Source organism: Nuphar pumila, chromosome 2 (genome assembly GCF_984573655.1).
Source record: "Nuphar pumila chromosome 2, dmNupPumi1.hap1.1, whole genome shotgun sequence".
In the NCBI taxonomy this organism is placed as follows: Eukaryota; Viridiplantae; Streptophyta; class Magnoliopsida; order Nymphaeales; family Nymphaeaceae; genus Nuphar; species Nuphar pumila.
The window spans coordinates 148902144-148974232 of NC_143250.1; the positions used below are offsets into that span (position 1 = coordinate 148902144).

General features: G+C 36.5%; 1 protein-coding gene across 3 annotated transcripts; it reads right to left on the reverse strand.

The window, feature by feature from the left end:
• Positions 1-13242: 13242 nt before the first annotated feature.
• LOC149847608 (pentatricopeptide repeat-containing protein At5g56310-like) lies at positions 13243-58079 on the reverse strand. Of its 3 annotated transcripts, XR_016430632.1 has the most exons (7): positions 57672-58079; positions 55994-56069; positions 52989-54530; positions 16814-17575; positions 16615-16704; positions 16332-16489; positions 13243-13622 (listed from the first exon to the last, which is right to left on the reverse strand). XR_016430632.1 is itself a non-coding variant. In XM_089998476.1 (4 exons), exons 1-3 carry the CDS (start codon positions 57963-57965, stop codon positions 53020-53022), a joined length of 1881 nt encoding a protein of 626 aa, XP_089854602.1. In that variant the 5' UTR covers positions 57966-58079; the 3' UTR covers positions 21372-21389; positions 52989-53019. The 3 variants fall into 3 exon arrangements, 2 of the variants coding, with proteins under 2 accessions (XP_089854602.1, XP_089854603.1); XM_089998476.1 differs by lacking the exons at positions 13243-13622; positions 16332-16489; positions 16615-16704; positions 16814-17575 and adding an exon at positions 21372-21389; XM_089998477.1 differs by lacking the exons at positions 13243-13622; positions 16332-16489; positions 16615-16704; positions 16814-17575 and having other exon boundaries at positions 52829-53321; positions 54072-54530.
• Positions 58080-72089: the final 14010 nt, after the last annotated feature.

The window sequence follows — 72089 nt, forward strand, 5'->3', positions numbered from 1 at the left end:
TCATCAAGGATGTAAACCACTTTGAAACACCCCAGCCATAAAGCCTATGAATCTTATTGAGAGTTTAATTTGAATTGCACCTCTGTATACAAGTTTTGAGCACTTGGCATTAGGAATGTGAAAATTATTAAGTGCTTAATTCAATCACTCAAAGACTTGTTCATTCCATTGAACCACTTGAGACAGTTTGACCCTTATCAAGTGATTGGGTTTCTGTCAACTGTGATTGCTTTTATAGACTTTAATCTCATTCTCCTCGATGTCTTAAAGATGATATTTTAAGAAATTCCTTTTGTCAATGGATCCACTAAGTTTTGACAAGATTTCATATATTCAATTGAGATTACTCCTTACTTGAGTAAATTATTTACATAATTATACTTTAGATTGATATGTTTAGATTTTTCGCCATAAAACTTTTTGCTTTGTGTATAGCTGCTTGTATCACAACACCTAGCTATCGGAGGTATTCACTTATCTCCTAATGGTGTCTCCATTAAGAGATTCTTTATTCACTCAGCTTTCATACTAGCCGATGTTAGTGCTATCAACTTTGTTTTCATTCTAGAATGTGTTATCACAATTTACTTCTTGGATCCTCAAGCAACATGTCTCCAGAGTGACTCCTTACAAGCTTGTTTGAGCTTCCCTTATTAAGCTAACAATGCACGCTCAAACACTAATCTTAAGTTTGAAAAGAAACCAAGCCAAGTTCAAGCAACACCAAGTTTCCTCGTATTTGCTAATAAAACTTGTCTTCAGTAGGGACCATATTTGCTAGTCCTTTGTAGGTACAATGCTTTTCTTTTTTTTTTCATTTTCTTCATTGTTTTTTTATTAAATCAGCCTTGTAGATGTGATCTGCATGTTGGTCTTTTATAAGACTTCAAACATCAATTGCCTACAATGTTCGGTACTTTCGAGGGTCATAAAATCATTTTGTTTTTGTTAAAAAAACACTATCAGAAGCTGATCACTACTATTTTGGACATGTTGAACTCATTTATGAGGTTCAATTGTATAAAACTGCACATTTGTAACAATACATTACCCTCATATATATTATATATATATATATATATAGAGAGAGAGAGAGAGAGAGGTATCTGTGTATTATTTAAAAACACCATTAATTTTACTTATTAAATAAAATTTATATTTTGAAGAAATATTCCATTTTTAAAAATATCTACTTTTCTTAACTGCCATGATAGACACCTCCAGCTTCCTCCAACATTATTCTTTACTGATTGTTTTACTTTTGTATTTCTTTTTGTAGGTCTGATTATAAGCATTATGTCCGAGTGTGTGCCCTCGGGAGATAAAGCTCATAGTCATTATAGTTAAAATTAGCTATGACGTCTGCGTTTTTTTGGATTAGCAAAATGCCTAAGAGATTAAAACTAATTTTTATGATTTGAATTGTTTAGGTGTTTTTTCTTTTGGGGGAAAATCTTCTGCTGCATAAAATACTGCAAGTTCAGATGGTGGGGTTGACAACAATGACAATGACTAATGTAAATAACAAGAAAATATTAAGTTTGAAATTAAGCTTGCACTCGACAGAGAGCGTAAACCAAGGCTCAAGATAAGCTCAAGGTCAAGCTTAAACTCGTTATTTCTTAACAAACCAAGCCTGAACAGCCTAAGATTGGATTCTGGTCGGCTAGTGTACACCCTTAGAGGGTGTTTGCATGTCAGGGAAAATGAAGGTTTTTCGGAAACGCATGCAACCCCATGCATTTTCGTGGGCCTGATGCAAACATGAGCTTCTCGTTTTCAACGCCCCCCCCCCCCCCCCTTTCTACAGTAATGGTTCCCGCTAGAGGGTGGTCAGAGCGAAAGAGAGAGCTCTCTTCGGTGACACAAACGCCCCCTTAGTGGCGAGGACATCCTCCCAAACGGAGCACAAAATCAGCAATTAGAGTCTAATTATGTATGACCGTGCATGTGCTCATCATGCAGGTTTATTACGAAACGTGGGCTTGACTTCTTTCTATATTAAGAAAAAAAGAGAGAAGTTGGAACTTATGATAGGACTTCATTGAACAACAATGCGACCATACCATAACCGTCCATCTTAAGACGGGCGGCTATGATGGCTCATGAAAAATGTTAGAAATTTTACCGTACTTAGTGAGCCAGGCAATTGAAATTGAACTAGTGAGCTCGGAGGCACGCGTAAATGCGCTATTTTTCAAGTGATAATTGCTCCACTTAAAATCAAGTTCTCGGTACAATGGGTATTTGTGCAACTACGCTCCTAGGATACAATCAAGTTTTTGCCTTCTCGCGAATGATCGGACCAAGTCATGCATTGGGTGAGTCCAACAACCTCGACACAAACCACCTTAAACAACCTCTTGATTAGGGTTGAATCGAATATGAATCCTAGATTTGGATCTTGATTCTAACTGTAAAAGAGTCAAGATCCAAACAACAACTGGATATGAGTATGATCAACAACCAAATCTGGTTCTTGAATTGGGATCCAAACTATAACCGAACATGGATCTTAGGATTGGATATAATCTGAATCTGAACTGCAACTAGATCTGAATTTGAATCATAACTGGATCTTGGTAATTGGAGTTGGATTTGGGATAAACCAAATCTAGATCTCTCTAAGAGGATCAAATCTTTACCTAAATTTGGGTTTAACCCAGGAGAGAGAAAAGCACCAAAGACTAGAGAGAGAAAAAAATCTCAACTCGAGATAGAGAAGAGAGCAGAACTTGAGATATAGAGGAGAGAGCAATGAAGGATGAGAGAAATGAGAGAGGGTTAGGGTTTATATAGGCCCCAGCCCTCCGGCCACTATAATTGTTATTAAGGGAGCCCAAACGACTAGCCATAAAGGTCTTGGGTTGGCCAAATGGTCAGTCATAAAGGATCAAACAGCTAGCCAAGGACGGCGCCCATAAAGCACCAAAAGGACATAAACATGGTTTGAAATGACCCTGACAGGGTCACGATCATGCTAGATAAGATCAGAAGTCAATGGTCAACATGGTTGGGCGCTATGCACTATTTGGACTTTTAATGCTCAAGCAAAAATGTCCGGCAAGGTCCCAACATATTCGAATAAGATCCAAGAAGGTTTTAATGCAACGTCAAAATCCATTTAATGGCTGGTCAAAGGTTAAAAAAAGAAGTCAAAGACCAAACAGAATTGAACCAAAATGAGGTGAGCCAAGTCGGGTCCAGGTTCAGTCTGGGTTTGAATCCGAATCCAAATTCAAATTTATAGACCCAATCCTAAACCCAAATCCAAATCCAAATCCAAACCTAAATATAAATATAATATAATATAATATATATATACATTGTTTATAATTCAAGATCCAAAGTTTGTTCAAGCTCAAAATCTAATTCCCTCGAAGGCACCACCCCTCTATATAAGGACAATGAAAGTTATTACAACTTTTAATATAGGACTAAATTTTTTATAGGAAACTCAAAAACCCATAACTTAGGCAAACGAAGGAATTAGGGTGGAAACTTTGGTAGTTTTGAGACATAATCCCAATAATCCTCCACATGGATCAAAACTATAAGAAGAGGTTTCAAGAGGTTGTTCACAAAGATTCAGTACATAAGTGAAGGTATTTTTTGGGTTTGAACCCCCACATTAGTGTTACTTATTTTTAGTCAGTATGGGATATCAATAGCGTTAGCTTTGAATTAAGAATCCTAATTGACCTTTCAGACACAGTAACACACAATTTCACTTCAGGTGGTCATAGTGTGCCTACACATTAAGGGTCCTGTGTTGTATCCTTGTTTCCTGAGTGCTCTAGAGACAACGTGCCAATCTCATAGAAAATGACCCCCACATTCACATTCACATAGGTAAGTTCATCAAGGATGTAAACCACTTTGAAACACCCTAGCCATAAAGCCTATGAATCTTATTGAGAGTTTAATTTGAACTGAACCTCTGTATACAAGTTTTGAGCACTTGGCATTAGAAATGTGAAAATTATTAAGTGCTTAATTCAATCACTCAAAGACTTGTTCATTCCATTGAACCACTTGACACAGTTTGACCCTTATCAAGTGATTGGGTTTCTGTCAACGGTGATTGCTTTTATAGACTTTAATCTCATTCTCCTCGATGTCTTAAAGATGATATTTTAAGAAATTCCTTTTGTTAATGGATCCACTAAGTTTTGACAAGATTTCATATATTCAATTGAGATTACTCCTTACTTGAGTAAATTATTTACATAATTATACTTTAGATTGATATGTTTAGATTTTTCGCCATAAAACTTTTTGCTTTGTGTATAGTTGCTTGTATCACAACACCTAGCTATCGAGGGTATTCACTTATCTCCTAATGGTGTCTCCATTAAGAGATTCTTTATTCACTCAGCTTTCATACTAGCCGATGTTAGTGCTATCAACTTTGTTTTCATTCTAGAATGTGTTATCACAATTTACTTCTTGGATCCTCAAGCAATTACTTCAGATCTAACGATAAATATTCAATCACTTGTAGATATGATTCATTGGAATCAGAATTCTAGTTTGCATCACTCTACTCTTCAAGTATGGTGGGTTCTCTTTCATAGAATATTTGATATTTTAGAGTTCCTCTCAAGTACTTCATAACTCAATATATTGCATCCCAATGCTTTTCTTATGGATTACTAGTATATTGACTCAACTTGCTTATATTGAAAGCTATGTTTGGTCTAGTTTCATTCATAGCATACATGTGACTGCCAATAATATGTGCATACTCTAATTAAGATATGCTTCTTTCAGTGTTATACTATAAGAAAAATGCTAATTAGTGACGGACATTTGCGATGGATTTTTTTTCGTCACAAATTTATGATGGATTAGCGAGAGAAAACTGACTGTCGCTAACATTTGAAATATTTGCAAAATTAGCGATGAAAATATCTCATTCGCTAAATTCGTCGCTAATCAGTGACGAAATTAGCGAGAGAATTTTTCCATCGCCAAACACTACAAAAAAATGCTAATTAGCGACATAAAATTTCCCTCGCTAATTCTGTCGCTAATTTTCGATTTGAACAATCCCATCAAAGGCGCAAAATTTTCCCTCTCTTTCCGTTCGAAATTTAAACTATCCCATAACGGTCTCTCTCTCTCTCTCTCTCTCTCTCTCTATCTATCTATCTATCTATCTATCTATCTCTCATGGCCGTGCTTGGCTTAATCCTCTCAGCGATGAAGCATGCCGGAGTCCCTGCTTGGCTTAATCCTCTCTGCGATGAAGCTTGCCGAAGTCTTGGTCACCATCACTGTGGCAGCCAACATCCGGTCATTTTGGCATTACTGAAAAAGGTATCTCTGACCAATCCGACCACCGTTGAATGAATCGTCGGATACGCTCGCCGTTTTTTATATTAACTCTGAAGGTAACAACATGAATCAAAAATTTGAACTTTGATCAATTTAGTTCCTTTTTAGTTTGTGTATGGTACTTCTTTATGTGCTTCCTTTTTTCACTGTTATTGTGGATGAGCAAGTTGAAGAAAACATATTTTTCTTTAGATTAGTCATGGCCCCTGCACATGTTGAGGATGAGCTAAATGATGCTTGGCTTCTGTTCGCAGAGGAACGCGATTATGGGGAGGCGGGATCTACTCAGGGCTCTCAACAAGTTGATGCATTAATGGCTTATGCATGAAGTGATGGTGGATCTCAGCAAGGATCATTGGGAACTCATGAAAATAAAAATAAGAAGAGGAAGCCTTTGAAGATTTCGATGGAGGTCGGAGAACGCGTCAGAGAGTGTGTCGGTTCTGTGCAAAAGACCCCGCAGTGGTGGGCCGGGCCGCTCGGGTGCAACGCATGTGTGGTGCAGTACAAGTCCGGCCTATTGCTGCCAGAATACCGCCCAGCATGGAGCAATTTTTAAAAAAACTTTTTTTTAAATTTTAGCGATGGATTAGCGACAGATATTATTCGTCGCTAATTTAAAATAGCGATAGACTCGCAACATAACATATATGTCACTAATCCATCGCAAATTCATGACGAAAGTAGCGACGGATAAGTTTTGTTGCTACTTAGCAACGAAAATTTTGTGATGAAAGTTATCCGTTGCTAATCCGACGGATTTAGGTCGTCGCTAATCCACAGGTTTCTTGTAGTGTTAATCGATAACTTAACACTAGGACCAATCAGAATAGCAACTGGCTTACAATCATAATGATTATATTTTCTCAATATAGTGGGATTGAGTCAATGCATAACCATTCTCATGTCTGATTAATTTAATACCAAGTATGACATAAGTTAAACCCCGTGTCTTTCACATCAAATTTAGATGAAAAGAAACTTTTGGTATTATTTATGCATTCTACATTATTACTCATGATTAGCATATCATCTACATAGAGACAAATAATTATAACATGACTAATTTCTATTTTGCTATATATGCATTTATCAAAGTCATGAATTCTAAAATCATATAAAATGATTACTTTATCAAATTTCTCATGTCATTATTTAGGTGATTGTTTTAAACTATACAATGACCTTAACAGTTTGCAAACTTTCTTTTCTCGACTTAGTGTCATATAACCTTTCAATTGTTCCATATAAATTTCTTTTTCTAAGATACAATTCAAAAAAATAGTTTTGAGATCCATTTGATGAATTTTAAAATTATAAATTGATGCCAAAGCAACTATAGTTCTAATAGATGCAATTCTACTTACAGGAGCATAGATGTCAAAATAATCAAGTCTGGATCTTTGTTTGAACCTTTAGCTACAAGTATAGTTTTAAATTTTTCAATAAAGCCATCTATTTGCTCGCAAAAGGTTTAAAACTAGGAGGTAAATCAATCAAAATCTAGGTTTTATTTTTTATGATAAAATCTAATTCACTCTCTATGACTTCTTTTCAAGAAGGACCATTAGGAAAGGTCATAGCTTCTAAAAAAGAATCATGATCTCTGTCTATCATATAGAGATGAAAATCATAACCAAAATCTTTTGATTTTCTTGATCTTTTACTTTTTTGAATTTTAAGATTTTCAGAGTCTCAAATTCTATTCCTTGGATTTTTTAAATAACTTTTGGAGCTTCAAGTGATTTTAAAGTTAAATTTTCTCTAAATTCAGCTAGGATAGATTCTAAAATCACTTTGGTTTCGATATTCATAAATTTATATGTCTTACTATTTTGAGAATATCCAATGAAGATACATGTTTTGGTTTTTTGTCCTAGTTTAGTTAATTTTTGTTCAATAAGTTTCACATAAGCAATACAACATCAAACTTTTAAATAATTTAAATTTAGTTTTCTATATTTTCAAAGTTCATAAGATATAGTGTTTGATTAAGAATATGAAACTCTATTTAGAATATGACATGAACTAAGTAATACATCACCCCATAAATTATAATCTATACCAGAACTAATAAGCATTGATTTAACTATGTCAATTAGAGTACTATTTTTACATTCAGTTATACCATTTTGTTGAGAAGTATATGAACCCGTATTTTGTCTATCTATTTCATGAATTTTACAAAATTCAATAAACTCATTTGAAAGATATTCACCACCTCTATGATATCTAAACGACTTTATTTTACAATCATGAAGGTTTTCAACATTTGCTTTGAAAATCTTAAATTTTTTAAATGATTCATTTTTTATTTTCATGAGATATACATAAGCATATTTTATGAAATTATCAGTAAAAGTTATAAAATAATTGTTACCCCTATGAGTTGGAGAGTTTTTCAAATTACATACATCATTGTGTATTAAATTTAATAATTTAGAAGTTCTTTCAACACTTTGAAATAGATTTTTCGTAAACTTTGCTTTAATACAAACATCATATTTTTTAAGATGTTCAGTTTTGCATTTAGGAATAAGTTCTAAGTTACCCATGCTTCTCAAAGACTTATAATTTACATGTCCTAGTCTAGCATGTCATAAATCATATGAGTCAAATACATAAACAGAAGAAAAATCAACTTTATTACTCAAATTGAGTTTGAACAACCCATTGGTGGCGTAACCTTTGCCTATAAACTTGCGGTTCTTCGACAACATAATACAATCAGATTCTATTACAACTTTGAAACCATGAGTTGTAAACAAATATACATATACAAGATTTTTTGTGATGATAGGTACATGATACACATTTTGGAGGGAAACATTTTATGGAAGTAAAGTGAAGTTTCACACTCCCTTTTCCATGAACTTTAACTTTATGTTTATCTCTCATATAAAACATATGGTCTTTCCCCACGGTTTTATATGTTTAGAACATACTTCTATCATTTCACGAATGGATCATCGATCCAGAATCCATATACCACCCTTAATTTGAATTAATCATAAATATCTCAATAACTACAACCACTAAATCGTCATCGGGTTTACTAGATCTATTGCCTTAGAATTTCTTCTTGTATCGGCATTCTCTTGCATAGTGACCTAGTTTTTCACAAGTATAGCAGGAAACAATCTTTCTCTCTTTAGCATCGAATTTGGATTTTTTATTTTTGTTCTTAAGTTCGGGTTTGAACCATGGTTTGCTTTCAACCATATTTACCTTAGCAAGAACTTCTTTTACTTTATCTTTCTTATCTTGAGATCGAGCTTCCTCCTTGATTCTAAGATATTGAAGTTGTTCTAAGATAAACTCTTTATTCTTATATTTCAATTCATTTATATATTTTTTCAAGATGCCCGGCTCCTATTTTGGCAAACAAAAAGGTTTGTGTTGATCCTCAATCTCATCGCCTTCAGGCCTTAGCAATCTACCAATGATTGCAGCTACTTGGAATAATTTATCAAGGTTCATACCCCTCAAACTTGATCTAATTAGCCAAGATCTGCATCTCATGGACTTAAGGTAACAATGGCTTATCATCAAAGAATTTAAAATTCATATACTTGTTAACTAAAAACTTATGATTTTCTATGTCTTCCATTTTGTACTTGTTTTCAAGAGCTTCCCACAACTTTTTTATAGTGCTGACTTCTGAGTAGAGGTCGAACAAGGTGTCGAAGAGTGCATTCAGTATGTGTTTGCAACATACGAAGTCATCCTGCTTTCACTTTAGTCTTCTATGGTTTTTAGCAATAGTTTTGTCCTCCCATTCTTCTAGATAGTCCTCAGGGAGCAAGTACACCACTTTTGCAATTGTAAGAAAGATGAGCACCTTGTGTTGGCATCGTTTAAAATTGATGTCATTGAACTGAGACAACTTGGGCAACTTCTTATTTTCAACCTTCACAGTTGCCATTTTGCATAACTATTGCTTGAAAATTTTACCTTAGTGGGTTAGGCAACTGAGATTGAACCAGTGAGCTCGAAGGCACGCGTAAAGTCTTTCAAGCAATAGTTGCCCCACTTAGGATCAAGTCCTCGGTGCAATGGGTATTCGTGTAACTACGCTCCCAAGATACAACTAAGCTTTCACCTTCTCGTGAATGATTGGACCATGCCCTGCACTAGGTGAGCCCAACAACCTCGACATTGATTGCCTTAAACAACCTCTTGGCTAAGGTTGAATCGGGTATGAATCTTAAGTTTGGATCCAGATTCTAACAGTAACTGGATCATGATCTAAACAACAAATGAATATGGGTTTGATCAACAATTGGATTTGGATCTTGGATAGGGATCCAAATTATAATCAAACTTGGATCTTATGATTGAATATGACCTGGAACCAACTCTGGATCAAAACCGCAACTAGATTTGGATCCAAATCACAATTTGATCTGGGTAACTGAGGCTGAATTTGGGATAAACTAGATCTAGATCTCTTTAAGAGGATTGAATCTCTACCTGAATTTGGGTTTAACCCAAGAGAAAGAGAAGCACCAAAGACTAGAGAGAGAGAAAAAAAATCTCAACTCGAGAGAGAGAAAGAGAAAGAGAGGAGATAAGAGCTCAAGATAGCGAGAAGAGAGTTGTGAGGGATAAGAGAAATGGGAGAGGGTTCGGGTTTCTATAGGCTCCAGACCTTCAGCCACCATAATGGCCATTAAAGGAGCCCAAACAGTTAGCCATAATGGTCCTAGGTTGGCCAAATGGCCAACTATAAAGGCCCAAATGGCTAGCCAGGGAGGGGCACCTAAAAAGGACCAAAAGGACAAGAACAAGGTTCAAAATGACCTTGGATCTGAAGTCAAAGGTCAACATTGTTGGGCGGCTATGGACTGTTTGGACTTTTAATGCTCAAGCAAAAACATTGGGCAAGGTCCAATCGGATTCAGATAAGATCTAAAAAGATCCAAGAAAGTTTTAATGCAAAGTCAAATATATAAATATAAAATATATTGTTTGTAATCCAAGATTTGTTCAAACCCATAATTTAATGCTCTTCAGGGTCATGCCCTCTATGGCACCACCTCTCTATATAAGCACAATGAATGTTCTGCAACTTTCAATATGGGACTAAATTTTTTGTAAGAAACTCAAAAACTCATAACTTAGGTAAATGAAGGAATTATGGAAGAAAACTTAGATAGTTTTGAGGCATAATCTCAAGGCTGTGTTGGTCAAAAAAGATGCACACGACTGACTGAAAAAAAGGAAAAAAAAAAGGAAAAGTTTTGGGGATGGTTGTTGTGGCTTTACCATAAAAAGGTCCAAGAATGGAAAGTAAAGGTAAGTAGGAAGGGTCTGTGTTTGTGGGCGATCCAATGCCGGAGCTGCGCATGCTGGCACAGCCCAGGCACACTACTATTCCCCGACACACACCAGGTCACCAAACGATAGAAAACCTCATTGAATCCTATGAATGTGGGCCCACCTGAAAAGAGCAAAGACGTTCAAAAACCAAGCCAATCGATGCTTGCCACATGCAGATGAGACAAGTCTCGGAGCTCGATCAATCTTTAATCGTCTCTCTCTCATCATTCTAGCAAGAACATCCACTTAGGTGGGGTTATTTGATTCACTTGCCTTAGTTTGGTAAGGTCAAGGCAGACGTGAAGGCCATTAAATTAGTGTAATTAGAACCAACGACTAGTTTTGTTTTCTGTTGTATGAAATTTTTGGTGGGTCAAATCCGATTTTTGATATGTATTCAATAGGACCATTGGCAGCAACGTTTTAATATTTTTGTATTTCCGTGCTATAATGGTTTGTTGGAAACGCACTCACAATTCAACCGCGTTACAGTGGATCATATACCCCAACCACAGAACAAGCGTATACCCAACTGAAGCAGCGGACAAACAAATGATAATTGTAGTTTAGGACCGTCAATGAGTAAGAGGTCGATCTGGGTCATGTATTCAGCAAGCTGACTTTAGCTAAAAACCATCTTTATGACTCGACCCAAACAAAGCAAAACACCTTCGTTGTCTACTCCATGGCAGAGAGAGAGAGAACCCCGTGGGTCCAACTCTCTAAGGTGCTCATACCAGGTCCAGACGTGACAGGACCTACCAAAAGCAAAACCACAGTCTTGTAAGGGAGAAAAACCTCCCCATCACTGACCACACATTAGATGGCCTCCGGTAGGTAAAACCCTTGAGGTCTCCGCTGCCCACCGGGGAGTATGCCCAGCTTCAAAGGATGCCACCCGTGTGTTTCGAACTTATAACATCACATCACCTTGGTGACATTAACAAGTCGCTCCTACCAGATGAGCGGAACCCTTGTGGGCAAGGGTATAACATGTTTTTAACACATTTTACATTAAACTGCACCCGACTCTTATACTGATTGGATCTCACTAGTCCAATCTGGAATTGGATCCCTTTCATCGTTGCCAAAACCTGATCCTGTTGAGTCCGGATCAGGGTCGGATCATACCCATTTCTGCAACAGGGTTGTAAACTGCTCTAAGTTAGCAATTGATGCTCCCCGCTGAGGTGAAATGGGAATTTGTACTGACGACTCATTATCTCCAACAACCCTCGTGTACCAAAGAAAGACGAGCTTAAAGAATTGACTTTGACCAATATCTTTTGTTAAAGATGCAGGAGACTTATTACAATGCGGTTGATTGGTGCACAAAACGGCCTAGACAGTAGAACATGTTTCCGAGGATCTTTGATTGATTCCATATCACAAAAATTGTTATCCGATTTTTCTCTCAACATATAAAACTTGAAATTAGTAAAATATATGAAAAATGGAAACTGTTAATATTGTGATAAGATTACGATACTTTTAAAAGCAGGGGGTATTTTGAAGATATCGTTTCTTTTGAAATTTATTGGTTTTTGCCTATATTCACGACAATGGGCTGATCACCCAAAACAAATGATCATGGTTGGTAGGTGTAGTACGTTGGTGATCCGGACGTCTCATCATGCAATGGTTGACCAAGGTAAGGTCGTTGGGTAAATCATTGGCGAAGCCTATGGATACCATCCATTCTCTGATCTAACAGCAATTAAGGATGATATAGCGTTAAACGCATTAGAATCCATCAACTCATTTGCAACTTTGCTAGAGTATAACCAATCGCTGACCACACACATCAAAGTTGGTTTCTTTATAAACCTAAGACCTTGAAAAGCACTCTTCAAAGTTGGCTTCCGAGTAACCGTCTTAGAAAATAACAGCTACAATCAAAATGTTTTTAAGAATCACAGGAGTCGTGCATTCCAGGTTTGGCCTTACATTTTTGTGCAGTAACTGAAGGTTAGGGCTAAATTCTCTTCGCGGCATACATATGGGTATGTGGGGAGCAGGCAGGTATGCTTCAGGTGAGTGCATAATCACAGACCAATTACGATAAGGAGCAGACCACGTCCAAGCATAAATCCCCGTGTGGAGCCAGACCAAGTTATACCAGTCCACACACACTTCGTGCTTGGTCACGATTGCAAGGCCCAGATCAACCCATTACCCCTCATTTATAAAAGGATCCGGTACACCATCAATAGGCAAGCTTCAAGATTCAACTGGCCCTACATATAAAACTCGCATTATGAGCATACTCATCTGGTGATTTCCTTAGTGAACTTTCAAACTCTTCTTGAACAGTTTTGGCCCGACGAACTAACAGTTTTACAGTTGTCGCATACCATCCAATAAATCTGGGTTTCATGCCATGTTAACAAGTACAAAAAGGGGGGAAAATAATTTTGTATGGTACAAACCCAGAACTGTTTATGAATGCTACATGATATTTGGATAAATATCTATGATATCAAACGTAGATCAGAAGATTTTGAAATATGCTGCTAGAGATGTACCTGAAAAAAAATGAGAATCTTGGAAAGAATTTGTTGAACTGGAAATGACCATCAAACTTCAAAGAGATCGTTCATGCACTTCAAGTCTTGTACAAACAGAAAAGAACGAAATCCACATAATTCAAGAAGTTGATATAAGATGCAACGGAACCATATTAGACATAAACATGTTAATTAAAATTTTGCATATGTGCAATCATCAAGACTTTCCTGAATTCATCATTTGACATTGGCTTATCTTCGCCTTCTTCACTCTTTGAACTACCTGTACCCCATCCAAGGGGCCTGGTAATGGTCATTGGCATAGCAAATGTATACTACCCTTGAGCTGGATATGACCCCCACGTCTCTGTGTGACTGAAGAAACATGTGCACTTGGTTCTTTTAATCCTTGAGTTATACCCTCACGTTTACAAACGTATAATGCCCGTCCACCTATAGATGGCAAATAACATGAGAAAACCATAATAGTAGGTAACTTTGGGAGTGCTCCAAGGAGACCAGGAAGAAAAGGAAAAAAAAAGTGCCTCGTAAAAAGAAAATAGCCTGGAAATTCACTAAATAGTACTTTAAAAATTCTAACACAACTTGCCTTTTCTATCATCCTGCCAGACAACTGCATTGTCCAAATTCTTGCTCCCCAAAATTTTTTATAGAAAATCAATCTCAAGGCTTGTTCATGTTGTTTTGCCTTTTCAATTTCATTTGGCACGACCTTTTGTCAATTGAAAAGCACTTTCATTTCTCCTTGTATATATGTTACTATGGCCACTGGAACTACCTTGTCTACTAGCAGCATTTGAAAGGTAAGGTCCAGCATTTTATATTTCTGCATATTCATTTCAACTTGCATTTGTTTTAAAATCTCAAACTGTATTTACCAGCATGGGCACCATTGTTACACCATGTGTAGTTCACAGGTATAGAAAGAAACAAAGGATACATCAGAATGAGATCATATACTTCATCAATCCTATGGATTAGTGTACCTGTTATAGTTGTTTCTCTGATGGTTGGTCAAGTAATAAAAATGTTGTATTTCCTTTAAGTCATTATGGATGGGATTAGTATTTCAGGTAGCTATTCTTAATTTGCTCATTTATTGAACCTTTTTCAGTATTATTCACTTATGTGATAAGAACACTATTAGTGTTAGAGGATAATGGTCTTGGTTTTCTCTGTCTTTTACCTCTTATATATATATATATATATATATATATATATATATATATATATATATATATATATATATATATATATATATATATATATATATATATATATGTTATTTTTAATATTTCCAGGGGCATTTATGCCAGAAAGAATATGTTTTCTTTCGTAATATATGTTTTGGAAAGGAGGATGATAAAATGACTGATTTGACCTAATCTCTCTTCTCTTTCTCTCACTACCTGACAAACACCTTCCCTCTTCTCTCATTTCACTCTCACCACTTGATTTCTTCCTGGGATTTCTATACCATCACCACAAAAATGTAGACTAACAGTATATGGTATCAGACCTAGATTTTAGCTCTGATGCTAGTTTTTCAAGGAATAGGAATTGTTAACTGATGTTACACTCTTAAAGAGCAATTGGAAAAGAGGCTGCACAAGAGTTGGATCTATTTGCACATGAAACAGAAGATTTTATAAGATTTTTTGAGTGATTAAGTACCCACTCTGGTAAAGGTGTTCCAAAGTTGCAAATTTTCTTCTTAATTTTCTGCCATGAGCCATGTCTGGGATTTTGTGATAGTCTGAAGTATATGTGACCTTTTTTACAGTGTCCGAGGGTTCAAAAAGATTGGGAATTTATGTCAAGGATTAACCCTACCTACCAATGGTAATTTCTCGTGTCTTCATGGAATTTTTAAAGGTCTTAAGATAGACAGCAGACCTGGTAATAAGGGTTGGCTGCTAGCATGAATCAAATTCTATGTGCTGAAAAGCTAGGATATAGAAAAAGGGCAAGTTGGGTGAGCCAACTAAGAACTCTCTTATAGTCAAGTAGAGTAACTTCCCTCTATAGCAACCTCTTCAAGTTCATAAAATTGCTCCCACATCTGTAAAACACATGCTATGATCCAACTTAGGTTCTATACCATAGTCACAAATATCGGTAGATTTTTTAATTTCTCGCAAAAAAAACAATTCCCACAACTTTCCTGTATAAAACGTGATATTTTGAAAATATCAGCTATTTTGAATTGTTAGTATTTATAGCATGATTTTTTTAATAAACCACGATAAAATCACAAAATTTTAAGCAATACGGGCACACCTTTGAAGCCCGAAAGTGTAGGACAATAAGAGGCTAATAGGGGTTTATACAGGCACGGAGGAGGGGACTCATCTTCTGCCTCTTCGATGTGGGACTAAAAAAGGTCTCATTGATTTAAACTTTGCACTCTCCCCTAAAAAGCCTAGTTAAAACCCTAAAAATCCATCATCAATATCTTCTAGACATTTTACCAAAATGTCCTCCAAATGTTTCTTAACTCTTTACCACCTCTTTTTTTATTGGTGGGGCGTGCAACAGGTAACCGTATTAACTTCACATTAAGTGATGAAAAATGGCCTTGTTTTCATTGAAAACACTAATTACATCCAGAAAACTACCAATCTTTTCAACATATGACGAAAGTGTCCTTCGGTTTGGTAGACTAATGTGTTTTTTCATTTTATGTTCCTTCTAATTTTTATCATTGGTCATGCCTTTTGCTTTTTTTTTTAATTGGCCAAGAATTTTCTGACATTTTCCCAAGAATTTTTTTTTTAAATCTCCCGAGATTTTCCCTTGCCGAGAAATTTCCGAGAATGATATTTGTGACTATGTTCTATACATGAGCAAAGGATACCTTACCACTCTCAATTCTACATGCACAAGAAAAAATAAGAAAATGGCTGGTGTCCCCCAGTTAAGAAGCAATGTTTCATTATTTTAACCTTTGTAACAAACTAGGTTTCATGGAAGCAGAACTCCATGGATTATGTTAGAGAAATTCTCATAAACATATTGATGGAATTGACAGTTAGCTCTATGATTTACATCACAAAAGCTTTCAAAAAAATACAATTAGCTAAATGTTTTACTAAAGATAATACCTGATAAAACAATTACTGAAGATATGGATTAAAATACCTCTTCCTCTAGAGAAGCTGCTTCCACCAGATGCCCTTCTTTTACTCTGCTTTGGATCTAAATGAGCAATACTTACCTTCTTCCAAAGAAAATTTTGCTTATTTTGTTGAAGTGCAGTTTCAAGATGTGCATCATCAGAGAAATCCACATGCCAAACCCTGGGAAAATAATTTATGAAGGTTCCAAGTGAAAAAATCCACAGAAATGTAAACAAGAATCGAGAAGTATGCACACATTCTCATTTTCCACACATTAAAAGGATATAGAAATAATTCATGCCAACCCGTAATTTTCCAGTGAATTTGTCCCTCAATAGGCGTATAGCAGTTACTCCACCAGTCTTACAGAAGTTGTGCAGATGTTCTTCTGTAACCTAGTTCAAGTATTGGGAGCCATAGAATTTTCAGTCAGTATGGATATGGGTATCTTTCAACAATAAGACTTTGAATCTACATACAGCACTCATGCCACGAGCAACTTACCTCAAGACTAATGTTTGAAATGAATGCTGTGCACTGGTCAGTGTAGAGGTTTGGCTTTGCATCCTCAGATGCCTTTTCTCCCTTCAATTGCTCACTGACAGATGTAGTCATAATCAATTCTGAAGAGGGCTCAGACACATCAACAGATCCCTTGCCCTGCTTTGACACAGTTTCAGGTATTTTCCCAGCCGTCTGTTTATGCAGATCTATGTCACAGGGATTCGGCTAGCAGGGTGCCGCACCTGCGTCCACGCAACGCGGGTGCGGCACCGGGTGCAGTCAACCCGACCCTGGGTGCGGTCAATGCACCCAGGGTCATTTTGGTCCAATTTTTCGGACTTAAAAAAGAATTTTTTTTAATATATGTCACAGGGATTCTCCAACTAGGTGTCGCACCCGATGCGGTCAACCTAACCCTGGGTGCAGTCAACGCACCCAGGGTCATTTATGTCCAACTTTTGGACTTTATATATATATATATATATATATATATATATATATATATATATATATTTTTTGCCACACCCCCGCACCCGGGTTTTTTGGAAGTGCCGCATCCCCGCACCCACACCCATGTGACATAGATGCAGATTTGGTTGAGAATGCATAGCTGAAATGCCAGTATCTGTTTTCCTCTTCTTAGATGCATTGTTGGTACGTCTGTCACCACTTCTCTCCACAGACTCCATAGGGGGGTGAACTTGATGTTTTAAGCTCCTGTTGTGACTGGAATTGTTGAAGTTCTTCAAAACGAGGAGTCACCTACAAATTAAATGAAATCAGAAAGGCTTGGTGTTCAATTGACATAGAGTATTGAATGCAAAGTCTGAGGAAACCGTAGTAAAGAACTCTTGGAATACCCACACAACCAGAAAGCATGCCTGCAACAAACAACAATAGATAATTTAAAGCATAAGGTAACATAACATTACATGGTTTATTCATCTCAGGGATTTCCCTTTTAGCCAGCAACGCGAAGTTGCGTCAATAGAAAAGGAGTAAATACAGGAGAGAAAAGAGAGGATAATGAGGTGTCAGAGGGTACATTAATGTTGATATGAATTTATAAGGTATTCAATCCAGCTAGTGTCTTCATTAGACCAGCACAGTAAGGCACATGTTTCAAAGTCCATTTGGCTGTGGCATGCAGAACATGCAACTGGAACAGTCTATGTCACACGGACACTTCAGTCAGCATGTGTATCCCATGTTGACACGATACGACACTCGGACACATGCACAATCAACATTGTAACATTATCTATTTACTTTTTATAATCTTAATTACTTAATTTGTATTCACTTGCATTATTTTCCTTTTAAAATTTGTTATCATTTACATTATGTTTCAATTTTAACTTGGTGATTGAGAATTGCTGATATATATATATATATATATATATATATATATATATATATATATATATATATATATATATATATATATATAGTGTGTGAGAGAGAGAGTAATCTGTAGCTTCCAAACCATTTATCTCCCAGACCCCTTGAAAAAACATACCTGCCTTTCTTTTTTGTTTAATCTAAAGTTCTAAACCCATAGATGTAATCTAGGATTTATTTAGTAGAAAACACGCATTAGTTTAAACCTTTTTCATGTCTACATGTGTTTTTAGCTCAACCAAAAAATCAACAGTTCATATTGCACCAAAAATTTGATCAACTAAAAATCAAGATTTTTTGTTAAATTGATTCAATCCAAAAATCGGGTTTTAGTAAATAAGCAACAATAAACACATCTACAAGCTTGGATTAAGCAAAAAATTCCTGCAAGTATCTTTTTTAAAAAGGTCTACAAGAAAAATGGTTTAAAAGCTACACATTAATATATATATGGGTTTATCTAACACTAAACTAATAGTGTTTAACATTAACTACATTCAACCACATGATTAAAATTCCTCTACACGAATGACATTTTTTTAAAATGCATGGTTGTTTTTTTGGGCATTGTATCTTTTTGAATTTGAAGAAAAATGAAAAGGCAAACACCTTTTACAAAAAAGTAACCTTAAGAATCTCTCTCTCTCTCTCTCTCTCTCTCTCTCTCTCTCTCTCTCTCTCTCTCTCTCTCTCTCTCTATCTATCTATCTATCTATCTATCTATCTATCTATATATCTATATATATATATGGAAAGGGGGACCGTCCAACCAAAGAAAGGTCCAAAATCTACAACCAATGACGATCACACAGCTCCCCTTCTCCAATGCTTGAGCATCTCATCAATCGGACCTCATATATTTGTTCTTTACAATTTGTTTAGTAAGAAATATGCTTTACATGAAGACTTTATGATACAAAGGCATGTTTTTCGAAACATGAAAAATAGACAGCTCACAATGCATTTAAAACTTTACAATACAAAGTATTGTGGCCTGGGCAACCAAGTCTGGGCGGTGGGGCCCTATATTGCTTTAGGTTTTTTTTTAAGACATATCATTTGTTTTCTTCGAGGAGAAGAAGAACAAAAAAGAGAAGACATGTTATTTGTCTATTGCTTGTATTATGTTTATTGTTGAGAAAAATAAGAAGAAAAGAAGACATTACTTGACTATTGCTTGCATTATGTCTATTGTTGAGAAGAATAAGACATTATCTGTCTATTGTTTGTATTATGTATATTGCTGTTAATTTTTTTGTACACATGATTTTATTTTTTGTGTATTGTTCATTCACATTGTTAGTTGTATGGTTTGTTTATTCAGTTGTCAATTTATTTTTAATTTGTTTGAGCAGGTTAAGGTTATGTAATATAATTGTTTTACAGTGTTCAACGACATATTATTTGTCTATTGCTTATTATTGATTGATTTTATGTTGTATACATATTTCTTATTATGTTTTTATGTTTTTTTTTTTGGGTACCGCATAGGCCCTGCCTAGGCCTTTTTAGAGGCTCACCACCTAGGCTCCGCCTAGTGCCTCTATGATAACTAAGGGGTCGATGATTTTTAGCGCTTTCAAAAATGTATCTAAACATTGAAGGACCTTCTAAAAATCGTACTTTCAAGTATTTTTGCTCGATCTGAACCATTAAATCGTAATTTTTAAAGGGTCTTAATTGGACCTAACAAAAAAAAAGGTAGGACCATCCTCTCTCTCTCTCTCTCTCTCTCTCTCTCTCTCTCTCTCTCTATATATATATATATATATATATATATATATATATATATATATATATATATACACACACAACAACAACAACAAACACTACGCCTTCATCCCAAAACAATTGGGGTCGGCGATATGAACCAAAAAAGAAAATCATTCTGGGTCTCTCTCTCTCTCTCTCTCTCTCTCTCTCTCTCTCTCTCTATATATATATATATATATATATATATATAGCATAGATACAAATATTGGTCTCGGATATATCTCAACAAGGCTACTTCTCACGATAATATAGGTTAGGTTGATAAATCTCAGGGCTTAAAAAAATTTTAAAATAGCAGAAATAAGTAATAAAATAACATGTTTAGGTAATAAAATATAACATGTATAAAATATAATAACAGAAATAAATAATATATAAAATAAATAAATAAGAACATTTTTAAGATATAGAAAGGACATAAAAAAGTAAAAGTAACTGAAAATATCATGACATTATCAAGATATTATCGAAATAATAGCACTGCAATTTTTTTATGAAAATCTCATGATATTTTACCTTTAATGTCATTTCCCATTAAAAAGATAGATATAAATGATAGCTGATATCTGTGACTATGATATATATAGACACCATACACATATCTATATGTGCATGTGCACGACCTGTCAGCCAGTTTATCATAGAAACATTAACCATTACACTGCAATTATGGTGTCCACCAGTGTTATAATTATTGTACTGTATCTTCCAATATGCCTATGACACATATCATATCTATGAGGTATAATGATATAATACAAACCCCGAAACCCCTTTCAGGTGTGCATTATAGCCATATTGGATGTATCGTACAATACACTGTATAAGGCGTATCATATGATATGCAATCGGTACAATCCAAGTTGCACTGATTTTTTTTAAGCACATAAGGACCCTTAGGGTTGGTTCGTACTTATTTTTAGAAAACTTGAGAAAGGCACCCACATACCCTAGAGAGCTCAAAGTGATTTGAGGGTGTTTTCATTATGTAAAACTTTAAGTATTGAAAAACACTTACAATTTTGTTTTTGTTTAGGTAAATGTGCATTATTATGAATGTAACACCCCAAATTTTAAATCCCGAAAATCGCAAAAAAAATTTTTAAGTACTTTTAATTACTTTAACAAAATTGCAGCGAAAAAATCTATCGGGACTAAAACTTGGCGTGTTACTTCTCATTTATATTCATAACCATATAAGCATTTGAATCAAAAATCAAACATTCATAAATTGAATTAAGTATCCATAATTAATTACAAATGTCCAATTAACAAATAAATTTAATTATCAGAGTCTTGAGCAATTAAAATTGCTCTCAATTTAAAACGTCAGAGGTTTGGAAAAGGTATGACTCGGTCTCCGTCGCAACCTCCTGCCATCGCATATAAGTTCACTCACTTTCTGGAAAATATTAAAATTCATATGGTCAGACAAGCATTGTCTCAATAGGGTAGAGTTATACTAAACACGTAAATCAACATACGTAAGCAGAAATTTCATCAAATTTTTATGCAATTAATCAAATTAAATATAAACAAATTTAACATGTATTGCAAACGTCTCAAGTAAGCATGTCATTACAAAAGTAACATTTATTCAAACTTAAACAAATAAAATGCACGTACAGTTCAAAAATGCATGTACTTACCAATGCAAAAGTCATTCATATGCATGAACCGATTCTTATCTTTTTCTTTCTTAGATGATGCATGTCATGTCTTTCTAATGCATATACATTTAGGTTTTTCTTCTTAGCCCCGTAGGTACAAACATAGGCATAAACCTGGATCAGAGCCATTGAGCAGACAATGTTTTCATAGAAAGGTGGTTTTGGCCTGGCCGGACACCGTTCACTAGTCCCGAGTGAGGGACGACAAGAGCGGGAGAAACTCTCAATACCACCATACCGATGCATCAGACTTTCACTCATGAGTTTCTCCATCCTACGCTGCAGTCTATTGCAGAGGGTTTCCCCTATCTTCGTGGTTGGAGAGGAGCAATCTTCCATGATCAAAAACATATTTCCACGAAACCATTTGTATCGTTTTCCCTCTCCTTGCAAGTCCTTTCTTTAGTGTCGCATGTTTTAATTATTTAAATTAAATGTCTTACATGCAACATAATATTTGAATTCATCAAAGAAGATTAAGCCACTTCGGGCCAATAAATGTGTATTTAGAACATTGTATTCGATACATGCTCAAACTTCTTGCTTTGCAAACATGCGCGTGTGAAAATGACTTCAAAGAGACACTGAACATAAGAACACTAAGTTCTTAGTGAGAAACACGTGCACAAAAGGCACAATAAGAATACTTGGAACAAATGTGAACAAAGGCATAAAAAAATATAAATCTTTATTGAAAATGTGAGAGAGCTTTGACTCAAAGCTTGAGAAATTACAAAGGGAATGACCCCTATTTATAAATGGAGGTCTTGGAGGGGCTCCATATAGACGTTGGAGGAGCCCAACGTCTATATGGTGGGGCCCCCAAGGTCAAAAAAAAAGGAAAATTAAAAATAAAAAAGAAAAAAGAAAAGTAAAAAAGGTACAATCATATTCCAAATGGAATATGCTTAAAAGGGAGAAAAGAAAGACAATTTTACCCTTATCGGGTATTACAAAAATTATATAAATAATATATATATCTATACAAATATATACATAGATACATGTACATATATATAATATATGTATATATATATGGTCTTTATATTTTAACAGCGCACGTACAAATAAACAATGTGAAAAACTTTCTTAACTTTGCATGCATCCATACATTCACATCATCATCTTTATCATCATCATCATCATAGAAATATGCGCAAACATACAGTAGGTATATCATTTTAACATTCGTCATTAAGACTGCAAATCAGAACTTACGATCCCTTATATAGCGCATGGCCATATAGGCGAGCACATTCATTCATTAAGCATTTAATTTGTGCCCCAATAGTTGGGCATATCATTTCCTGGAGAAAATCAGACATTTACAGAGCATACACAGGCTGAAAAGTTTTCGTAAAGGCATGCATATCGATGGATGATTTACGCAAGTATTCGGGATCAGTTCTTAAACCGGTTCCAAACTTGCGAAAAGTCTAACTTTGTCTGACTGTTACAGCAGCTACAAAAAAAAATTCAATCGGTGGTCAGAGCTGAATTTTTCATAGTTTGTATAAAATTTTGCCAGCTTTCCAATGCAGCAAACTGTTCGTAAAAATCATCTGTACGAAGGAGTTATGAACGTTTTGGTACAGACCTATACTTTTTTGTTCTGACTGTCACAGAACAATGCTCAGTCTATGAACAGAGCTCAAAATTTCATACTAGATGTGAAATTTTGTTAGCTTTCCAACGCAATAAACTACTCATCAAAACTCCTCCGAACGAGGAAGATACGAGCGATTTACAGGTCGAGTGTCAGGCCAGAAATACATAATAACGGATATATGCATTCGGGTGGGGCCAAAACGGGCCACCCGAATTTATAATTTTGAATTTTTTTACATGAACTAAGCAAGAAAAATTATAAAATTTTAACTACACTAAACTAAGATAAACTATAATAGACAAATCTTATTTTCACAGCCGTTGGGCCGGAAAACATACCCATCTCACCGAAGGCTATTTCCTCAAAAATAATTTCGGTAAAATTTTACAATAAAATAAGCAAATCACATAATTTTTCTATAAATAAAAATAAAAAAATCATGTTGTAATTCCAGAATATTCACATGCACATACACTACAATTTCTAATTAATTTTTTTATGAAAATAATTAGGCATATCATGGTTTTTTCTAAAATTACCGATTTTTTTTTAGAAACCTCATAACACAAAACATGTATTTTCCTATGAAATCAACTATGGAAATCATTCAAATTTTTACAATACATCCATATGAACTGTAAAATTGTCTACGAAGAGACAATACGCATACAAGCACAAATACTTTATGAAAGATGTGCACGAAGGCACGCACACAACACTTGAACAAAATACGCACAAAAGCATAAAAGTAGCAAACATGCACTAAGGCATGTATTTTATAGAAAAGAGCAAATGCTTGAGACTCTCAAGCTTAAGAAATAACAAGGGGAACACCCCTATTTATACAAAAGCAAAGGGGTACAAGGGGGCCTCCCAAAGGAGTCATTGGGGGTCCCCAACGACTCTATTGGGGGGGACCCCCAATGCACCTTTATGAAAAAGGAAAAAAAATAAAAAAGAAAAAAAAGAAATACAAAAAAATAAAAAGAAATTACAACATATTCCAAGTAGAATATGCGCAAGATGTGAAATTATAAGAATACCCTTTTTCATGTATAAGAAAATAAAATATGTATATATATATATATATTTTTTTATATAGAGAGAGATATGTATACATATATGATATATATGTATATATATCTCTATATATATAAGTATATATATTTATACTTACAACAATGGTTTTGGAGATACATTTTAACACCCCCCCTCAAACTTACGGTGTGATAACCGCAAGTTTGTTAAGAAGGAAATGAAATCTGGGCGAACAAAGAGCTTTTGTGAAGAAGTCCGCAAGTTTATACTCAGACGTCACGTACGGTAGATCAATGACCTTCTTCAAGTATTCTTCCCTGACATAATGGTAGTCCATCTCTATATGCTTTGTTCGCTCGTGAAAGGTGTGATTCTTGGCAATATAAATTGCACTTTTGTTGTCGCAGCATAGCTTTGTTGGTTCTCTGATAAGCACTCTCATATCTTCCAAAAGACGTCGAATCCATACAATTTCCATGGTAGTAGATGTCATGGCTCTATATTCTGCTTCAGTGGATGACAGAGAGACCTTCTATTGCTTTTTACATCGACATGAAATCAAAGACTCTCCTAAAAAAACACAAAAGTCAGTGGTGGAGTGACGGTTATTAGGGTCACCTCCCCAATCTGAGTCAGTATAAGCAAGTAATTTTAATTCAGAAGAGGAAGATAGAAATACTCCCTTATTCACTATTCCCTTTAAATATTTGATGATGCGAAGAACAACACTCATATGAACTGTTGTAGGGGCGTGCTGAAACTGACTGGCGATGTGAATAGCATGTGACAAATCAGGTCGAGTAATGCTAAGGTACATTAAAGATCCTACCAACTGCCTGTAAGGAGTAGGATCGGTTAGAAGAACCCCGTCATCAATCTTCATTTTTTATCCCACGACTTCAGGAGTTTCGCAGACTTTGTCAGCAGAAATCCCTGACCTGTCAATAATCTCTCAAGCAAGTTTAGACTGAGATAGGAAGTAACCACGTTGAGAATAGGCAACCTCAATTCCAAGAAAGTATGTCAAAAAACCCAAGTCTGACATCTCAAATTTTGAAGTCAAGACGGACTTAATACCCTTGACTCCTTGAACATCATCACCTGTAATTAACATGTCATCAACATAGAGCAATAGTATCACAATTCCTGCATCAGATTTTCTAGTAAACAAACAGTATCAGTATAACAGGAGGAAAAACCATTTTCCAGTATTACACCGGTGAATCTATCATACCAGGCTTTGGGGGCCTATTTCAAACCATAGAGGGTCTTTCGAAGACGAAGAACTTTATCTTTAGGAATCTTCATGCCTGGTGGAGCATCCATATAAACTTCTTCGTTAAGATCACCATTCAAAAAAACATTTTTTACATCCATTTGAAAAATGTTCCACTTTTTAATAAATGCAATAGTAATAGGATATCTAACTGTAACCATTCGGGCTATAGGAGCAAAAGTTTCATCATAATCAATTTCATACTCTTGCCCATATCCTTTTGCGACTAAGCGAGCTTTATACCTTTCCAGTGATTCATCGTTCTTAGTCTTAACCTTAAAAACCCATCGACAAACTATAGTTTTCTTTTCTATGGGTAGAGTTTGGAAATCTCAGGTTTCAGCCTTCCTAAGAGCGTTAAGTTCATTTTACATAGCTTCTTGCCATTTTATACATTTTTTAGCTTCTTCAAAATTTCTAGGTTGAAAATAAGAGTGAATAGCACTAAGACAAGCCCTATATCGAGGTGAGAAAGAATCAAACGAGACAAAACGAGTTGAAGGTCTCCTATTCCTTTCAGATCTTTTGTAGTCGAGAGTAGGAACAAACTCACTATATTGATCAATAGCACTTCTAAAGGTATCTTGGTTTCTTCGAGAATAGGTTATTGGATCACTTGAAATTCTACCTTTTTGTTCATTTGATGAGTTATATTCACCAACATCACCATCATTTTCCCCATCATAGTTTGATGATACATCATCATCACTAGATATGTCATCATTGCTAGACAATAAGTCAAATAAGAATGAGTAATCAACATTTTCTTGTTGAGAAACATTTTTTTCAAAGCCGCTTTCATTTTCTAAGAATGTTACATTTCTTGAGACATATAACTTATCATCTCTAAGGTCATAACAACGAAACCCTTTTTGAGTTTCAGAATATCCGAGAAAGGCACAAGGAATAGCCTTGGGAGAGAGCTTGTCATTTTTATCAGTAAGTATAAAACACTTACACCCAAAGACTCGTAACCTATTATAATCAGGTTCAAGCTTATGTAATACCTCAAAAGGAGATATTTTTCCCAATATCCTAGATGATAAGCGATTTATCAGATAAATAGAAGCAAAAGTTGCTTCAGCCCAAAAGTTTTTAGGAATGTTTTGGGATATAAGAAGGGTCCTAGTGGTCTCAATGATGTGCCTATGTTTCCTTTCGGCTAACCCATTTTGTTGAGGAGTTTTAGGACAAGACCTGTGGTGAACAATTCTGTTATCCTCAAGGTACTCCTTAAATTGATTGGAGAGATATTCTCCTCCAGAATCACTTCTAAATATCTTTATGTTACTGTTGAATTGATTCTTGATCATTGTATGAAAAGTTTTGAAACACGAAAATACTTCATATTTGAATTTAAGAAAATAGATCCACGAATATCTGGAAAAGTCATCTACAAAAATTACATAATAAGAAAAGCCTCCTTTTGAAGCAACAGGTGCGGGTCCCCAAACATTTGAATGAACAATTTCGAAAGTTTTAGAAGAGAACATAGTTCTTTGCTCAAAAGGCAAACTCCACATTTTCCGAGAATACAATCATTACAAGAAAATGAACTTTTACATAGGTCTTTTGTAAAGTGTAAATAAGATAACTTGGTGATATTAGGATGACCAAGTCTTTTTTGCCACACATTTATATCTTTGTGTCGGGCAACATTACAAAAAAGTTTTGGAACTTGAAGAGAGTCCATATAGTATAAGTCTCCCTTCCTAAATCCTTCCCCCAATCAATTTCCCGGACTGGCGATCCTGTATTAAACATTTATCACAAGAGAATTTAATATCGCAACCATGGTCCGAGAGTTGAGAAACAGAGAGAAGGTTTAAGTTTAGTTTAGGTATAAATCTAATTTTTTGAATAAAAAAATCTTGAGTTTCAAAATTACCTATGCCTTTAATTTCAAGAGAGGTTCCATCCACAGTGGAAACAAAAGATGGAGAAACATTTTTTGAGTAATCTGAAAGCGAAAATATGTTTGGGGACATGTGAAAAGATGCACCGGAGTCCAAAAGCCAAGAGACTTTACCTGGAGAGGAAGGAGTAGACACGGCGGCACCGGAGGTAGCTCCCTTGAGGAGAGGTTGAAGGGCTTCCATTATTTGACTTAGAGAGAGAGATCCACTTGAAGATGTCTCCTCTTTTTGCGGTACACCGGTGGTAGCCATTGCGAGAAGCTTCTTCCATTTGGGACATATGGATTTGATATGCCCCGGTTCTTTACAGAAATTTCAAATAATTTTGTTATAGTCCTTTTTCACTCTTTGGCCACCATTTTCACTTTGATTTTGTGGTTTAACGTGAGGAGGATGATAGGTTTTAACATTGTTTCTGGGTCTTGATACGTCATTGACCCCATTGTTTTCTTCATAATTACAAGGAACTACAAGAACATTTGATCCTTGTTTACATAAATTCATACGAGTCTCCTCACCACTTAATTTGTTGAGTACATCTTCAAGAGAGGGCAGAGTAAACGATGATAGAAGAGATGACCTTATTTGCTCAAATTCGGGCCTTAGCCCATTCAAAAAGTTGAAGAACTGATCTTCTTCAAGTTGCTTGTGAAGGAGTTCACTCGCCTCTCCACTCCATTTTGGTTCAAGCATGGCAAGCTCATCCCAAATCGAAGAAAGATCGGCAAAATATTTCCTAATAATCATTTCACCTTGAGTAAGGGAGAGAGCCTTCTTTTGAAGGTAATACTTATGAGATAAGTCCCTTGACGTATACATTTTCTCAAGATAATGCCAAGCTTCTGATGCTTTCTTGAACTTAATAATGTTGGCATTAATCTTAGTTTCAACGGATGAGAAAAACCAAGAAAGAATCTTGAAATTTTTCATTTCTCACTCATCATGCTTCTTAGAATACTCTTCAAGGTCTTTGATTCTTTCTTCTCCCTCAAGAATCTTGATTTCACTTCTCTTTACCATGGTAATTTTGGGTTCCAGTTCCGAAATTGTGCCTTGCACATAACCCCATAGCCCCTTTCCTTTTATTTGAGCCTCCATGTTCCCGGCCCAAACATGATAGTTGGACCCATTTAGTTTGAAGCCAAGAGCAAAATGAGACTCTTTTTCACCCATTAAGGAGTAAAGAGGAAGGGAGAAAATGCGTACCAACACAAGATTTCAAAATCGGACTTGCACAAGATTCTTCTAAAATATTTGAGAAGCAAGATCCACCACTTCAAACTTCAAAGATCTGAAGGCACGCTTTTTGAGGCACTCGAAAAAGAAGAATCCCACGATCCTCTATCACCAACCTCGTTTTGATACCATGTAAAATTGTCTACGAAGAGACAATACGCATACAAGCACAAATACTTTATGAAAGATGTGCACGAAGGACACAACACTTGAACAAAATACGCACAAAAGCGTAAAAGTAGCAAACATGCACTAAGGCATGTATTTTATAGAAAAGAGCAAATGCTTGAGACTCTCAAGCTTAAGAAATAACAAGGGGGAACACCCCTATTTATACAAAAGCAAAGGGGTACAAGGGGGGCTCCCAAAGGAGTCGTTGGGGAGCACCCAACGGTCACATTTGTGACCGTTGGGGGTCCCCAACGACTCTATTGGGGGGACCCCCAATGCACCTTTATGAAAAAAAAATACAAAAAAATAAAAAAAAAATTACAACATATTCCAAGTGGAATATACGCAAGATGTGAAATTACAAAAATACCATTTTCTGGTATAAGAAAATAAAACATGTATATATATATATATATATATATATATATCAAGTGGAATATGTGCAAGATATGAAATTACAAGAATACCCTTCTCGGGTATAACAAAATAATATATATATATAGAGAGAGAGAGAGATACGTATACATATATGATATATATGTATATGTATCTCTATATATATAAGTATATATTTATACTTACAACAATGGTTTTGGAGATACATTTTAACAATGAACATGATCTACTAATCCTAACCGAAATTTGTAGAAAAATAATTAACACACGTATTTTAAAGTTTTTATGGTTTTTATTTCTGAGAAATCGGTTTTTAGAAAGAATGATTTTTAGAGGAGTTTTCTTTCGAAAACCCCCTTTCTATTACATGTTTTGATAGCCCTAAGCCAAACCCACACGTGGGATGCATGGTTTAGGGTCTATACTTATGAAAAATCGAAGGAATTTGTGCCCATGAATTCCATTTTACGTGTAGAGCATAGAACCCCCTACCTTTTTGGCAAAAATTTGGTCCTATGAGTGTGGATCGCTCTTTTAGCATGAACCGGCCATCCAACACGAACAACGGCCTCACCCACGACCTCCTTACGCTCCATACACGGAAGTGGATGTCTCCACCAAGGGTTTGGTGTGGGGAAAGGAAGAGAAAAGAGAAGGATTTGAGAAAAGGGACTTAGAAAATCCAAGGAGCAAATAAGGGGGGCGTGAGCCCTTCCTGATTTATAAATTTTAGGGCATGAGTTAATCCTAACCCTTGATCTTAGATCTAGGCTAGTTTCCATTTTCCTAATGCCTTCCACTTTCCTTTTCTCAAAATTTCTTTTCTTTCCCTTTTTTTTTGTTTGCTAACTTAGGACCTATATTATGTAATATATATATATATATATATCATACTATATATTATATAGTATATAGTAGGGCAAGGGTTGGTCGACCCCCATGGGTTGACCCCCTTTCCAAAATATAAAAAGTCGCTTGCTTGGCAAGCAAGTTGACTAAGCTTATGTATTATTTTTTTTTCTTTATATATTTTTTTCTTCTTCTTTCCTTTCTTTCTTTCCTTTTTTTTCCTTTCTTTCCTTCTTTTCTTACTTTGGTCCAGCCCATTCTTAGAACCCTCTAGATTTAACAGCCCCCCTTACAGGGCCTTGCTTTGAAATAAGGCAAGTTTTGACTTTTCAAAACTTGCTTTGCAATTTCTTAAGTTGTATTTTCAAGTTTTATTTTCAAGTTTATTATTATTATTATTATTATTATTATTTTTAAGTTTAAGTTGGAGTGCCACATAGGATGGGACAGCCCACCTATGGACTCCTACCATATTATATAATTTAATTAATTCTTGAGTTTCATTCCACTAAATGAAATTCCTAATTAATTCAAATGAAATTTCATAAAAATTCAAATGTGAAATTATATAAAATGTCAATAAATGAAATTTGAATTAAGCTTAAATACAATTACATGTCATCTATTAAAATTCGAAAATCCATATATTTCAATTATTTATTTTAAATATTTTTTTAAGGCTAATTCATATTCTTCATAAATAATTTCTGAAGAAATGGAATTCAATAGGTTCGATGAGACCCTTAGGGCATATTCCATACATTCATTTTTTTTGTCTTTTGTAATACATAGTATAATACTTAGTAAATATTGGCATTATCAATTTATCTAGATTATTTAAATTATTTTCTAAAAATATCATTTTCTCAAAAATGCATTTCGAATACAATTTCTACCAGGGTCGGCCGGACCTGTTGTCGTTTTGAATGTTTTATTTTATTTATTTTTTTGTATATTAGATTTCAAACTCATGCACTAAATTCGAATTTATAGTACATATCAAATTATCTTAAATTTGTCTGAAATCCTGTTCAACTTTATTGCGATAAAAGTTACCAGTTATTTTATTAAATTATGTCTTTTTCATAAATTTGATTCTGAATGTGAATTTCACCTAAATTAACTTGAGTCAACTTTAAATTTTTCGTACGATATTTCTTATAATTTCTCTTAGACTAATTTATATTTTTACACTTCTTCCTCGTAAAAGTTATTATTTTATTTATTAGAAATATTCTGAAGAATCATATGTATTACTTCTAAATTAAATTTAAAATTCTAGATTCAATTTCAACAAAAATACAATTTATTGTATTTTTCAAACTTGAATTAACATTCAATTAAGTCTTTGATTTAGATCTAAATCAAACTTAAATCTAATTGTAGTATCTGAGACACATTTATTAAATCCGAATTTAAATCTAAATTTGATCCAAATTCGAATTTCTAAATCAAAATTCAAATTGATAAAACTTTAGAAATTGAAATCAAAATTCAAATTAAATTCCATTTAAGTTCAGCTTAAATCCCAAATTAAATCCAATAAAAATCAAAACCCTGATTCAGAATAAATTCTCAACTTGAAATTTATTCTGAATCTTGATTAATGCTGGAATTATAATTTAATTTTTCACCTTAAATTCAATTAATATTTTAGCCTTAAATTCATTGTTATTTCTCGTAAAATATCAAAATTTTGCGGGTTTTACAATGAACCTTGTCCACTTGTGAGTTTAACATGCATACTATTTCATAATTTACATTTTTCTTGTGAGATATACATGTCACTTATAGAATATTATCTTGATTAATGAATATCCAATGTTTTATGCAATCCATAATTGTTTGATATTGTGATATTATTTTGCAGCTAATATCACAGTTTCTTTCATTATGAATTTTTTTTGGAACTTTTCTAATTTTTATAAAAATTTTGTTAAAAACATGATTTTTAATTATACACTACAATACAATATGATATGTATCTTAGTTTGGGCCTGATTGATACACTTTTTATGTGCTCATTTAATAGAAATATGAATTAAAGTTGCAAGTTTAGCTTTTCCATCAAAAATACAATCATTTCATTGATGCCAACATCACTTAACATGTTTGGTGAAGCTACCAGATTCAAACATAAAGCCAAGCTCTATCCTTGCTTCTGATGCCATGTGTCAAGAGCAAAGATACGATATCTGTGACAAAACCCTAGTCTAACAATAAATCATACCAAAATAGGTCCAGCATTTTTAAAAGTAAATGGTAATTATTGAAAAGATGGAAAGTCGACTCCTCTTCCTTGAAACATAGACAATCTTGATTTGCTGACTATATACCTTTATTTTGAAGTTAGCCAATGTGAACAAGCCATCAAGTAGAACCAGCCACCTGAAGATTCTCACTCTACGGAAGGGGCAGAAGCCCCACATCATCTTTACAGTAAGATATCCATGCGGCTGAATAAATGGCACGCTAACTTTTTCGAAAAGACCCATCCCTACTACTGAGCATTTCAAGCAATCTTCACCTAATGATAATCACTAAAGCTGAAGTTTCTGGATTAGTTTGAACCACTCAATCTCTTCCACTCTCATGTTCCCTTCCTAGACAACATCTTGCACTCAATTGTCAGCAATTAAACCATTTTGGTGTATTGACAATAAGCATATGATGGGGCAAAGTTTTTCAAACACCTATTCTTACTCCACCAATACGATCAAAAGTAGGAGTTTACTCGACCTTGATTTGATTGGAGGATCGCTCAACAAATAGATGGATTAAGTTGCCTGGCCACTCTACCACTAGTTATTGGCCTTCCATTGCCACAACAACCTTTCAAGCATATTTAGCTCTAATTGCTAAGACGCCAAATCCATTTCATCAACAGAGCCTTATTCAGCCACTTCGATGTTCACAAGGCTTAGACCCTCTACAAAAATTGGTTAACAGACCTGGGACCATGATACCAAATGGCTTCTCTTGCTGGCACATGCCCCATGCCACAAGAAGTTACTAAAAGAGGAGAGTTAGTTCGTAAATGGAGCTGCGCAAGAGTTGGCCCAGCGGGACTGACTGTGGTAACCACAAGCCTTTTTACCAAATAGCTCGACTCTTTCATCTTAGAGAGAGGGGAAGGCCGAGCCCTTTCTGTAAGACAAGTCTGCTCATTTTGGGACCCAGTAAAATATATGGAGAGAAAATAGGGTTTAAAGCTTAAACAACTCAGAAACTTTGTGTCTAAGACACTCAAAAGTGTCAGATACGTTCTGCCAAGTGATTGTTAAAATATGACTATATATATATATATATATATATATATATATATATATATATATATATATATATATATATCAGGGGTATTTTGGTTATCCCTCTGTTGTAATAGGACAGTCTAGTAGAGACTGTTTTGTAATTTTGTTTAATTTTGTTTCTCTTTTTTAGTTTTTGATTGTTACAGTCAATATGACTGTTAGGGCAAACTGCTCCCAACGGTCATATTTTTTACTGTTGGAGGCAGCTCCCTTTGCCCTCTCTTAGCTCTATAAAAAGAGCTATTCTTCTTGGTGTAATGCTATGCTTTTTACAAGCATATTTGAGGTTATATAAATTTATATTTTTTATATTGTGTCTCGTGTGTTGTGCTCTTGCGATTGTCTCCTTAGTGAGATTGTATTTGACCCACTAGTGATCTTTCTGTGTTTGTGATCTCTTGTAGCCCTTGGTGGCATTCTATTGTGATTATTATTCACTTCATCTCATGGAATCAGAGCTTGTTATTTGAAAGTCATTTTGATCGTGCTCTCCTACTGGTGGTAGTCATCTTCGAGTCATCTTATTCACCGTGATTGTTCTCATACGTCCGAATGCACAATTTCAAAAGGTTTAGTTGTAAATATGGTTATTTGTCCAAAAGGTAAGCTTCTCATTTTTCCAAGAATGCAATCATTGTAAGTGAAATTGTCTTTACATAGATTTTTGACAAAATGTAAATAAGAAAGCTTGATGATATTGAGATGGCCAAGGTGCTTATGCCAAACATTTATATCTTTATGTTGGGCTATGTTACAAAGAGTGTTTTGGAATTTGGATAAATTTCATGTAGTATAGATCTTCTTTTCCTAAAGCCTTCCCCAATCAACTTCCCAGACCGGCGATCCTGTATCCAACATTTATTTGATGAGAATTTGATATCACACCCATGGTCCGATAGTTGAGAAACCGAAAGTAAATTTAAATTTAATTTAGGGATAAATCCAACTTTAGGAATAAAAAAGCCTTGTTTTTCGAAATTTTCAATTCCTTTAATTTCAAGAGAAGCACCATCCGCGGTTGAAACAAAAGAGAGAGATAATTTTTTTGTGTATTCGGAAAGAGTAAAAATATTTGGAGTCATATGAAATGAGGAACACAAATCTAAAAGCCAAAGAATCTTACCGGGAGGAGAGAAGGTTGACATGGCGGCCCCGGAGACGGACCCCTTGAGAAGAGGTTGGAGAGCTTCCATGATTTAACTTAGAGACAATGCTTCATTGTTTGAAGTAGATGGACCCTCCTCCTTACTTAGAGAGGATGCTCTAATACCATGCTTAAAATGTAGTCGACATGGCCACCATCTTTTCCACTTATGACACATCGGTTTAATATGTCCCGATTCTTTGCAAAAATGACATATAATTTTACTATAGTCTCTTCTCTCATTTTGACTATCATTCTCTCTTGTTCCTTGATTTTGATTTTAGAACTTGTTAAAATGAAGGGGTTTATATGCTTTCACATTATTCCCCGGTCTAGAAACGGCATAGGCGCCTTCATTTTCATCTTGTGAATGAGCGGCCAACACACTTTGATTGGTTTTATTCATTCCCAATCTAGTCTCTTCTCCACTCAATTCAGTAAGAACATCTTCTAAAGGAGAAATGTAAAAGAAGATAAAAGCGAGGATCTAGTTTGTTCAAATTTGGGCCTAAGCCCATTCAAAAAATTGAAAAAGTGATCCTCTTTTGATTGTTTATGCCTTAGTTCAATAGCTTCTCCACTCCATTTGGGTTCACGAAGAGCAAGTTCATCCCAAATAGATGATAATTCGGCAAAGTACTCTCTAACAGGCATTTCCCTTTGTTGGAGGGTCAATGCCTTTTTTTGAAGATAGTATTTATGAGATAAACCTCTTGAGGTATACATCCTCTCAAGATAATCCCAAACTTGAAATGCCTTTTTAAATTTCAAAATATTGGCATTTATTCTTGTTTCTATCGTGGAAAAAATCCATGAAAGGATTTTATAGTTCTTCATTTCCCACTCTTTATGCTTCTTATTAGATTCTTCAAAAGCTTTTTCTCTTTCCTCCCCATCAAGAACCTTAATTTCACATTTTTCAATAATGGTGATTTTTTATTCTGATTCGGGAATTGTGCCTTTGACATAGCCCCAAAGACATTTTCCCTTAATATGGGCTTTCATATTGCCAGCCCAAACATGATATTTGGACCCATTGAGTTTAAATCCTAAGGAAAAGTGAGAATCATTTTCTCTCATGGAAGTGCCTTTAATGAGAAGGAAAGAGTCTTCAAGAGTTGAAATCTTACCACAACGGGTCTTCTTTGAGCTTACTTGATGTATTGCACTTTACTTTAAATGATTTGCAAGAGCTTCTTGTGCCAAAAGAATGATAAAGGAATGGGCATGTTCTTCGAGACCACCAAGATGACGCAATACCGGAGCTTTTCTTCTAGGGACTAAGCTCTGATACCATATGAAAATGTCTTAAAAGAGACAACAAACATAAGAACACCAAGTTCTTAGTGAGAAACATGTGCACAAAGGCACAATAAGAACACTTGGAACAAATGTGCACAAAGGCACAACACATTCAAGAGAACCCAAATATACAAAGGCATAAAAAATATAAATCTTTATTGAAGAAGTGAGAGAGCTTTGACTCAAAGCTTGAAGAATGCAATGGGGTTCAACCCCTATTTATAATACACATGGAGACCTTGGAGGGGCTCCACATATAGACGTTGGAGCCCCTCCAACGATCACAATTGTGACCGTTAGAGGGGCCCAACGTCTATTGTGTGGGCCCCCAATGGTTAAAAAGAATAAAAAAGGAAAAAGAAGAAAAAAGGAAAAAATAAAGAAGAAAAGAAAAAAAATTACAATCATTTTCTTAAAGTGAATATGTGTAAAAACTATAAATGACCTATTTACCCTGATCAGGTATTACAATATATATATAGATATAGATATAGATACATACACATATATATAGAATATATATGTGTATATATCTATATATATATGGACTTTATATTTTAACATCCTCCCTCAAACTTACGGTGTGATGACCGAAAGTTTGCCAAGAAGAAAACTGAATCTAGGGAATAAAATGCCTTAGTAAAGAAGTCAGTCAGTTGATATTTTGATGTTACATAAGGAAGATCAATGACTTTCTTTAGAGATTCTTCTCTAACATAATGACAGTCCATTTCGATATGCATTGTTCGTTCATAAAATGTATGATTCTTGGCAATATATTGCACTTTTGTTGTCACAACACAGCTTTGTAGGCCCTTGAACACGAACTCCCATATCTTTCAACAACCGCCGAAGCCAAACAATTTTCATTGTTGTAGTTGTCATAGCTCGGTACTCAGCCTCAGTAGAAGATAGAGAGACATTCTGTTGTTTCTTGCATCTCCAAGAAACCAATGATTCACCTAAAAAGATACAAAAGTCAGTGGTGGAGTGACGGTTATTTGGGTCACCTCCCCAATCAGAGTCAGTATATGCAATTAAATTTAAATCAGAAGATGAAGATAGAAATACTTTATTACTTATGGTCTCTGATAATTCAAAGAATGACACTCATATGGACTGATGTAGGGGCATGTTGAAACTCACTTGCAACATATATTGCATGAGAGATATCTGGCCTCATAATGCTAAGATACATCAAAGATAAGCTAAGATACATCAAAGATCCAACGAGTTACCTGTAAGGAGTAGGATCTTCCAGAGGAATACCATCATCAATCTTCATTCTTGTTCCAACTACTTCAGAAGTTTCACGGATTTTATCATCTGTAATGCCTGACCTATCAATGACCTCACAAGCAAGTTTAGTTTGAGACAAAAAAATAACCCTTGTGAGAATAGGCAACTTCAATGCCTAAAAAATTTGTCAGAAAACCTAAGTCTGACATTTCAAATTTTTCTGATAATGAAAACTTGATACCCTTGATTCCTTTGGTATCATTACCTGTAATCAATGTGTCATCAACATATAATAACAAAATTATAATTCCTACATCTGATTTCTTGACAACAGAGCAGTGTCAGTATAACATGAAATAAAACCATTTTCTATTATTAAGTTGTTAAATCGATCGTACTAAGCATTGGGGTCTTGTTTCAAACCATAGAGGGTTTTTCGAAGATGAAGAACTTTACCCTTGGGCACATCCATACCCGGAAGAGCATCCATATAGACTTCTTCATTTAAATCTCCATTTAAGAATGCATTTTTGACATCCATTTGATATATATTCCATTTTCAAATAGAGGCAATGATAATTAAACACCTAATAGTAACCATTCTTCCAACAGGAGCAAATGTTTCATCGTAATTTATACCATACTCTTGACTATATCCCTTAGCAACGAGACAAGCCTTATATCTTTCAAGTGATCAATCACTCTTGGTTTTTACCTTAAAAACTCATCTACATCCTATCATTTTCTTACCTTTTGGTAAATTTTGAAATTCTCAAGTTTTAGCTTCCCTAAGAGCTTCAAGTTCATTATCCATTGCATTCGTCCATTCTATCATTTTCTTAGCTTCTTCAAAATTCTTAGGTTCCACATAAGATTAAATAGCGCTAAGACATGCACTATGTTTAGGTGAGAAGGATTCATAAGATATAAATCTAGAAGAGTTTCTCCTAGTTCTCTCGGTTCTACGAGAATTGTTTATTGAAGAAGGTTTATTAGATTCACTATATTTTTCAATTGAACTTCTAAAAGTGTTTCCATCTCTATGTGAATACGTGATTCTTTTATTAAAAAATTTGTAGACAGATGACTCAGCCGACTCGGTTGGTTGGGTCTGGTTGAAAGTTTTCCTCTGCACCTACGTTGAGAAAGAGAAGAGAGAGAGAGAGGGAGAGAGAGATCAATTACGGCTGTCACGATTTCAGTAAAATGAAATCGTGACCTAACTTGTATATTTAAGTTACATTACAGTATGGGTCCAGGTCTGGTGTATCCAAACCCGATAAATGTAAAAATAGTTACAAGTTACATGGATCGAGTACATGGATCGAGTCAGATCCTATGCACCTTTTTCACCCCCCCTCAAGTTGATTATGGTTTTGAACCATGAACAACTTGCTTTTAAGCATCCAAAAGCGGTCCTTGGTTAACCCTTTGGTAAATATGTCTGCAACCTGTCTTTCAGTGCTGACAAACTCAGGCTCAATCTCTTTTTCTTCAACCTTCTATCTCACAAAGTGTTGGTCGATCTCAATGTGCTTGGCACGGCTGTGATGTACCGGATTGAAAGACATGTTGATGGCACTTTGATTGTCACAGAGCAAGGTAGTGTGGGAGATCTTTTCTCCTACTTCAGTTAGAAGATGCCTGATCCATGTGACTTCGGCAGTGGCAGCAGCCATGGATCTATATTCAGCCTCAGTGCTTGATCTAGTGATAGCTTTTTGTTTTCTACTGATCCAAGAGACTAAATTTCTTCCAATGAAGGCACAATATCCTGATGTAGATCTTCGTTCGTCAGGATCTCCTGCCCAGTCTGCATCACAATATACAGTAATTTCATGCTCGTCTTGGCCATATGACTATGGTAAATATATCAATCCATCTCCAATAGTCCCTTTCAGATATCGAAGGATCCTCTTGACTGCTTCCATATGTCCAGTACGTGGCGCATGCATAAATTGAGACACTTGATTGACTGAATAAACAATATCAGGTCTAGTGAATATGAGGTATTGTAACATTCCTATTATGCCACGATACCTGGTGGGGTCATCACACAGATCTCCATCATGAGCGTTAAGTTTTTGATGAAGTACACTCGGAGTTCCCAGAGGTTTGCAGTCTTTCATGCCTGACTTGCTGAGAACGTCTACGGTGTACTTGTGTTGAGTGAGTGTCAAGCCATGAACCTGGTTATCAACTTCTACACCAAGGAAATAGCGTAGAACTCCAAGATCTTTCATTTTGAACCTTTGACCTAATAAGTCTTTTATTTCTTGGATATGGTCCGCAGAGTTTTCTCTGATGATGATATCATCGACATAAATTAATAATAGAGTGGTCACAGACGAGCCTTTAAAAATAAATAATGAGTGGTCCAGCATGGAACGTGAAAATCCATGCTTTTGAATCTCTAGCAAGAAGCTATCAAACCAAGAGCGAGATGCTTGCTTCAGGCCATAGATGGCTCTTTTTAGCTTGCATACATGGGTTTTACAATTTTGTTCTTGATATCCAGGGGGTTGTTCCATGTATACTTCCTCCTTCAAATTCCCATGTAAAAATGCATTTTTTACATCAAGCTGACTCAACTTCCATCAATGTTCAACAGTCAGGGAGATGATGATTCGAATTGTTCACATTCTTACAACCGGACTAAAAGTCTCATCATAGTCTTGCCCTGCTTCTTGGGTGAATCCTTTTGCTACAAGCATGGCCTTATATCATTCAATGGTTCCATCTGGTTTGTACTTGATTTTGTAGACCCATTTGCATCCGACAACATTTTTATCAGGTGGTCTGGAAACAACTTCCCATGTTCCACATTCATGCAAGGCTTGCATTTCATCATTCATGGCTTCTACCCATTTCATAGAAGCGGTTGCCTGATAATACATGATGGGCTCTTCGTCCTTATTGATGGCAGTTAAAAACAGTTGAAGATCTAAGGAGAAGTTGTTATAACTAACCCACCTGTCAATAGGATGTCGTATGCGGTTTGATTTTCTGGTTGCAAGAGTATAAGAAGGCGCAGGATTGGCAACTGAGACATGATATGAATGGCTTGATGTTGTCGGTCTCTGTCTAGAATAGACAATGCCTTTGCATCTGCCCGGTACTTCCTCTGCATTCTGTGACCCCGACGTCCCAGTGTTCTCAAACACCTTTCCTTCTTGTTGCACACAATCTGAGGAACATGCTTCATTGGGGCCAGCAAAAAGTTCTGAGCTCAGCCAAGGACAGTAAATTTCAGTTGGCATATTCGTTGTGTCAGCTCCGTGATCAAAATTTTGTTCATCAAAGACAACGTTTCTTGAGGTTCTAATGCGTTTGTTGGTGGGATCATAACACCTATATCCTTTGTAACCATCTGCATATCCCACAAATCTGCACTTTTGGGCCTTGTCTTGAAACTTGTTTCTCAGAGACTGATCGATATGCACATAGCAGACACATCCAAAAACACGCAGATCATAATAACTAGGATGAGTTCCAAAAAGACAGTGATAAGGAGACTTATTTTCCAGAACAACCATAGGCAATCTATTTATCACATGCACGGCTGAATGGAAAGCTTTTGTCCATAAGTTGATGGGAAGATTGCTGTCATGGAGCATACTCATGGCACTTTCAACGATATGCCTGTGTTTTCGTTCAGCAATTCCATTTTGTTGAGGGGTGTGAGGACAGGACACCCTTCTTCCTATTCCGTTATTTTGAAGAAAAGAAATAAAATCACGGGATGAGAATTCCCCACCTCCATCACATTGAAAAAATTGAATGGACTCAGAAAATTGATTTTTGACAAGGGAAAGAAAATTTTGAAACAAAGAGAAGACTTCCGACTTATTTTTTATGAAATATATCCAAGTGTATCGAGAATAGTTATCAACAAATATTAGATAGTATTTACCTCCAGATCCAGAGGCAATTGGGGTGGGTCCCCATACATCAGAACAGATTATCTCAAAAGGTTTTGAAGCTCTCTTATTAACGGAATGAAAAGGCAATACATGACTCTTGCAGGAAAGACAACTGGAACATTTGTGATTGTTTTCATCCCTATTGAGACTTTCTTTTGGAATGAGATTATTAGATACAAGTTTCACAATAAAATGACTCCCACAATGTGCTAACCGACTATGCCATAAGAATGGCTTATTACATTCAGAAATACTAAAAACATTAGCAGAAGAGGATGAACACGACTCTAATGAGGGCTTTGAATTCAGGTGGACAGGGCGAACAGCATGACAAGGAGCTTCTTCAAAGACATACATATTGCCTTGTCTCTTTCCTTCAGTGAATGTTTCCCTTGTGCGTAGGTCTTTGATCTGCATAGAGAAGGGAGTGAATTCAACTGAAGCATTATTATCATCAATAAGTTTGGAAACAAAGACAATATTTTTCTTAATGTCAGAGGCATGAAGAACGTCTGAAAGAGTAAGAGTGGAATATGACATGGGAATGACAGTTTTTCCAACATGAGAAACAGGATGGTGGGATCCATCTGCAGTGACAATCTTACTTTTTCCAAAATAAAGAATGGGATTAGAAATCTTACCTGCATCACCTGTCACATGAGTGGCTGCCCCTGAGTCGACAAACCAAGTGCCTTCATCACTCTGCTTCAATTTCAACTCTGACAACGTAGATATCAGCAGATCTTTAATCTCTCCATTATTTGAGAACTTCCTTTTGTTTTCTGTCTGTGGACCATTTCCTTTATTCGCTGGATTATGCCAACAATTCACTTTGATATGCCCCTTTTTGTTACAAAGGAAGAAAGTAGGAATGGATCTTGATCCCTGCGCATGAGCGAACGTATTTGGAGTGGGAAGCAGACCACGCCCTCCGTGTCCACTTCGCCCTTGTCCTCCTCGTCCTCGTCCTCGTCCTCTACCATAAGTCACTCCTGTGGCAAAAACTTCCTGAGAATTTGTGTGAATATGAGATTCCTTAGAGAACCCTTTCAGAGTCATCTCATACTGAATCAATTTTGCTCGCAACTCATCAAAGGTAGGAAGAGCCGGGAGACACAATAGTGAAGTGACGATCATATTGTAGTCGGATCCCAATCCACTCAGAGTCTGTTGTGTCATATCGTTGTCACTCACCGCGCACCCTATAACTGCAAGTTGGTCTGTGATAGTCTTCATCTTGTTCAGATATTCCATGATGGTCATGGAATCTTTTCTCAGCATTTGAAATTCCCTCTTGAGAAAAACCATTCGTGTCTGTGAAACTTGTGAATATGTTTGAACCAATTTTTCCCAAAGTTGCAGAGCAGTACAATTGTCGGGAATTGCAACAAGGACCTCTTGGGACAAGGTGAAAGTGATATATGCAACCACCGACTGATCTTTCCTTTCCCAGTTGAGGTACTCTACATTCTTGACATACACAATTGAACTTACTCCTTTGTCATCTTTTTCCTCTCTCGTAACAAATTCGAGTGGAGCGGGAGTGGTTCCATCAAGGTGACCTAAGAGACCTTGACTCCTTATAAAAGGAATGATTTGTCTCTTCCAAATCAAGAAGTTTGAGGTAGTTAACTTTTCAGAAACGAGTTGAGTGAGAAAACTTGAAGAAAGATTGGATGAAGAGGAATGAATATCCATGAGGAAGAGTTTTAACAAGAAAAGGAACCCTTTTTGTGTTACCATAGTATCCACAGAGTGTTCAGTCTGCAGCCAGAGATGTTTGCTGATCGTCCTTTTTTTTCGGCTGAGAAACTCAAAAATCGGCGACCAGAGGCTGTCAGAAGAAATTCAGGCTGTATTCCAAGACTGAGTTTTCTTTTCTACTTTTGAAAGGTCGGATATTTAAGCAATGGAAAGAAAATCAAACTGTATTTTCAATGTGGAAGCAATGAGGAAAGGGAGAGAAAAAAAACAGACTGTATTTTCAATGTGGATCCCACTCGTAACAGTTAGAAGAAATATGATACGAGAAAGGGGTTCTGAGAGTCGAATCAAAAGAGATTGTCACACAGCAGGCTGGACATCAAAGGGGTTTAGAATCCCAGATTTGATGTCGCAGATCTGCCCGATATCCAGCCCAGTATAAGAAGGGATACGCAGAAAAGAGAAGAAAAAAATTGAAGGGATACGCAGAAAAGGGATTCACGTAAAACAGGCTGGTGTCAGAAGTGGGATCCAGCCCAGTTTTCTTGATGTACAGGATTACCGTGAACCAGGGTTCACGTGAGCTCTTCGTGAACAGCTTAGGAATTCACGTGAGGCGTGAATCCACTAAAGGAAAAGAAAAGACTGGAGAAAAACAGAGAAGGGGAAAACGAGAGATGGAGATTGAGAATGGAGGTAGAGAGAAGAAAACTGAAGAAGGGAGATGAAAGAAACCTCAAACCTTTGATCTGTCGCACCTTTGGAATCCTCCTCAACCCCTAGATGGATCTAAGCTCTGATACCATGAAAGTTTTCCTCTGCACCTGCGTTGAGAAAGAGAAGAGAGAGAGAGAGGGAGAGAGATCAATTACGGTTGTCACGATTTCAGTAAAATGAAATCGTGACCTAACTTGTATATTTAAGTTACATTACAGTATGGGTCCGGGTCTGGTGTATCCAGACCCGATAAATGTAAAAATAGTTACAAGTTACATGGATCGGGTACATGGATCGAGTCGGATCCTATGCACCTTTTTCACTGGTATGCTGTCAAACTCACCCAGCCGACTCAGTTGGTTAGGGCAAGCCCTCTACCCAGCCGACCCAGTCGGCTGGGGCTGACCTGGCTAACATAGCCTAGCCGACCAGTCGGCTGGGGCCTCAATTGCTTAACAACAAAAAGAAATTTCTATTAAAACAAAAATGCTTTCCTGTTTTTTTTTAGTTTACATTCTAAATATCGTGCAGACTGGGTCTGCCCGGCCTGCACCAGTCCAGCCACTCGGCTGGACTGGGCCTGACAGAGCCAAGGCCTGCCCAGCCAAGCCACTCGGCTGGGCTGCCCAGCTGCAACATGCACACAATATAAAAATTTTACATCACTACATTTTTTTTTCTTTTAAATACCACGCCCAGCCAAATACTTGGTTGGGCTAATGCAAGAGGCCAAGGCCTGACAGGCCAGCCGGCCCAACGAGAGTAAATGAATACCCAGGCGACTGGCAGTCGGCTGGGGTCTTTCTATTATTATTTTTCTGCACAGGCTGAACCTGTGCAGGTCTGCCAAGGCCTAACAAACCAGCCAAGTGTGACTCGGTTGGGCTGCCAATCAGCCCAGTAACGAGTATAAAATATGAGCAAGAATAACTTCAATGTACAGGGATTTAAACATGCTCTTTTTTTTTAATATGCATGCATATGCACAATAATGTTCAGGCTGCATGTATATGCAAAATTTTATGCATCAAGGATGCATGAATATGCATATTTTCATTCAGTTATGCTTGATCCATAAACAAGTACGTGATATACAGCTTTTAACATGGATAAAGATTCTATTTTATCATAAGAACAAACATATACAGGAATTTTAACTAAATGCAGAATATATGCATATTCTTTCCAAGATTTTGACTATACTAAATTTGGGCCATATTTGTGCATGTTTCAAGCATAGCAAATCTAAACTGGTTTAGGGATTCATGACACATACTAAAATACCTATACAATACCCGTATTGCTATACGTATTTTGCCCAAACTAAACCCCGAAAAGAGAAACATTAATCCTAATCTATACAAACTAGAGTAAACATCTAGATCTACTCTTTTCCCATGAATTTTCACCAAAATCTTGCATGGAAATCCAATCCATGCTCTTTTTCTCATTCGAAACAAGAGAAAGACCCGTACCTTAACTGTAGATCGAAAAAAAGCTAAGGATGAATGGGTAAAAAACACCGGATGACTGAAGATGAATGGATCTCCAAGCTTGTTCTTCTTCTTCTTCTTCCTCCTTCTTCTCTTTCTCTATCTTTTTTTTTCTCTCTTTTTTTCTCTTTCTCTCTTTTTTTTTTTTGACCCTCAAATAGTCCACTAAGGGGTGACGCACCCCCCCCCCCTCTCCAGCCCTTTCTAGATGGTCTGGAGAGAGAGAACCTTCCCTTTTTTGGACTCTCACACTCACTTTCCTAAAATTTTAAAACTCCTTTCTTTGTTGACTTTTCAAAGTTTCTATTTTTTTAAAAGTCTTTCTCAAACCTTCTTTAGCTTTCTAAAGACCATTTAGGATACTGCTAAGGAGTCCTAATCTAAGTCAGACAGACTCGGCTAAAAGGTTGACGCACCCCCGTCGACACGCCCTGACACGGGTGCGGCTTCTGACACGGGGCGGACACGGTCAACTAAGTGTCGGACTCGGTCAACGCACCGGGGCCAAGTCCGTCCACATTTTGGACCCGGTCAACTTTGACCGAGTCTATTTTTGTCTCAGGTTCGGGCCCGACCCGGATCCAAGATGGTATCGGGGTCGAGGCCCGACCCTTAAGAGGCTACGTAGGGGGAGGGGCAAACGGCAGACCCCTCCCCGTCGATCGCTCCCTCTCCCCCACCCGTCCCTCGCTCCTCATCCCCTTCAGGCTCGCCAATGACCCAGACCCCGACGACTGTAGCCGTCGGGGACGCCAACCACCGGTCCTCTCAAGTATATCCCTCCTCCCTCTTCCGTTCTTCTTCCTCTTCCTCCGGCAGGGGGCGAAGCCCCCTGCCTCAATTTCTTTTCCGGCAGGGGGAGGACCCCCCTGCCTCGGATCTGTTTTTCGATAGGGGGCTCCGCCCCATGCCTCAATTTGTTTTTTCGGCAGGGGACGGAGCCCCTTACCTCCGTTTGGTTTTCCGACGGGGGGCTCCCTCTAATTCAAACAATGAGGCAGATTTATGATAAGTTTTGTTGTTATCACACTCACAAGCTTCTTTATGTGTTATATTTTCGTAAGTTTGTGTTGTTACTTCAATATAATTACTTTTTTATTTTTGCTTTAAAATTTACAATCTTATTATTGTTATATATATAGTTGTGTCCCCGTGTCCAAAATTTTTGAAATTGCTCTGCACCCGTGTCGCACCTGCACCCGCACCCATGTGACATACATAGGTCCTAATTAGTTTCTAAAAATTAAAAATCAGAATTAATTAAAAGTAATTAATTAATTATTAATAATTAAATATCTAGAAACATCCAGAGGGTACCTTATCCCTCTAGGAGTCTTTTTAACTCTAAATTAATTTCAATTTAAATGTAAAAGTGAATTTAAAGCTGAATTTTTGTTGGGCATGAGTTTTGGATCTGAATCTGGATTCAAGATCCAAATCCATATCCAAAATCCAATTGGATCCTAGGCTGGATCAATTCAAGATTAATATGAGTCTTGGATAGAGTCTAGATCCATATTAATTTGGATCAAATACATTTGATCCAGTTCGATCCAAATCCGAACCCGGCCTGTCGAGGCGGTCCTTTTTTTAAAAAATGCGATTTTTGAGCCAACCGCAACCCGAATTCGAAAAAGTAAAATATTGTTATGCTCAGAATTTCGAGATGCATCTAAGGATATATAACTTGAATTTCGCCTCTGAATTTTGCCCAAAAATAACCCAAATTTTGCTTGAATTTAAAGGTTAAAAATAAAGCTTTTTTCATGTTTTAAGTAGCTCGTTTAGGCCTTGTCGATGAGACCTAGGCCAAACCCAGACTCAAAAGACGTCAGCCTATATCAAGGTTTTACCGATTTTTCTTCTATACTTAGCCAAATTTTCGAAAAATCTCAAAATGACTAAGTGTGAAAATACGCGATATTACAGGGTAGAAGCAATAAAACTTTGAATTTCAAGAATTCATCACAAATGCATAATATTTGTTGAGAATAGGTGGTTTTTAGGTTAAGTTGTTCTTTATTAGAGGTTTTCTGAAATATTATTTTCATAAGGACTTAGATGTAATTTCTCTGTTTTGCCTCTCTCTATTTAATATAGAGAGAAGCCCTAATGATGTAATTAAGTTTTCTGTTTTCATGTTCAGTCGTCTCTCTCTCTCTCTCTCTCTCTCTCTCTCTCTCTCTCTCTCTCTATCTCTCTCTCTAGGGTTCGGTTCATCTTCTACATGGTATCAAAGCTCAGCCGATCGTGGGAACGTGATCGACTGTGACGTGGGAGCGTGATCGAGATATCGACTGTGACGTGGGAGCGTGATCGTGTTTTACCAGAACACAGTCGATCGTGGAGGCTTTCATGATCGTGATCAAACTTCGATCACGCTGAGTAATGTTTCTAATCAGGTCAGCAATTTAAAAAAAAAATTCTGGGCATTCTGCTGGTCGTGGATGCCTGCTGTGGGTGTCGTATCATCTGCTGGTCGTGGATGCCTGCTGTGGGTGTCGTATCTCCTCGTCCTTCTTTTTGTTTTCTCTCCTCGTGACTACCTACGCAGTTGGGAGTTTGATTGCGGTTCAGATCTTAGGAGAAAATCTAAATCAGTTCTCCTCATCTGGATTTCCTGTTGCGACCTGGTGGTGCCGAGTCTTGTTGCTGCTATGACGAGTTTTGTTTTTGGTTCATAAGTTGTCGAAGGGTATTCCTGATGGTTGGAAGTAACAGAATTTTTTTTCTGTTGTCGTGAGTGCTGAATTCTTGTCGAGGTGTGTTCCTGCTGTTTGGGAGCAACAGAAATTTTTTTTCTGTGGCCGTAAGTGTTGAGTTCTTGCAGAAGCTGATTGTGTGTGATATTTACTGGATGTCATGCCTTATATGTCGGAGAACAGCAGGTTTAGTGAACATTGTGTTTTGCGACTGCATTCTATCATGTGTGGTGATGTGTTTGGGTGCAGCAATGTTCGGGATTTCTGTGGTATCTACAGCAACTGAAATTTAGTTTTTTTTTGTGTGGGTTGGTTTATTTCAGAATATGTTTTTCAGTGACTCCCTGTTGTGTCGAGTGTTGTTTTTAAGGAAGCACGGAAGTTGAAGTTACTCTTCTGTCATGGAAAATAGCAGATGTGATTTCCTGCTGGATTGAACTTTATTTTGTGGAACAGCAGGTGTGGTTTCCTGCTGAGTTGAAGAAAAAAAAAATCTTCTTGAACACTTGTTGTTCAAGTGAGTTTTTTTTTGGTATGGCTGAAACGTCGAAAGGTGATTCCAAAATGGAACATATTGGGGGAGTATAAGGCGTTTGCCAACCCCTTCTCGTATGGCTCTTCTGTTAGGTTGAATGAAACCAACTATGCCAGGTGGTCCAGAACTTTTATGATGTCGGTATCTGGACATCGTCGAAAACATATTTTGTTGGAAGGCGAACCCATTGAGAAATTGGGAAAATATGTTACTTGGGATAAAGATAATGACATAGTTATGTCATGGATCATGAACAGTGTCGAACCCCATATTGCAGATGGATTGATCTACTATAATACAGCCAAACTAATGTGGGACAATCTTCGTGATACATACTCACAAGAAACGAATGTGAGTCGTATCCTACAAGTCGAACAGGAAATATATAACTTGCAACAGGGAGATCAGACCTTGGCCCAGTACTATGCCTCTGTCAAAGCTGCGTTTGAAAGACTTAATGCTCACCGGCCTCTGTGTTGCTCGAAGCAAAAGGATCATCAAGAACAAACCATGGTTGCTCGTTTTCTTACAGGTCTCTCTTCAGATTTTTTCTGTTGCAAAAGTTCAAATGTTGACTGCTTCAGATGTTCCCACTCTTGTTGATGCTTACAATCGTCTGAGTAGACTTGCGATATCTCTGCCACAATCTCAGCCTGTGACTCAGACATCTGCTCTTGTTGTCCCATCTAGTTATGGCCGTGGAAATATTCAGAATATCAGAGGACGAGGACGTGGACGTGGTATGGGAGGTAGAGGAAAGCTTCAATGTACATTCTGTGAAAAATCTGGACATTTAGAAGATCGTTTTTGGGATAAGCATGGTCGGCCAATCTCTTCTGCATCAAAGTCATATAACCCTAAAGCTCATGTTACTACTATTGAGGCAACAAATGCACAAGAGAATATCACTGCAAATGAAAGTAGTATCACCCTTAGTCGTGCGGAATATGATGAGTTGATTGCTCTTCGACCTTTGAGTTCCACTTCTCCTGTAGCTGGTATTGCCTATTCAACCGGGAATCATCTCCATCCGAATGATAGTAAGTGGGTTATTGACTCTGGTGCATCCAGACATTTGTGTGGAAATTCACGTGTTTTTTCAGATCTAAAGGTCATTAAGGCTCAACTTGGAGTCTCATTAGTCGATGGGAGCTCCTCCCCGGTTGTTGGTCAGGGAAATATTTCTATATCCTCCTCATTACAGTTGAAAAATGCTCTTCATGCTCCAAACTTTCCTCAAAGTTTACTTTCTGTTAGTTGCCTTATAAAAGAACAAAATTGTAGAGTAATATTTCATCCAATGGGTTGTCATTTTCAGGATTTGCTGACGGGGAAGAAGATTGGTGGAGGCTATGAAGAAAATGGAATTTACTACCTACATCATCCAATGGGTTCTGTTCATGCTGCAGTGGAACATTCATTCAGCCCTGTTCAGTGGCATCGTCGTCTTGGTCATCCTTCATTGTCAAAGCTTCGGTCGGTCTTTCTTCAGATTCCTTCCACCACATCATTTCAGTGTGAAGCATGTCAGTTGGGCAAGCATCATCGAAGTTCGTTCCCTTTGAGTCAGAGTCAGATCTAGTAATAAAGTTTTTGAACTTCTTCATGCAGATGTATGGGGTCCTAGTAAGATTCCTACTAGGACTCAGTGTCGGTATTATCTTGTTATTGTTGATGATTTCTCTAAGTTATCATGGGTATTTTTAATAAAAGAACGATCTGAAGATCCAAGTCTTATCAAATCCCTAATTCTTGAAATAAAAACTCAGTTTGAATCTATTGTCAAGATTGTTCGCACTGATAATGCTCTCGAGTTTAAATCAAAAGGTCTGTTACAATTTTACCAAGATCATGGCATCCAACCCCAAACTTCTTGTGCCTATTCATCTCAACAAAATGGGGTGGCTGAGCGAAAACATCGGCACCTCCTTGATGTTGCCAGGACCATTATGATTCAATCCAATGTTCCTGCGTTATACTGGGGTGATGCGATTACCACTGCTTGCTATCTGATCAACCGCATGCCTTCGTCTTCTGTGGGTGATCAAATTCCATTACATATCCTAAAACCTAATGCCCCACTTTTTTCTTTCTCACCAAAAATATTTGGATGTGTTTGTTTTGTCCACAAACTTGGCCCTGACCGTGATAAATTAGCCGCTCAAGCTACAAAATGCATATTTATTGGTTATCCGAAAAATCAAAAGGGCTATCGATGTTAGGATCCTATTTCTCGCCGAGAGTATGTCAGTGCGGACGTATCTTTCCTGGAATCCTCTCCATATTACTCTAGTTTCGGTTCTCCGCTGCAGGTTGATCCAGCTGAGTCTTTTCCATTACCTATACCTCCTTTTCCTTTGGAATCTGTGCCCTCCTTACCGAACCAAACTTCATCCTCTTCCAGATTTAATAATCCTCCATTGGTATATGTGCGTAGAGCTCCACTTCCGCAAGAGCCTTCATCTTCTTCTTCTCCTGAGGTAAGTTCTACTGACAATAGTGATCTTCAGGATGATGATAACAGGCCTATTGCTCTACGAAAAGGGACAAGACAATGCACCTTATATCCCATATCTCATTTTGTCTCCCATGCCAGAATTGGACATCAGATGAAGTCTTTTATTTCAGCCTTGTCTACTGAAACCATTCCTCTGAACTATCAGCAGGCAGCACTTGATAATCGCTGAAAGATGGCTATGCAAGAAGAAATGACAGCTTTGGTATCTCAGCATACCTGGGATCTAGTTGATTCCCCAGCAGATGCTGACATTGTTGGTTGTAAATGGGTATATACAATAAAGTACAAATCTGATGGTTCTATTGAAAGGTACAAGGCCAGATTAGTCACGAAAGGGTATACCCAGACATATGGAATTGACTTCTTTGAAACTTTTTCTCCTGTTGCACGGATGGGTACCATCCATCTTGTTCTCTCAGTAGCTGTTCAGAATGGCTGGAACTTGTGTCAATTAGATGTGAAAAATGCATTTCTTTATGGGGATCTCTCTGAGACCGTTTACATGCAACAACCTCCAGGTTTTGAGGTTGAGGGGGAGTGTCATAAGGTGTGCAAATTGAAAAAGGCGATTTATGGCTTGAAACAAAGTCCTCGTGCATGGTTTCAAAAGTTGTTTGAAGTGATGTCAAGCTTTGGTTTTAACAGATCAGCAGCAGATCATACACTTTTTATAAAGAAAACTAGCTCTGGCATAGTTGTTATGGTAGTATATGTGGATGACATCATTCTTACAGGAGATGATGTGAAAGCTATTGAAGCCACAAAGGCTCATCTTCACAAACACTTTGTTACAAAAGACCTTGGTTCACTCAGGTATTTTCTGGGTATAGAAGTTGCTAGAAGCCGTGAAGGGATGGTTTTGTCTCAACGGAAGTATGTTCTTGACTTATTAAAGGAAACAGGCATGTTAGAAGCTAAACCAGCAAATATTCCCATGGACCATAAAGTTCAGTTGGTTGAAGAAGGGTCAAAACCTGTTGATAGCAAACGCTATCGCTCCCTAATAGGGAAGTTACTATATGTAATTGTGACCAGACCAGATATTGCTTTAGCAGTAAGCAAAGTTAGCCAGTTCATGGACAAACCAACTGAGGTACACTGGAATGCAGCCATAATGATTCTCAGATATCTAAAATCCTCTCCTGGAAAGGGGTTACTGTTCAAGAAAGGTGGAACTCTGGAGATAGTAGCCTATTCTGATGCTGACTATGCTGGATCTGTAGTAGATAGAAAGTCTACCACAGGATTCTGTGTGTTTCTGGGAGACAACTTGATTTCATGGAGAAGTAAGAAACAAAATGTGGTTTCCAGGTCGAGTGCAAAATCAGAATATCGGGCTATGGCCCAAACAGCTGCTGAATTGATATGGGTTCGCACTGTTCTTAATGATCTCCAGGTGAAGGTTTCCTCTCCAATGACCATGATGTGTGATAACAAAGCGGCAACATATATAGCAAACAATCCTGTCTTTCATGAGAGAACAAAGCACATTGAGGTTGATTGCCACTATGTAAGAGATATGATTCAAGCTGGTCATATCACTACAAAATACCTAAAGTCTGAAGACCAAGTTGCAGATATGTTTACAAAGCCTCTTGCTAGACCAAATTTCTCCAGATGCTGTGACAAGCTGAGCATGATAGATATCTATGCTCCAGCTTGAGGGGGAGTGTTGAGAATAGGTGGTTTTTAGGTTAAGTTGTTCTTTATTAGAGGTTTTCTGAAATATTATTTTCATAAGGACTTAGATGTAATTTCTTTGTTTTGCCTCTCTCTATTTAATATAGAGAGAAGCCCTAATGATGTAATTAAGTTTTCTGTTTTCATGTTCAGCCGTCTCTCTCTCTCTCTCTCTCTCTCTCTCTCTCTCTCTCTCTCTCTCTCTCTCTCTAGGGTTCGGTTCATCTTCTACAATATTGAACAATTCTACTCCCACTAAGCATAGGTGTTGATAAAATACCTACTTATACCCCATCATGATTGATTTGCAAATTGGGGACGGAATTGCATGCATTAAGTAATTCAACTCTAATACATCATCTGGAAGAGTCATGCCACACTTTCTTTTATTTGCTTATGTTTTTCCTTTTTCACATAATTGTTTTGAAAAACCGTTATTTATGTAAACATGGATGCACCCACATAGATGGTGCTTAAACTCTCTATCTATATAACTACTACAATATTTTACAAAAAAAAATTTATTGCAAACTTCTAATCAACAGAGGATAATGAATGTTTGATTTTCGTACCTTTGAAATGTATCGGCAAAAAGAATCTAATCTACTTATTCGCCTCAACCAGGCTGAATCCAGGTAGCTTTTTTAGACCCTCAGCTCTCATAATCTTCCTTAGCCTGACCACATCCTCCCACCTGCCAGCCTCAGCATACATGTTGGACAACAACACATATACCCCATGATTGAGAGGTTCCAAACTGAGAACTTGTTCAACCACTCTCTCAGCGATCTCAATGTTACCATGCATCCTGCAAGCTCCCAGTAGTGCTCCTAGAACCACCACATCAGGTCTCACGTCCATCCCTTGAATAAGCTCCTCGGCCTCCCTCAACCGCCCCGCTCGACCTAGCAGATCAACCATGCATCCATAATGCTCAATCTTAGGCTTGATGTTGTGAACACTAACCATCGAGTCAAAAATTGCTCGACCAATGTCGACTAGCCCCGCGTGACAACAAGCAGATAGAACTCCAACAAAGGTGATGTCGTTGGGCAACACTACTTCCTTCTTCATTTTCGAATAGAAATGGAGTGAACGCTCAGCATGTCCATGCATGGCCAGACCACATATGAGGGCATTCCAGGTGGCACCATTTCTCTCAGGCATTTCGCAGAACAATTTGCATGCCATTTCAATCCTACCATTCTTTGCATACATGTCAATGAGAGCAGTGCCTAAAATCACCCCGATTTCGATTTCTTCTCGTTCTAGATAGGAGTGGACCCGTTCGCCAAGCTCCAAGTCTCCAGATTTAGCACAAGAAGAGAGCACAGAACAAAGGGTCACTTCATTGGGTTTAACCCCGGCTACTACCATTTCATCGAACAAAACCAAAGCGCTCTCTGAGCAGCAATTCTGGGCATACCCACTGATCATAGTAGTCCAAACAACTACATTTCTCTCAGGCATGTCGTTGAACAGTTGACGGGCACGCTCCAAGCTACTGCAACAAGCATACATGCGAAGTAGGGCATTGCCCACATAGACATCAGAGTTGAAGCCACATTGCAAGACGTGGGCATGGACCTGTTCACCACAAGAGAGAGCAAGGACATTGGTGCAAGCCTTGAGAAGGAAGGGGAAGGTGTGCTTACCAGGCACGATACCTTCGCTCCTCATCTGTCTATAACATGAGATGGCATTCTGTGGACTAGGGCTCGACGCGTGTGCCCTAATGATGGTATTCCACATGAAGGTGTTCGGGTAACAGGTGTGATGAAAGAGCCTTAAGGCATAGTCAAGATCCCCCGCCTCCGAGAGAGCACAAAAGGCCATGATCCTACTGACTGCGAAGTTGTCCTGAATGCGACCAGAGACGATCATTTGGGCATGTACTTGTTTTGCTTGTTTCATGCACTTGCATCGGTCCGCCATAAGGGAAAGGTGTGGGTGTCGGTGGTGCTTGGCCACTCTCCCCCCCGAATAATGTGCAAGGAAAGTAGCAGAAGCAACGAGTAGCACGAGCTCCCTTCTAATGAGACGTGAGGACCGGATTGATGTTGAACAAGGGCTGTCCATTGGTGGTGTTGGCATTTGTTCCCACACTTTCGAACCTAATACAATACTCCTTGATGTTTTCATGTAATAGAAATAAGAGAAAAATAGTATTTCCCAATAAACACTGGAAATATGTTAACACGTGTTCGATTGTGGTCCATATATGTATGACGAATTTATTTTATGAACAAGTCCATATTTTCCTACAATAGACTCTCTATATATATGTATGTATGTATGCATATACAGTAACTTAAAAGGAAAGATGAATCAAATAGCCAATAAAAACAACATAAATTTACGAGCACTTTAAATAAAAACATGTGATTTTTTATGATAAATAGCCAATAAAAACATAAATATAACGTTTAAAACATGGTATGTACGTTTCTGATGAAAATATCATGAGAAATTACCATTTTTAAATTTCAGGTAATTTCTCGTGATATTTTCATTATCTCGCAAGGATTGTCAATGTGGGCACAACATGACATTAATTTTTTTAAATTGTTTTCTAACTCTGAGGTCCGTACAAAATTTATGAGCACTTTTCAGAATTAACGAAAAGAACTGTGGGTACTTTTGGAGGGAAAAGTCCATTACAGGACACGTTGCAAGTTGCAACTTGCAGCATATTCTTGAGGATTTAACTTTTGTCCTCAAACATAAAAAATAATAGTGAAAAATGCCAAGTTTCCTTAATGAATACCGCCGGTTGTACAAGACACTATACGACAACTTTGTAGGTGGGACCAGATTACAGGGCTTGTTTTTACAACTCACTCATGACATAAGAAATGGTTTATAGAAAGAATAAATTGATGGCGTCTCCGGACTGGAAGTCAGTTTTTAAACAAAAACAAAAAAAGATGGGACTAAGGCATCAAAAACTCATACGAATGAGATGCCCAGGGTGGGCACTGCCTACCCAAACCCGATACTCAAATGGGAAAAATTTCGGGCCAGGGTGGGCATGTGCCCACCTTAGCCATAACATGGCTCTGCCACTGTATGTATGTATATATATATATAGATATATATATATATATAGATATATATATATATTTATATATATATCACCATTAACTTCAAGAAATCCCATGCTTTGGATACAAATAGAGAAATTTTCCATATTTTCATAGTGCCCCATGAAAGCCTTCATTCATCACATTCATGTTATTGCATTAACTTGATCAGCATAGTTGATGTTGGATAGGAAGAAAATCTATACACTATACTCATAATAGTATTACTCAAAAATGTCCATAAAAGCTGAAGTTTCACCAAGAAACAAATCTGAAATGGAAATTTAGAAATCCTATGTAAGATTTATTCATATTTGAAATTTATTTTTCTTGCAAAGTATTCTAAAATTAGGAATTTCATACATAAGTATGACACAATGTGGGATGAAGCAAGCATGAGAACACAGTTGACATTTAGATAACTGAAATTCTTTGCATGATGGCACGTAAGAAGAAAAAAACACAACTTCATCAAAGAAAACCAAAAAACCAACCTTTAAGAGCGAGCAAAGTTCGTAAACGAGCTAATGCTGACACACGATTCTTATGTTGAGAACGATCCCCCACAGCCTGGCATTTACAAAAGAAGCATTAGAAACTCATAATTGAACAATGGCTGAGAAACATGAAACAGATGCATAAAGTCCAAGCAAGGCAGTTTCTCTATCAACCTGGTTACCAATACCACAATGTCATTAAAGTACAACATGTACATCAGTTAATAATATGTTCTTCAATGAAGACTTATGATACATGCAAGTACTTATACCAGTTGCACAGCAAGCTGCACAGTAACATCTCCGTGCATCAGCAAAGAAAAAATAATGGCATCATAGCTAACAAGTAAAAGGAGTAACAGAGGAGAGATGGGATGATCCTAATGCTGCACAAGAAAAGAATGTGTAGTTGCCTAAATTCAAGAAAAAAGATCCAATAACATATGGGCAGATATGAACTGGAAAAATGAGCCAAACATTGAGATGAGATGGTTGAATCCAGCAGAAGAGTAACTGCATTCAAGTCACTCCTAGTTCGGTCGTTTGGGTACTTAGCAGGCAGTAACATGAGCCAAACAGATAAAATTGGGCTTGCAAGTATAGAGCACTTTGAAGCTAGAAGCCCTAGAACTACTTACAGCAAATCCAAGAGGAAAAGATAAACCAGTACAAGCCAAATTGACGTAGTACGGTACCTACAGCTATGTACATCATAATTCTAGGATGTTGTGGTTCCATACCTATGAAAATAAATATGCTGCTATTCGTGTAATAAGGGAGTGAAATTTGTCAGATTCAATTCTGAATCGTTTTACTGGGTAATCCTAAAGAATTGAGAATAGGCAAAATTACTCCGCAGACATTAAATGATGACAACTTTATCGTCAGTAAGAAACTTTTTGGTGATGAGAGAATAAGCGTACCTATTCAGTGAAAAATCACCCAGGTAATCCCAAACGGTTGATACTAAAAAATATTAAAAATTGATGACTAAATAAATAAATTTCGCACACCAAGTTCTAGAATCCAGCTCCTAGTTTGAGAGAACATGTATGTCTGCGACCCCCTCATTGAAATTGCACGGACGAGAGTGGTCATACGAAAATATGAGCAAATTGTCTCACTGCCTCATGTATTAAAACATTAAGGGAGCCGCTGCCTTCATTTAGTTGTCACAACGAGCAACCATGAAGAGAATCGGGTCTCTTAGCATGAACCACGTGACCGAGCATCTACATGGAGCTACTAAGCTGTGGGTGCGCCCGTCCACCTTAAATTCTAAGTCCCTTTGCTGCCAATGGCAACGACCTACCGACTCTATAATTGCCTAATAAGCACAGAGTAAGGAGTGCGCTTCCCATCTTAGGCATCGGCAATGATGCTATAAACAGAAAGAATCGGCCTCAAGTGTAGTACTCCCCCAACGAGCCTTGCTATTGTTGGGGCCTATCAATGGCGATTATCATCTTTGGGACAGACAATAAATCAACAGCGGAGTTTACCCCAACTCTGATCGATTCAATAAGCCACAAAATGGGAAAGGAAAGAATAATAATAATAATCAAAGAAAAAGGGTCAATCATTTGCAAGGACTACAAGATAATAACACTAGTACGTCATACATGATGATCGTTGATGAGAAGGGGAAAAGGTAGGAGAGAGACAGCAGACATGCCTGGGCTATGATGCCAGTGGGGATGTGCTTGAGCCTGACGGCACTATCCCTTTTGTTGCGATGCTGGCCGCCGGGCCCAGAGGCCTTGAAGGTGTCCATCTCGCATTGATCCATCAGCTGCTTATCCGACAACGACAGGAATCCGGAGGAGGCCTTGATTTTGGTTTTATCAGAACAACAACGCAGCGTGAAGAGGGATGGGAACGGGAAGAGGAGGTGCGTCCTGCCGCGGCTCATCATTCCGGTTAGGAACGCCGACGCGACAGCAGCATGTCTAATCTGCAACATAGCCATAACGGAGGCCAACTGATGCCCGAGGTTACGCTGATGGCGGGGCGGGCTTCCGGCTTTCCGCTTCCATCCGTAAAAAGAACATCTTACGATTCTTACCCTACAATGGACGCTAACGCCACCAGAGTTGAGCGTGCGAGGGGACGTCCCGATTATTTTCAACGTTCATATAGGAAAAATTAGGATACGACAAGGAAGCGGCTCGGCTGCTTATACATGTTGTCATGGTTCTATTCCCCTAGTGTATATATATAAATATATATATATATATAGAGAGAGAGAGAGAGAGAGACTGATTGGTAGCTACGAAATCCATAAGAACTAAACCCGTACTGAACGGCCAGCACAAAACAAAAATCAACATTTTTGATGTGTTTTTCTGCCAAAGGAGCATTAGCGACAAAATTATCACCGACTATGAGCGAAAACATGAAACACTGCTAAAAGTCATTAACGGCGCTTTTTGTCACTGATACTCCTCTCCTGCCTGCACATGAAAAATCTGTAACTCGGGGTGGAATGTTGAAGTCAGTTGGGATCAATGGTTCCATCGATGCTGAAGGAAATCTTCACTTCAAGGCACCCAAACAAAAAACGAATGAAAAAACAAGAAAAAATGGGTTCTTCATCGTTTCTGGTTCCTAATCGGACACAAGGGCCCAGGACAGCAATGGAAAAGGAGCAATTGCACCCAATCCGAACCAAGTCTCGCTATCCTTTCCACCCAGCAAGTAGGAAGAGAAGGTTCCCAATCAAAGGTTTCATGTCTTGCTAAATGGGTGATGAATTGCCAGTGCGATTAATCACCGATTTAGTACCTAAGCATTTCGTTGCTACCAATTTTTCTATATGTATAAATAGGGAAATTAGTAGTATGAAATCATAAGTGCTAAATGGGTTTTCTGCCTTTTTGGTGTGTTTTTTTTGCAGTTCTAACCCATTAATATGTCGGCCATGGTCGAGTTATGAGGAATCTACACCTGAATCATGTGTTTTGGATGAAAAAAATGATATTTAGAGCTTCAAAAATTTATAAAGATTTTGGATTGTTGATTTTTCAAACGTTATAAAAACCCACCCATGTGTCGGAATTGAACACTTCAAGAGTTGATCCCTATAAAATCAAGTACATAGATCACATTTGTACGGTCAGAATTTAATAATAAAATAAAATAAAATAAAAGTTGAAAAACTCATTTAACACGTCGTGTAACAACCCCAAACTAACCCTCGAAAAAATGTAAAATTTTTTTTTAAACAATTGTGAAAAACCTCACAAGGACTAGAGGCGCATCACAGATTTAAGATACACATTCCATCAACCATTCCAAATATACAGTCAATTAAAAACAATAAATTAAACTTTATTTATTTAATCAATAAGTCAAAAGTTTAAATTTTAAAATTGACTCCATCCAATACTACCACCAAGTCATAAGGCTTAGAGTCCTCCAAACAGAGAGTCTCACTCATCACTGAGTCTTTGTGCCTGAAAAACAGTTTTAGAAAACATGTAAGAACCGAAGTCCTCGTACAAATTTCTCTAAAAATCTAATATTAAAGAAATAATTTATCAAAACTAACTTACCATTCAAGCATTTATCAATATCATGCTAAATCAAATATTCAAGAATACATGAAACTAATGTTGAACAGTAAAGGATGCATAAATAACTTCTTAAGTTATTTATCAGAGTTGTTTTTGCATACATATCCCTATTAAATGCACACAAATTAAATTTTCACTTTTCTTTACAAACCCGCAGATACTCAAAATGGGTAATGTTCATGAAATTCAAGGTAGTTTGCACTTATAACTTAACATACAATTTATATTTTAATTACTGGGTTTCATACTTGTTATCCGACCTATATCATGAATCTTCACCATCCATCGTAACATTATAAATCTTCACTTAATGTAGGGGCATCAATGAAAAACTTCAATCATTGATGTTTTTTTCTTGATATACCAATAACTACAATTGAGTTAACAATAACATCCCCAGGCAAAGTAACTGAAAGCTCCCTAAAATCGTGGCCAGAAACATGAACCTTACATCAGGTTCTTAGGGACAACAATTGCACACAAAGTTTTAGTATCCTCATAGTCTGTCACGATTGTCATACAAGATTCTCACGCTATAAAAAGGACATCAAGGAAGAGCAATATTACATTGTTTGGTTTCTTTTATCATTTTAATTAATCACAAGTTATTTATATAAGAACAGTTATACAAATCCGCATGCAATAACAAATTTGGACTCTTACCCTAATAATTCAACACTGTAATTAATTTTAGAAAACCAATAATTTCCAAAAAACTTTTTGCAATGCATAAATAATTTCAGTAACACATGAGCAACACATGCTTCTTGCCTACATAGGCCCCACAGTGGTTCACACATAACCACTAACCAATCTCAAAAATAATTTATGTCATTACAAAATTTTAGTGAATATAAAACACACACAGGTACACAAATTTATATTTACAATGCATATTTATGACAAATAAATGAATACAATCTTTTCAAATTCAGCACGTTAGCCAAAACTCAACTTTTAGAATTGACCCGTTTTTGCATTTATTTACCTCAAACTTAGATGAATAAACAAAAACCAAATCAGACTTCACAATTTCAATAGAAATCCAATTTCGCAACATGACAATTCCCATGACCGAATTTATGCATGACTCGACTAAAATGGAAAGTCAAACATAACATGCATAACCACTTCATTGAATAAAAAACCATACATAAAACATTTTTTTTTGCATGTATTAAATGCAACATTATATATATATATAAGTTTGTAGGTCCGCACTTGTATGACCAGCAATATGCTAGCAATATGTTGTTGTCATTGCATACGCGTGGACAACAACATGCTGACAGCATGTTTGATGTCATGACATATGAACAGCCACATGCATGTGTTATTACGTGCATAAACAACACTTGTATATGACCAGCAACATATTATTGTCATGTCACATATGCAAACAGCCACATGCATGTGTTGTTACATGTATAAATAGCATATGTGTGTGTTGTTACATGTGTAAACAACATATGGGCATGTTGTTATATGTGTAAATAGCATATGAGTGTGTTGTTACATGTATAAACAACATATGCATGTGTTGTTACAAGAATAAATAACATCATGTATGATTAGCTCGAAACACAGGCATGGCTAAAGATATAAAAAAAATATGTTTTAAGCATCAAAACATCATAAATGAAAACCTACGTACATGCTGAAAATTTGTAGACACGATTAAAGATGCGAAAACATGGATTTAAGCATAAAAAATATCATGAAATATGCATACAAAAATTTTCAGACATGTTCTTGGATGCGAAAACATGGATTTAAGCATCAAGAACATTAAAAGTACATACAATATGCATGCAAAAATTTCTAGACACATTTATGAATGCAAAAATATGGATTTACGCATCAAGAACATAAAAAATACATACAATATGCATGCAATAATTTTAAGACATGTTCATGGATGCAAAAACATGTATTTAAGCATCAAAAACATCAAAAATACATGAAATGTGCATGCAAAAATATTTAGTCATGACTGGCTCTTAAACTCACATGATTTAAGACATGTTAAACCCTTATTTTATCGAAAAAAGAAAGAAACCCTTACCTTGATTCAAAAATTAGAAAAAATAAATCTAGAGAAAGAGGTGACATTTTCTTTTCCTCTCTCTCTCTCTCTCTCTCTCTCTCTCTCTAAGAGGCAATTTCTTGAGAGAGAGAGAGGTTCTCAACCTTTTTATACATAAGAGGCCTCTAGAGGGGGTGGTGTCTCTCTTCTAGAGGTTTAAGGGTAGAGTTCTACTCGTGGTAGAACTCTACCTCTAACTAACCTCTCACTTTAATTATCATTTTTTTATTAAACCTTATCATGTGGAATATTCCACACTAAGGGTAGGGGTGGGGGGACTCCCCTTCTAGAAAGCCAAGTGGAATAGAGTTTTACCCCAGATAGAACTCTACCTCATCCTTTCTTTTTAAATTTATCTTTTTGCTTTTAAAGTTTTAAATTCATTTTAGTTTTAAAAAGAGTATGGATAAATTAAGGATCTGAGTTGGATCTATGATCCAAATCCATATCCAATTCTAATTGGATCTCAACCCAGACCAAGTCATAGTCAATATGGATCCTATACTGGGTCTAGATCCATATTAGCATCAGTCCAACAGAGCGGGTCGAGTCTGATCCAAACCGAAAAGACCCAAAAATAGAGGTCAGTCAATCTAGAAAAATGCATTTTTTGAACCGACTGATATTCGATTTTGATAAAACAGATCTCCTACGAGATCTATGTTCTGAAACGGATCTAACTATGTACTTAGATCTATTTTGCTCTTGAATTTTGCATAAATTTAACTTAAATTTAACCTTAATTTTGCTCAAATTTAAAGGTTAAAAACAAATAAATTCATACATTTTTCTTAACATATATAACTCTTGTCAATGGGCTCTGGACCATGTCCAAATCGAGGCTAACATCAGCCCATATTTAAATATTTTTCATAATTTTGTTATATTAAATATAAATATTTAATTTTAAATTATATTTTTTAGCTTAAAAAATATGAAAAACTTACGAGTTATTACATCCCTACCCCCTTAAAAGAATTTTGTCCATGAAATTATAACGTAATGAATAAATGTGGGTGGTGTTCTTGCATATCGACCTCAGGCTCTCAGGTGCACTCTTCCAGCCCGTGATGTTGCCAATGCACTTTCACGAACGGAATCATCCTACTCTGAAGTATCCTCTTCTGGCAATCCACAATCTTCATCAGTCTCTCCTTCGTTGTCATATCAGATAATACTTCAACAACCTCATACTAAATAACATATAAGGGGTCTAGTACATACTTCCTCAACATCAAGATGTGAAAAACATTGTGGATTTGAAAAAGCTAAGGTGAAATTGCTACTCGGTATGCTGACTCACCAACTCACTTGAGGATTTCAAAAGGTCCAACGTATCGAGGACTATGCTTTCCCTTCTTCTCAAACCTGAACACACTCTTTGTAGGTGATATCCGAACAAACACATGATCATTGTAAACACCCCAAATTTTCACCCTCATTCAGTGTTTACACTTCATGTGTCATTGCATATCATTGTATACATTTGGCATATCATTTCATTGCATTTTATGGCATTGCATGTCATTGCATGTCATTGCATCTCATTATCGAGATCCAATACTCTTGTTTTCAAAATATTGAATCTAGATTCGAGTTTTAAAACTTTTCTTTCAAAATCAATTTCAAATATCTGGGTTTTGAATCGACATTTTGTCGTTTTCCAACCCCCAGGATCTTATATTTTGAAATTTTTTTCTCAGAAAATAATCTGGATTCATTTTAAACTCAATTTTAACTGATTTCAATCCTCAAATGAGACCCATCCAGGTGGCGTCGCTTTTGGATTCTTTTATTTATCAATTTAAAAAAAAAAAAATTAGAGTCCTAGTTAGATCAAGATTCTATCTTTTCATCTTTTTTTGAACCTTTTCAAAACTCTATTTTAATTTTAAATCAGCTATAGTCATATCCCCTATCCATTTCTGTCATTTTGGTCAAAATCCTAGAGTCCTAGTTGGATCAAGACTTTTTTTCCAAAGTCTTAGTCGGATCAGAACTCTACCTTTTACTACCATTTGTACATATTTTTGAGAAAATCTTTCAAAATCCTTCATTTTGGCCAAAATTCTAGAGTTCCAATCGAATTAGGACTCTTTCCCAGAGTCCTAATCGAATCAGGACTCTATCTCAATTTCATCCTTTATTCCTATCCTTCACTGGTTTTCAAAACCTTCTTATCTAATTTTCAAAATCTTCCATTTTAGCTAAAATTCTATAGTTCTAACTAGATCAGGACTCTATTCAAAAAGTCTCAGTTGGATCAGGACTCCGACCCTGATTTTAATTTTGAGAGGATCTTGCCAAAATCTTTTTATTTATCTTTTCAAATTTCAAAAATATTACACCTTTATCATAGAATTTCAAAATTCTGGGATTTTATCCCAGAGTCTTTATCGAATCAGGACTCTATCCAGAGTTTATTTTCTCACTTCATTTTCACTGGTTTTTAAAAACTCTGTTTAAATCTCATCATTTGCTTCTCAGAAAACCAAATAATTTCAGAGTTCTAGTAGAATTAGGACTCTTCTTCAGAGTCCTAGTCAGATCAGGACTCTGAACCGGACTTCAATTTTATCTTAGTTTTACCTGTTTTCAAGATCCTTTCATTTATTTTCTCAGAAAATCCAAAATTCTGAGAGTCCTAGTCCAATTAGGACTCTGTCCCCAGAGTCCCAGTTGGATCAGAACTCTGTTTTGATTTTAATACTAGTAGTTATAAAGAATTTATAGCCTTGATATCTCTTAAAAACTGATATATGGAAGAGTCAATTAGCCTTTAATATAGGAGAGATGCCAAATTAGATAGCCAACATTTATAGATAGAGGTCTTTGATGACAATGACGTAAAATCCATACTATTTAGTAGCGTTAATTACTTAGTTGCTCACAAAATTGAAAAAAAAGTTATTGCCTTGGGAGTTAAACAAGAAGTAGCTTGTGAATGGAATGACGAGGATCCTTCGGAGAACGTACATCTATCTCAGGCATCATCTATCATGCTTAGTCCTTGAGAAAATGTGCATCTTTGACGTACTGGCAATGAAGAACAAATAATTGATGTTGTGAACAATCAAAGAATTATTGTAGAAGATGGAGGACCATGTTGGCAAGCTAGTGCCAATGATAAATCTAGGTATAAGTTTTAATTTATGATTGAGATACAAGTATAATTATTGTATTTTTGCATATATGGTTAATCTTGAATGTTGAAAATGCAGGAACGTTGAATGCATGGATGGATTGGAAGTGATAGATACGATGAATCTTGACTTAGTTTGTGCAACCGAACAATCTATTAGTAGTAGTAGTGAAGATGATATCGATGATGATGACTATACCATTTCATTGGGAGAGGATGAAGACAGTGATGACATGGAACAAATAATGGCGGGTGAAAGCGATTCATGAATGACATTTGAGAAGTTGAAGCCTCGGTATGTTGTAGAAATTATATAAACATTTGTTAGGCATAATAATTGTTTTATGTTTTTATACTAATGAGACATTGTTGAATAGGTCCTTGTTCAATGGATTCTTGTATAATTAAGAACAATTGAAAAATCATTGAAGTGGAGACATCTCATTTATATGAGTAATTACATAACAAACCACTTAATGGTTGTGAACAACTCTAGTAGCTAACAACAAGCTCAAAGAATCAAGAAATTGCTACCGGCAAAAGGTTCAATGATCTCCAACATTGTCGTCAGTTTTTTAAAGATCATGTTATAAAAAATAACTATAAAACAAAATTTCTAAAGTGTTGCGATAACAGAGTTACTGTCGTATGCACAAGACCGATCTTACAGACTACAGTTGTTTGCCAGTGGAAGAGTCATTGCACAAAGGTGTGTGGAGCAGGGTTCTTTCAAGTGAATAAGTATCAAAGTGAGCATACATGTGGTGGATCACTGCTAAACCTTATAGTGGAAAAAGTGTTTTTCAAGTGAATTTTAGATGTTATTCATAAATGCATGCACGATAACCCGAAGATAACTTCAAGAGAAATCATGAATGACATCAGTTATGAGGAATGAGTGGAGGTCACTTATAAACAAGCATGACATGGATGAGAACAGACTAAGGGAGCACTTTATGGTTCATTTGAAGAGTCCTTCAAGATGATTCCTGTCTATTTTGATCATTTAATGAAGGCTAACCTAGGATCACTAAGGTACATTCAGACTGATAAAAAAAAATTGATTTCAGTACATGTTCTCTTTTCATCCAAGCATTGATGGGTTTTTAAAAGAATGCCCTCCAATTCTTATGGTAGATGACACATTCCTAAAAGAAAAATCCGTCAGTATATTATTGTCGACCCATGGTATGGATCCTTGTGGTGAGATATTTCTAGTAGCATTTGCAATTGTTGATAAGAGAGATTGGAGCTTATAATTATCTCTAATGGGCATGAAGGTCTCTAATATGTTGTCCCCCACACGTCTTATATGTAACATTGGATATTGCGTGAAGCATTTGACAAAGAACTTTTCTAAGAAATTTGGTTCATCACTCAATGCACTTTGATGAAGTGCACCTCAAGCAGCCACAACACAACAATGCACTTATTTTCTTTAAAAAATTTAAGAGCGAAACAAAGCCACATACAATTATGTTGCCACTAACATGCACCTGAATAGTGGGCTAACAATCACTTTTCAATGAAGAGATATGGGTGTTTAATGTTTAATATAACAAAGAACTTCAATGTGTGGATTCTTGGCATACATGATAAGCCTTTGATTCCTCTTATTAAAAAGCTTTGTCTCATGCTGATAAAACTTTTTGAGAAAAGAAATAATGATGGACAACATATGATAGGCGTTATGGTGTCGAAGGTAAAAGAAAAGTTGCAGGAACTCTCGAGGGAAGGCACAACACATACGTGTGCAAGTAGTGTATTGTCATTGAAAGCGGTATGAAGTCTGTGATTGCTCTCATAGTTATAGTGTTGATCTTCAAAATCACTTGTGCTCTGGTCAAGAGTGGCAGATTAGAGGGATTCCATGTGAATATGTGATCACATACATTTTGTATAAGGAGAATCTACCAGAAGAATATTATGACAAGTTCTTCACAGTTGAATCGTATCAAGCTGCGTATGATATATTTTCATTCTTTTTTATGGCGATCAATGTTCCACACATTGGTCCATTGACTCTTAAAATTGTCTATCCACCAAAAGTGATTCATAAAGTAGAGCAACCTAAGGTCAAGAGATGAAGAACAAAATATTAGAATGTTGTGTCATACAAGTGCAGTGTGTGTGGTGAGGTTGTCCACAATAGGCAAAAACATGAATAACAATGTTGGGTTTCACTAGAGTTGTTTAATAAATTGTTTTTTTGTATTTATCTAGTAGTTTTTTAATAAATTGCTCCAATGTCTTGTCTTTTATTTATATGTTAGGTAGAGCAAGAATGTATCAATGTACAAAACATGGTAGAAAGAAAACCAAATCTTTGTTGAGTTCATCTCAGAGCAAAAAACCAATTGTAATGCCTACGGTATAATCAATGTCTTGAGTTATGTGTGTATATTTATCCTACTATGAAGATATGTGTTTATATATAATTTAAATTGTTGATGAGAATAGGGTAATGAGAAAGGAGCAAATATGTGTGTGAAAGAGAATGAATTTGTCGAAAAAACTCTATTGGCAAGTGGTATAAGTGTTAGGTTTGACTGTTTTCATAGTTGTTCTTATGTTTATATGTAAACTTATTTAAATATGACATGATTCTAACACTTTTTTTTACTATGTAGCATCTAGCAAGATTTGTAGAAAGACTCTAAGTGGTCCACAACAAGGAAATGAAAAAAGGAATGACAATTTTCCTTGCTCCTATTTCTCTGTAAGTCAGAAAAGAGAGAATTTTTTTGTTTGTATGCCGACTAATTCAAACTAACTGGTAAACAACACTTCTTTCATATCAAATGATTGCAACTAAAGGGCAGAGAGATGGGCCAACTTTGTGACTGGAGACAGGCGACTTGTTGTAGCAACTCTTTGATGCTGACATTGTTACACAACTTTGTATACTTAAATTTCATAACGCACAATGATCTTAAACTAGATTTATGATGCAGGTCTTAATTCCTATCAACTGAGGTAGCTACCACTGGGTTCTTTGGGAAATGGATATGTATTAAAAGGTGTTCAAGTTATACAATTCTATGAGGTCCATAGACTTTGTAGACAAGAACGTCAAACAATTGGTATAAAAATATTATTTGTTTTTGCTCTATGTTGCATAAATTAGTTAACTCGCTTGTATGTTATGCGGTTTTTGCAGGTTAATTTTTTTTTGTGGTTTGACTGTAACTATTACAATGATTTGACAACTAAGGTCATGGAGGGTATTCCTCAATAGAAAATTTGGTAATGCGACACCCCAAAATTTAAAACCCAAAAATTTTGAAAATTTTTCTTTTGAATATTGACAGCGAAAACAATTTAATATTGTGTCTGGATTTAAAAATTTTGAGTGAGCCACAGGGGTGAAGTAACGCAAAGCTTTTATTAGAGTTAAAACCAAAATATTATTTACATCATTCTTGACAAAGTGTACAGAAGGTTCAAAAGTTGAGAAAATAAAATATTATAAACAAAGTCCCAAGTTGGGCCCTAGATCCTCCAAAGAGTGCTAGTCCTTAATGTTGCACCTACCCCGCTGCATTCACTAACTTGTACCTGAACAAAACTCATTAAAGGTTCAGACTTCTGACAGTCTGGTAAGTCTATACCAATTTCGGTAATTTAGATTATTAAACATATCCAAATCATTCAGATAGAGTATTTTCACCTAAAAGTAAGACAATACAAAGTAGAATTGTTTGCATAATTAGGGCATAGTTTCATTTCAGATTGTGATTCAAAAGGCCTTTGTTTCGATAATTAACCATCCATCGTGGTATGTGGGGGAAGACAATCATAGACACCTAAAGCATTCCGGGGGTATATTATTCTCAGATGTTTTAAACCTTGTTACCTCACTGTAGTGGACCCAAAGTGAGCAGTCTATGACCGAGAGAATCACCACTACAGCAGAATAAAAAATAAAATGCATCATGTACTACTGCAGTAGTTGGGGATCTATCACCTAGGACACATGGATAGCCTTGGCTCTCGATACCATACGAGTGAGTGGAAACCAATGGGACACCTCGCTCCCAAAAATCAAAACAGAATCACTCATAGTTGTACCATTTACCTTCTTTAAGGTAACATAACAAAATGGGTCTGAAGGGCTATCTTTATTACAAGGATTATTTTATGTGCCTTACATTTTATAGGCCAGAATTGGGTTCAGTAACCCAAGTACTCATTTTTAAGGTAATAATCAGAGTCTTGTATGTATACCCGACCCAATCAGTATTTGCTTTATATACATAAGCACTTCGCTAATGTGGTGCATCAATATCGTAAGTTTTGTGTGTAGACATGTTTTATTTATCAAATAGTACTTTGTTTTGTACTTTGAGAGTTTAGTTATTTCGAGCTCGCATATGAGCCAATCCTAAAATGGAAGTATGCCCTACACACTACCATGTACTTGTGACTAGGGATGCACACGAGCTAAGTTCGAGCTAAGCTTGGGCTATCTACTCAATTCAAAATTACTTTGTCCAAGCTCGGCTCGAGCTCGAAGCTAAGCTTGTTAGGCATTGCCCAAACTCGGCTCAATTCCGAGCTCAAGTCGAGCTGAGCCAAGCCGAACTTCAACAAGATCATTAAAAAAATTATAGAGGAGGGATTTGATCCCTGACCTCTTAAAAGCTAACCAAGTGACCCACCATTAAGACAAAACAAGTCTTTTGGCTATTATTACTGAAAAAATTCTATACATACTCAAACTTCTCAGCAAAAAAAGGTGCAAAAGATGGGTTTTGAAGCCTACACGTACCGAATAAAAACTAATGCCCTATACATTATAGTAGCAATGCACTTCTGGATTTATTTGCAAAGATATTATATATATTGGGTTTGCAACGAACCATGCCTTATCGAGCTCGATAGCTCGTTCATGCTTGGCTCGATAGCTCGTTCGAGCTTCATACACCTGTTCAAGCTCAGCTCATTTACCCGAGCCAAGCCCGAGTCGGCTCGGTTTAGTGTGCATCCCTACTTGTGACACTAGAAAGGTCTCTTAGAACCTTGGCCTCTTTGGGGACATAAAAATGCAGACTGTTTTGTCTGTGGGGTTCTCTAAACTTAGGGTTGTATTATTGAGTTAAGCAGAGGTGCATGTTGTTCTATGCATGCTTCAAATATTTTATCTTTTAAGAGGTGAGTATGCAAAAAGTATTATTTTATTTAAAATATAATGTATGCATCTTTAAAATATTTTATTCATAATATGATGCGTACAAAACTATTATTTTATTCGAAACAAAATATACATGCCTATATTATTTTATTCAGAGCACGATATCTACCAAACTATTGTTTTATTCAAAATCCAATATATAGTATTTTATTTGGAAAGGATGTATGCAAAATCTATTATTTGAAATACAATTATTTCTTTTAAAGTATGATATGCATATGCACCAAAAATATTATTTTATTCAAAACCCATTATGTATAGTATTGTATTCGAAAAGGATGTATGTAAAACAAGTATTCTATGATTATTTTATTTCAAATATGAGACGTACCAAAAATTCAAAATATTATTTTATTTAGAGTACCATGGATATATATATATATATATATATATATATATATATATATATATTGTAATAATTCAAACATAAGCAAGCATGTACGTCTTGAAGATATATTTAACTATTTGGAATTTACACGCATTTGGCGATAGAACTTACTTCATAGAGCACGACGATAAGAAACAAAAAATTCCCAAAAATATTGAGAGAATTTTCTTTCAGACGAAATTCTGACGTGTGATGACGAGATAAATCATGTTTTCAAAAGTAGTTTTCTGAGGTAGGTTCTATTTTAACCTAGAGCGTTGACGGAAAGCGGCGGAACCTAGTTGAGACGACAATGATAGTGATAGAATCGGGTGGATTCGCTCGAAGGGGGCGGTTAGAAAGAACCATGTCAATAAGAGGGACTCAGTTTAGTGAGTGAGGGAGAACCGGGTCAGGTCTAGGGCCATAACCGAGTTTGGTCAAAACTGAACTGGGTTCGGTGAGCTAGGTTTGTACTGGGTGCAGTCTGGGAAGGGTTCAAGTAGGGCAGATCGGGTGATGAAGATGTCAGTTAGGTGCGGGTGACTGGGTTTAGTGGTGTGTCTGACAAGGGTGTGACTGAACTAGTATTGGTCAAGTGGAAGGTAGGACCTGGTGGGTTTAGTCAAGGCACAAGACAACTCGTGTAGGTTCGGCAGGTGGGTTCGAATGGGTGCAGACCAGATGAGGAGCTAGGTGCAAGTCTAAATAGAGACAAAGGAGGTGTGCAACACCACTTGTGGTGGTGGAAGAAGGTGGCATGTGGCTGAATTAGCCACCAGCAATGGTGGTTAGTGGGAGGCAAAAGAAAGTAGAAGAACTAGTGGTGGAGTGAGAGTCGTGTGAGGGCTAGAGGGAGTGAAGTGAGTTTCAAAGGAGGGAGTAAGACCCTATTTATAGGGTAAAAAGTGAGTCTTGGTGTTGCCAAATGGCAACACACCCAGGGCATCACGTTAAGGCCTTCCTTAATACAAGTGTTGAACTAATTACGGGGCCAAAAATAGTGGGCACCCCTTGCTAGTGATTAGGTGGTCCTTGGTTTGGATCTATTGTGATCCAACCCTAGATCCAAGACCCAGCCAGTTCAGTGGTTACCACTTAGTTACATTAACTAAATCTACTTAGTTAATGTAACTAAGCTCAATCATATTTTATATATTCTTTTATGTATGCAAATTTAAACAGAGTTGACTAGGCTTAGTCAACAGGCAGATGGATGGGCATGACCTTCTAGTCATGGATCTTTCATGATATTTTAAAAATGACTATTTTACCCTCAAACTTGTTGGGTGAGTTTCGAGAGCATACAAGCTCTATTTTTGATGAAATCAAGATTGACTTTCTTAGAATTTCGATATGAATGCAACAATGTGTTTGAAACTTATAAAATATATCTTTAAAATTACATTTTTTCCTTAGAGTCATTGGGCATGTTTTGTGAGCGTATAAGCTCTGTTTTTTATGAAATCACTTGAATTCTTTTAAAAATTTTGTTGCAGTCTCAAATGTGTAATTCAAAGTTACAAAATAGGTCATTAAAAATTCATTTTTTTCTATATTTATGTTTGAGCAAAATGCTCAAAAAATTGTCGAGTATTATATGTAATTTCTTTTCATATTTGTTAACTTTTATTGTGTGTTTTGTACATGAATGTGTTCTTCATGACTTGGTATATAATTGTTACAGGTTTGATTGTGGTATATTTGTCCTCACATACATTAAATATTT

Bases quoted from the DNA above. Each gene is read 5' to 3' on its own strand.
- LOC149847608 (XM_089998476.1), bottom strand. From the start codon at position 57,965: ATGGCTATGTTGCAGATTAGACATGCTGCTGTCGCGTCGGCGTTCCTA. The intron at 56,070-57,671 runs GCATGTCTGCTG...TGTAAATGCCAG, and splicing joins CCACTGGCATCATAGCCCAG to GCTGTGGGGGATCGTTCTCA. The intron at 54,531-55,993 runs GTTGGTTTTTTG...GTATTGTATTAG, and splicing joins AACTTTGCTCGCTCTTAAAG to GTTCGAAAGTGTGGGAACAA.